Source organism: Oratosquilla oratoria, chromosome 6 (genome assembly GCF_046742065.1).
Source record: "Oratosquilla oratoria isolate Oo_2021 chromosome 6, ASM4674206v1, whole genome shotgun sequence".
In the NCBI taxonomy this organism is placed as follows: domain Eukaryota; kingdom Metazoa; phylum Arthropoda; class Malacostraca; order Stomatopoda; family Squillidae; genus Oratosquilla; species Oratosquilla oratoria.
Window position 1 is genome coordinate 17,663,985 of NC_134782.1, and position 72,089 is coordinate 17,736,073.

The 72,089-nt window shown below is 38.6% G+C and overlaps 4 protein-coding genes across 7 annotated transcripts in view; 3 read left to right on the forward strand and 1 right to left on the reverse strand.

Moving 5' to 3' along the window:
- Positions 1–1,610: 1,610 nt before the first annotated feature.
- On the forward strand, positions 1,611–11,225 carry LOC143026320 (protein arginine methyltransferase NDUFAF7, mitochondrial). Its single transcript, XM_076186508.1, has 10 exons — positions 1,611–1,737; positions 1,946–2,087; positions 3,423–3,578; positions 4,349–4,482; positions 5,227–5,337; positions 6,108–6,246; positions 7,366–7,625; positions 9,179–9,322; positions 9,886–10,059; positions 10,251–11,225. Exons 2-10 carry the CDS (start codon positions 1,994–1,996, stop codon positions 10,428–10,430), a joined length of 1,392 nt encoding a protein of 463 aa, XP_076042623.1. The 5' UTR covers positions 1,611–1,737; positions 1,946–1,993; the 3' UTR covers positions 10,431–11,225.
- A 9,721-nt stretch (positions 11,226–20,946) lies between these two features.
- Positions 20,947–44,630, forward strand: Vps11 (vacuolar protein sorting 11). Of its 4 annotated transcripts, none has more exons than XM_076186509.1 (23): positions 20,947–21,002; positions 22,380–22,448; positions 22,718–22,891; positions 23,238–23,466; positions 23,817–23,983; positions 24,115–24,204; positions 25,378–25,505; positions 25,823–26,032; positions 26,776–26,929; positions 27,262–27,408; positions 28,007–28,170; positions 28,797–28,947; positions 29,239–29,446; positions 29,916–30,060; positions 30,231–30,412; positions 32,314–32,515; positions 33,826–33,921; positions 35,225–35,312; positions 37,946–38,096; positions 39,649–39,795; positions 41,929–41,985; positions 42,452–42,675; positions 42,906–44,630. In XM_076186509.1, the coding sequence occupies exons 1-23, from the start codon at positions 20,985–20,987 to the stop codon at positions 43,416–43,418; spliced, it is 3,714 nt and encodes a 1,237-aa protein (XP_076042624.1). In that variant the 5' UTR covers positions 20,947–20,984; the 3' UTR covers positions 43,419–44,630. The 4 variants fall into 4 exon arrangements, with proteins under 4 accessions (XP_076042624.1, XP_076042626.1, XP_076042625.1 ...); XM_076186511.1 differs by having other exon boundaries at positions 30,231–30,403; XM_076186510.1 differs by having other exon boundaries at positions 29,239–29,437.
- A 4,146-nt stretch (positions 44,631–48,776) lies between these two features.
- LOC143026322 (uncharacterized) lies at positions 48,777–56,909 on the forward strand. Its single transcript, XM_076186514.1, has 5 exons — positions 48,777–48,898; positions 49,156–49,278; positions 50,828–51,034; positions 52,382–52,522; positions 54,434–56,909. Exons 2-5 carry the CDS (start codon positions 49,156–49,158, stop codon positions 54,617–54,619), a joined length of 657 nt encoding a protein of 218 aa, XP_076042629.1. The 5' UTR covers positions 48,777–48,898; the 3' UTR covers positions 54,620–56,909.
- Positions 56,910–68,396: 11,487 nt separating this feature from the next.
- LOC143026323 (E3 ubiquitin-protein ligase MARCHF5-like) overlaps positions 68,397–72,089 on the reverse strand; it is a 10,123-nt gene continuing 6,430 nt past the window's right edge. Inside the window, exons 6-7 of the mRNA XM_076186515.1 lie at positions 71,899–72,058; positions 68,397–71,435 (exon numbers count right to left, since the gene is read on the reverse strand). Coding sequence (XP_076042630.1) covers positions 71,166–71,435; positions 71,899–72,058 — 430 coding nt within the window. The 3' untranslated portion in view covers positions 68,397–71,165. The remainder of the gene's footprint in view (positions 71,436–71,898; positions 72,059–72,089) is intronic.

A 72,089-nucleotide genomic window follows, 5' to 3' on the forward strand; every position in this document is an offset into this window, starting at 1 on the left:
ATGGGTTATCCCTACATCTCAACCACTGCCCTGGGTCAGAAGCAATGCAGTAAGACATATCACATCCACAGCAAGGCCGCTTCATTTAATCGGCTACTCCACTTTCCGCCACCGCCACCCCCCTCATGCAGAAAAAGAGAAGACGGGGAGAAATCCCTTAGGGCTGCGTCAAAATATCATTCACACATATTCGCTTACCCCCCATACACCACAACATCATCTTCTCCCTTCCTTCCTCTACAGACATTCCTCTCTTTCTCAGTGCCCCATTTACTCCATCCATCCATCTCATCCTTGATCGCCCCCTCATGTTCACGCCTTCCACCTCTACCTTCTACACCTCTTTTACTAATCTTTCTTCATTCATTCTTTCCATGTGTCCAAATCATCCCAATACTTTCTCATCAAACCTATCTCCCAACTCCTTTTCCACCCCCGTTCTCCTCCTTACCTCCTCATTTCTCGCTCTATCCAGCCTAGTAACTCCTACCAAATTTCTCAAGCATTTCATCTCAAACTCATTTAAACTCTTCTTTTATGTTCCATGTTTCTGTCTCATACAGTGCTGTCGGCATAATCATACAATCTCATTTTAGCATCAATTTCCAAATGTCTATTTCTCATTACACGGTTATCCTTGATTTCTTAAAGTAGCAAATTTTATTAAGGGCATTATATATATATATATATATATATATATATATATATATATATATATATATATATATATATATATATATATATATATATATATATATTCATTCATTTGTCTATTTATTTGTTTATTTACTTATCAACGCTTCTGCAAAGAGATTGCATCGTGCAGCATTGACCAAGAACGTTATTACTTACGACGCATGCCATTTGGGTGGAAGATTGCGCTTGGAACTTTTCATTCGCTTATTATAATCTATTTCAGGAATATATAACCGAATTCATCCTCCTGGTTTATTTAGTTAATTTCATTTTAATCAGATTGAACATTCGAAAGGTAAATATCCTCTGACCTAAAGTTTAAGTTCCCAGTGTATGAATTTTCTGATCCATATTGTATACAATGATACAGCGAGAGAACTCATGTGGTATGACGAGGGTAATTGTAATAATGGAAATATCCACGCTTTATGTAGGTTCGTTCGTACTTTCTCTTAGGTGTGAGCGGTGACTATAAATATTGCATGGCCAAGCTTTGGGAAACTTCTTGGCCGCCCACCTCTGTGAGCTCCCAATGCGGTTATCACATGAACAACTCTGCTCATTTTGGCCATTCAATGATCATGCCACTTTGATGATGATGAAACAATTGAAACCATTTTATTTCGTGAGTGCAATGACTTGAGGATCTCACCATTAAGGAGTCCCATAGATTGTAGTTAGATATAGTTCATATTTATTTTATCCAGCATAGGCCTAATAGAGCGTCATCAGTAGCTGGGCTTGAAGTTCAATCTGAACCAACTAGTATGTGATCGATCATTGCAACACATAGTATTGCTATACCACGTCCATGTGTATGGCTTTCGTCTCTGGAACCAGTAACCTGTAGTCCCTAATTTTTAGGATTTTGAGAAATTCAGAATAAAAGAACTTTTGTATTCCTTGTTCCAGAACTATGTGCACATCTACTATTATTTTCAAATCGACCGCGCAAGTAATAGATGTCTGCAATGAAACTTGGCACGTACGAACGGGACTCGGTTTCGAAGTGTGTTATTTTGCAAAAAGGAGGAGAATTAGGTATGTTTATTTGTACATTCTATCATCACATATTGTTTGATCATTCTTATCATTTACATTCATTAAGATCATCATTGCCGTAACAAAGATATATGAATTTAATTGTTTATGTTTACCAATCTGAAACTGAGAACCTGTTATCGTCTTGCAAAATATCAAATTGTATTAATTTGGCAGTCCATGATTTTGATATCTCTCCATTGTCCAGACCTACAACACCGTTCTATGAAGATATGAATGGTGAACACCAATAATTATGACGGACAAATCGTTTAAAGCGATAGTGAACTTTTTGCAGCGATGGAAATCGTCGCAGGCTCATGCAAGACTGAAACATGGGGTGACAATGGGTAAATTTTGGTTTTGTTTTTGTTTTCACCCAACTACCATATATCTAGGCAATTGGAAATTTTAATTTACATCTCTTAAGAATTACAGTCTGTAGTAATTTAGTACTAGATATAAAAACTACTGTCAGATTGTCAATACCAGAAAAATAGTACTACTGTCTCTACTCACTTGGAGTTGGAGGCAAATTTAACCTTCCAGTTGATGTATTCTAGTTCACTCTAGTGCAATATAAACTTATAAGATTATATCCCCTTTGTATGTTGCATGTCTGATGCCTTTATTTTCTTCAATAAATGTATTTAATGTAGACGTTACAGTTCTTATCATAGATGGATGTATACATTATTATCATAGACCTCAATAGCAAATGCAGTAATAGGTATTTCAAGCACAAAATTTTCCTGTTTTGCTAACCAATGAAGTAGTGGAAGGGGGCTGGGAGTTAGCAAAAAACAAATAAAAGGTCACCGGCTAACCTAACCTAATTCAGGTGTGCCACAGTCAAGAAGAAATTATTTGCTCATATTTCACCACAGGAAAATAAAGGTAAACTTTATGAACCCTATTTTTTTCCCTGTTATTATTTGTTCCTCCAGCTTCTCACCCTCAAAATTCATCTCCAACCCTACAACATCATTACTCCTTGAACATCTTGTCACATTACTAGTACCAACATTTACTTCCAGTTTTCTCTTCTCTTACACCCTCCCTAACTCTTCCACCAACTGCTTCATTCCATTCTCAGACTCAGCCAGATGTGCAGTGTTATCGGCAAATAACAGTTGGCTCACTCCTTGATACACCTCTAATCAAATTAGATAAGGTATACAACCCAGTCTTTACCTCACTTAATACTACTATCATCCCATCCATCTTATAAGACTGACATACCTTCATATCCATGCTATACCTTTTACTGTCTTACTTTGCCTGACTAGTAAATAGGGATAGCCAACAAGGTGAGTTGATATCCCACTTCCCTTTACACTTGCTCTCCAATTCCAAACTTCTGCCTCTCACTTTTACATTTACCTCCCTCACAAACCCATCCACATAATTTATGTACTGAACAACTAAGGCAACATTGCACAACCCAGGTGCAGCCCCACCTTCTCCTCAAACCATTCTCCATTCCCAACCCTCTTACAACCCTTCATACAATACCAACACAGAATTGGCCTAGCAAGACTCCAGTTGCCCTAAATGTAACCACCACACAAAAGATACAGAACACTTAATACAAAACATCCCCACTATTTATATATATATATATATATATATATATATATATATATATATATAAATAACTTATTAATATAATTTTCTTTGTACAGGTTCTGTATCATGGTGTACCAGACACCAGAGATTTTACAGTAAAGATGCCAAGGATGATGCATCAGAAGAGGTCACAAACCAATCCTCAGTGGTTAAACAGAAATCTGCTGAAACTCCTTTACTGAAGCAATTGAAAACAAGGATCAAGTTTGATGGTAAGATATCCTTTATATGTATGAATAAGGATTGTGCAGGAGAGGGACCAACAATTTGTACCAATAAATGATGGTCCTGCAAGATGTATGTCAGAGAGAATCATCAAGCTGAGGGAGTGGCACTCCGTCTCCAGACTTGGCTCAAGATCTCTCCCTCTTAGCTTAGATTGTATTTTCTCCGTCCTCACAAGTATGAGAACTAACAACTAGCAGCTGGTTTTTGCACACCACTATAGTCTGTTAGCATAAAAACTGTCTCATGTAAATACAACACAGTACTACAATGTTTCTTTCCAGAGAGATATATGGGAAGGTCAAAAGACTATTGCCAGCAGCTTTGGGTCTGCAATATTCTAGTCAGTTAAACTTGAGGAAATAAATATCATTATTGTTATGTAGATTTGAAGTTATTTAGAAAGATTTCCACTTGATTTATAAAAGAATGGGTGTATCAGTATTGTTTCAGATGATTTGTACAAATTAGACAGGTCAACAGTACTTTGAACAAAAGAAAAAATTAAAAGGTGTATAGAAAAACTCAGTTAGTAAAACACCAGGGCCTGACAGTTGGCATCTAAGAATCTTAAAGGAAATAAAAAATGAGATTGCTGTTCCATTAGGTGCCAAGATAGGAGGGAGGGAGGAAGGTGGAGGGGAGTGGAATATATGGGAAATGAAATGGGTGGGAGTGATTTCTATGCCTTTTTCTTTTTAGCTACCCCCCGTGTAAGGAGGAAAAAGCCTTTGGTATATGTATGCATGTTTTACAGGACCTTTGACAGTACATGACTACATGAGGGAAGTTTTAACTAATCCATACTCAGGCTACTACATGAATAAAGATGTTTTCGGAGCTCAAGGTGATTTCATAACCTCTCCAGAAATATGTCAAATGTTTGGTGAGGTATGTACTACGCCACCTACCCCTTCCCTTTTAATCCAAACAGTCATTACCTTTAAAGCAAAGTGACTAGACAAGGAAAAGAAAATCTTCAATCTTTTCACTCCTGTCATACACATCAATTTCATTCCCACATGCTTAAACCATGCAAAAATTACACCCCATCTCTGTCCCAGCAATACCACCAGTTCATCTTAAATGCTCCCCTCTCGTGAAACAGGTTGTTATCTACATATGTACATTCTTCTGAAACTCATGCTGTCACACATTTTTACTTATTTAACATCTTGACTACACCTTTAGGGAGATTCTCATCCCATCCCTCCAGTTTTTCCTTGGTTCTCCTTGTTCTCCTTGGTTCTTCCTTTTCTCCTTGTTCTTAATCCTGTGACCTAACATTAGCCTGTTCTACTCTTAACCCAATCCCATCTGTACCCCAGTTCCTTCACAAATTGTATTACTCCTTTGTTATTTTTCATAACTACATAAATAGCCCTCAGCAGTCACAATATAAAGATATGTGCCATTCAGTATGGAAGGGATTAATTGAAATCAATTTGATCACTTTTCCATTGAAGGAGTCATGTGCAGTTGAATAGTGCATCAGTCAGAGTAAAAGGATTCAACCCACATAGGTATAGAAGGGGCTAAAATCTCTTTATTGAGGGGCAAACTGTATAGAAATTCAAGTATGAAGTCTTTTTCGAAGAGGAATTGATGTTAATTGTGTAATCGTTGTATTTTCAGCTTTTGGGTATTTGGGTGTTCAGTGAGTGGTACAAAGTAGGATCCCCAAAGCCACTGAAGCTTGTCGAGTTCGGTCCAGGCAGAGGAACACTCATGCAGGATATCCTAAGGGTAAGTTAATCTCTTTATCATCATCAGACAATAAGGCCTCTATGCACTATAGTTGTGCAGAATGGATATGATCATCTCGCTTCTCACACTTTATTTAGCTTCTTGACATTATTTCTCTTTACTCTTCTCATTTAATTAGTTTACTCTCAGCATTTCTCTACATCCCTCCTTTTTCCTCCTCCACTTTTCCTTTATAGTCAGTTTCATTTCTACCAAAGAATTATCTGACAATCCCTCTGAAAATATGAACATCCAGAACTCTTCCAATCCTTCCTTTGGGTACCACTGCACAGTCCATTAATGCCCTATCAACCACCTTTCCCTCTACCACCTTTTTCTATATATACATATACTTGGCCCACTTCTTAAACACTATGTTCTGAACACATCTCCAACTTCATATCTCTACCACAGTTCTTACCTGGCACTACAGACCTCCCTGTAACTCCACCTATTACCCATCCCCTACTCCTGTTTATGTAGTGGGTGTGTGATTTAGCTCAACAACTACCCCTATAAGGGGAAAGAGCATTTGGTATGTACCTAATTGTAGTACACAGGAAAGAAACAATGCCCATGGGGTTCCATTTCTTTCTTTACAATTTATCATACTTAGCATCAAATTCATTATATGTCTAATTTTTAATTATCACATTTATATTGTAATTCGTGTATTGTTCCAGCATGGGGTATATTTATATTATGTATTTACATTTGTAAAATAGACTTCTATATGAGCTTACACATCTCTCTTCTTCTTTTTCCACAAGGTTTTGGGCCGTTTTGACAAGGAGGCACAGAAGAACCTTGAAGTACACTTTGTAGAAGTTTCACCACATCTAAGTGATATACAAGAAAAAAAACTCTGCGGAACAGTAACAAAACCCATTGAGAACTATGAAAGTGATGGTATATTTTCACTGAGTCTTTATTCCCCACCAATTTCATAGATATTTTAGTCTTAGCAAATGGTACCTAATAAAAGGGATGGCCAAATCAGAGCACACTATCTGTATACCAAGGGCTTTATCCCCCTTATAGGGGAGGTAGCCAAATCAGAAGGCATGAACCCACTCCCACTCATTCCACTCCCCTCCACCACCCTTTCCTCCCGCTCATCTTAGCACCTCATGGATGAAGAGTCATCCCTGTATCTCTCCCACTGCCCTGGGTCAGAGGCAATGCAGCAAGACACAGTATATCCACAGCAAGGCTACTTCAATTAATCAGCATCCCCTTCCTCTCCATCCCATCATGTGGGATTAAGTGAAGCAGCCTTGATGTGGATGTAACTGTGTCTTGCTGCACTGCGTCTGACCCAGGGCAGTGGATAGGGTACTGGGATAACCCTCCATCCGTGAGAAGTTGAGATGAGAGGGAGGGAAAGGCAGTGGAATGGGTGGGACACAAGCACACTTGCATAATAAAACACATTCAACTTCCCCTTCCATCTCTGCACCCCAGGGATGAAGGTTGCTTGTTTCCTTGCTACACTGCTAGGGTAAAAAACAAGATGCAGGTCTTCCACAGTTGGAGTTAGTTTATTCTCACTGCATGATAAACCCCTCCTTCCTCGTCCATTCAAAATGATTTATGAAGTAGTTGACCCAAGGGTATGGTTCATTAAATCCCACACTACAAAGTCTTCTGTAAGAGACACCATCCAAGCTTCCTGATAGGAGTTATTGACATTAAACTAAAATCAGATGTTTGGGGCTGGGAAGGCAGATGAGATATCACAGGAGAGGTTAGAGGGTCATTGGGGGAAGGTGATCACAAGAGGGGATGAAGGTGACAGAAACACCATGCTTCATAAAAATTCCTTGCAGTATTTTTATCCTTTGTAACTTCTGGTGGATAAAATGCAAAAAGAAAATAGATCAAATTGCAGTGTATATGTTAAAGCTATAAAATTGCAGTTAACCAAATTAGAATGAAGTATAAACAGCTGACCCAATTTTCTTTGGGCCCAGAGTTTAAGAGAAGGTGCATATTGGAACTTATTTTTATATTTACACTTTTTTGTAGGAGTAGAAGTCCACTATAAAACCAATAAAACCGTGGATGGATTTCAAGTATATTGGCACCGACACCTGGCACAAGTACCATATGGATACTCAATATACATAGCACAAGAGTTTTTGGACGCTCTGCCAGTTCATAAACTCTTAAAAACGGATAAAGGCTGGAGAGAAATTTTGATTGATGTTGATGAAGGAGATGGTCCCCATCACCTGCGTTATATTCTCTCCAAAGCTCCTACGCCTGCTTCAAGTCTCTTTCCTAATGTAAGTATAAAAAAGTTTTACTCTGTGGTGGGGGTAAAGAATACTGCCACCAAGTATCCCCTCTTGAATCGTAAGAGGTGAGAAAAATAGAATGGGGATTAGGACTAGGCATCCTTCTTCCTGTAGCCCCACAGAGGACATTCCTAAAAAAGTCAGCTAGTCTATTGCCAAACTCTAAATAAAGTGGAAAATAAAAAGTATTTTCATGTCATTATCATCATGACCTTAAAACATCTAAGCATTTTATTTCTACCACAGAGAAAGAAAGAAGGATACTAGGATTGTTAGCATGATGTTTTTACTTAAAAAAGAAAGAAATCCGGCTAACGTCACCCAGTTACATAGATCACTGGTCTACCCACACATGGAAAGTTATGTTTCTGTATGGGCACCAAACCTCATTAAAGACATGTAATGATGAGCCACAAAACTCATACTGAATATAAGAAACGAGGCATATAAAAAGTGTTTAAGTAATAGAACCTGTTCTCTGTAAAAAAGGGAAAAAAAAGGAGAATTAGTGGGACTATACAAGCCAGAAGCAGTGACAGGTACCTGCATGTGATGGTCCAGCAAGATGGACAGCGAAGCTGACCATTTTCAAAACCCATCAACCCCCTCAACTACATTAGGAGGTGTAGCCCTGAGTAGCTGACACATAGTCTCCAGACTAGACCCAAAATCTCTATCAACTAAAGCTACATTTTTCACACATGGGTAGATAAAAACTGGTAAACACTCTCCTCTCCTTTCCATTTTCAGCCATGACATGGAAAGAGTCTCACACAGGTGCAGCACAGACAACAGTCCAAAGTATTCCAGAGGTCTGTGGGATGTTCCAAGGACCATTTGCATCCTCTATGGGTTTTCCATGCAGTGAAACTGGAGTCAATAATTGATTGATTGAATACGAGCCTTTAAAATTTTGAAGTGAATTGATGATGTCAAAATTTAAGATAAACCCATCCCTCTATTGGAGGAAAGGAGGGACACTGATCACATAAATATGATAAATTCAACGTACATACATACATACATATACCAAGGCTTTTTCCCCCTTCCAAGGGAGGTAGCCACAAAAGGAAAGGCATAAAAACACTCCCACCCATTTCATCCCTAAATACACTCCACACCCCTCCCACCCTTCCTCTCAAAAAAAATTCAACATATTTACTGGTATCGAACTTAACGAGGATATCCTGTGATCATATAGTGGGGTACTCTGAAATTTATTGCAAGTAATTGGCCTTTGTTGCCTCTAAAATCCGTTAAAAGGGGGCCATCAAGCTCCAAAAAATTTCCCTCCCCATGGATGTAAAAAAAAATATATTACTTTTCAGAGCCCTTAGTCAGAGATCTTTACAACTTTCTCATCATTAGTATCAGCAAGATATATGAAACTTTATTTTTCATATCATTATATGCAGTAGATTCTATAAATGTATAGTTGATCTGTTCACATATAGTTCGACATCAAATACCAGTTGCTATGCCTTAATATACATGTTTAAGTATGTGTATTTTTCATGTCACTATTCTTAATTGTTGATCAGGTGGAAGAGAAAAGGGATGAAATTGAGGTCTGTCCAGAGGCAGGAGTTTTTTGTCAAGAGTTGGCCGTAAGAATGGAAGAATTTGGAGGTGCTGCCCTAATTATTGACTATGGTCACAGTGGTGATAAGACCGATACTTTTAGGGTAAGTATATACATGCATGCATATACCAAGGGCTTTTTCCCCCCCATATAAGAAAAGTAGCCAAAGTCAAAATGCATAATTCCACTCCCACCCATTTCATCACCACCCACTCCACTCCCATTCACCACACCTCCCTCCCTCTTTCGGGTAAGAAAGACTGTCTTATAATTCTCTCTTTCTCTCCTCTCTCTCTCTCTCGGTCCTCTCTCACTATCATTTCTCTCTCTCTTTCAACCTTCTTTCTATCCTCTTGCTCTTTCTATCCTCTCTCTTTCTATCCTCTCTCTACACTCTCTCTCTCTCTCTCTCTCTCTCTCTCTCTCTCTCTCTTTTTTAGGAAATGTGCAAGCATTGAGAGAAACAAATACATACATAACATATATAGGTACATACCTGTACATTTAAATGTCAGCTTCAGTTGTGTTTCCTAAACTTTTAAACAAATATATATATATGTGTGTGTGTGTATATATATATATATATATATATATATATATATATATATATATTGGTAAAAAAAAAAATGTAAGTTCTCTCTAAAAGGATTTTGTGGATTGTTTCAGGGCTTCAAAAATCATCAACTCCACGATCCATTATGTGAACCAGGCTCAGCTGATCTGACAGCTGATGTTGATTTCTCCTATCTCAAACAGCAAGTTGAAGATAAACTTACCACCTATGGTCCAGTCCCACAAGGATTTTTCTTGAAAAACATGGGAATTGAACTCAGATTAACTGTAAGTTGCTGAGGCTCTCTCCCTCCTTTTCTCTTTATTGCTCACTCTCCTTCTCTCTCTCTCTCTCTCTCTCTCTCTCTCTCTCTCTCTCTCTCTCTCTCTCTCTCTCTCTCTCTCTCTCTCTAATATACAGAAATACAAAAGATCTTAAGTGACCATTAAGATAATTTACTTTTTAACTCTATTTTCAGCAATTATTGAAGAATTGTCCATATGACCAGCAGAAGAACCTAATATCAAGTTACAATATGTTGGTTGATGCTGATAAAATGGGCCAGAGGTTTAAGGTCATGGCATTCTTCCCAGCTATACTCAAAGACTTTTTGATTAAATATCCCCCAGGTGGAGTATATAGAGACCTGGAAGCATAACAGAAGCCTAAAGAGTTTGTACATTTATATTTAAATTAATATGTAATATACAAATATCTTTACTCTGTATTTGATTACTGGATGTGTTTGTATTGATATGCAGATGTTATGTAATTTTTGTAAAATTTTATTTTCATAAACATGGATAAAATCTCTAATACAGCTTTAAAATATATACATAACAAAGACCTTTTCCCCTTCATAAGGAGGATTGGCTAAATCAAAGCCCGCACATAAAAAGAAAAATGTAAAAAGATTTGAATTGTAAAAACTTATGCTTCTATCATGAATAGTTTCACAGTATAACCTTCATACTGTTATATCATCCCATAACATTTATTAGATCACTGTATTAAACTGTAATCAGCTTAGTTCACTGTTGCATGTAAATATGTTTTATTAAAAAATCTTTTGTCAGTACCTGTGGTTCAGTTACACATACTCATTGGTATTTTGTATATGATTGTTTGCTCCCTTGCATTACTCCAAATCACTATTTTCAAGTGAAGTGTTATCTTTCGTATAATTCATCTCAAATGTGGCCTACCCGCATTGCCTTAGAAGCTGATCATTGGTGAAGGCGATCCTTAGAAACACTGTAAAACTTTAACCTCTTGGTGATCTGGGTCAATGATGAGGAAGAAATAGTTCTTTAAATGTGGGCAAGGTTCTGGTAGACACAGTTGCAGTTGTACCACAATAGATTTTATGACAACCTTCCCATTCTCAGCTGAGGCTCTGAAATGAAGAATTGTTTTTATGATGCTGGAAGATAAAAGAGGTTTAGAATTAGAATGTTTTTCATTTTGTATCCTGCACCTGTATATATATATATATATATATATATATTTTTCCCTTTGCAAAAGAATTGATACATCCTTTGACTCCACCCAATCCCCACAAAAAAGGGGAAAAGGCCATTGAGCAGTCTATCAATCTCTCTCCTGTTCCATTGATGTTGCAAGAGAGATATGAGGCATCTAGGACAGAGAGAAGTACCTCCTTGGAACAGAAATATGATTCTTAGAGCATTCTTGATGTTAAAAGGCAAAATAGTTTATGGATGATAACAGCAATTTCTCCTTTCTAATCATGTATTTATATTAGAAAGGGGGAAGAAATAGTATCATGTGTAAGCCATTTTTGCCTCTTATCAAGAACGCTCGAAAAACCACATTTCCATACCAACGAGGTGTAGCATTTACCCCTGTATTCTAGACGCCTCGTATAGTGTCTGGTGCTCAAGATTCTGGCATAGAATTGTGTTCAAGTCATTGTCATTTGTTTTATGGGAAGGAATTTGGTATCTATCCAGGTGTCCAACTGAGGTTGTTTTGGAGCATTCTGATGTTATTCTGTGTTCCAATCTGTAATGTTTGTAAGTTCTTTGTTTTCATGTTGCTGATTGTTGGGAACCAAGCTGTGTAGGAATAGTTGAGAACAGTTCTCACAAATTACCAATGATATGGAACATGCTATCTTACAATGCCTTACACTTACTCCAAAGAACTCTACAAATATTTCCTCAACGAGTGTCATATGAGGTAATCTGGGGGCTGTGGCTGGTTCCTTGGAGCCATGGGTCTCCAAAAAGAAAGATATGGGGCAACAGATTGATTGGCTACAATGTATTTTATTTTATTATTACCATTATTTTTTATTTTATTATTTTTTTTTTTTTCAACCAGACCAAATATGCACGTCATTTATAACAGCCACAGAAATAATCCTCTTGCAGCACAGGTGGTTTCCCTCAGCTGAATAAAACTGATTATTGGGACCCAGAACTAATGTACAAGTTAGTAATAGCAATGAAAAAATTGACATTTTTCCTGTATTACCTTAAAAGGTCCTTGTATAAGCCCTTTGTCATCACCAAGTAATTTTTTATATTGTCATCATGTTGACAACATTCTCCACCAATCACAAAGAGACTGAATATTAGAAAGAGGAATTCTCTGCGGGTTTCAGCATCAAAAACAAGGAATGAATCGCTATCATCAATTAGGAGTGCCTGAAAAAGATATGTAAAATTGATATTCTGAAGCACATTTCAGAAAAATATATAACTATTGGTAAGCTTGTACTATACAGTAAAATATTGTGTTACCTTTTGTAGCTCATCATCAACAGAAGAGTGACAAAGATACTCTGGGTAGGATAGTTTGATATCACCATTTTCAAACACAATGCCTTTGTCAAACAAAGCTTGAAAAACATCCATGGATGTCAATGTACATGGCACAAGCTCAGCATTTTTTACCTGCAGACTACAACCTTAAAGAAGAGTGAAAATTAGTAGTGATAAGACAGAAATAGATGTTGGAAGATTTGTTAAAACAAGTATTGTTTGATAGCTGTTTAGAATATGTAACATATTTCATAAATCCAATTTGTATTGAACAATTACAAACTACACTCTTTATTGATGCATACAATGGGCCTGCCTTAAATGGATATCACTAATGGCTGTCACTATAAACGAACACTGAAATCAACAACAAAATGCATGGACACAAAACACAGAATTTGCAAACATTTGTCAACAAAGTCATGAAACAAACATCAAAAAACTGTACAAGACACTCAACAGTATTACACTATCCAATAATAACACAACATGCTCTCACACAGTAATAACCACAACAAAAGTCAACTTACCCCCAAACAGACAAGTAAAAACACTCATAAATCATTCTGCACAGACAAGCCACCTCACCCCTCACCCCAACAACTGGTGCATCATTCAATGTAAGAAAAATTTCCCCATAGACCCAGACTACACACCCTTCATAGACAGCCACACAAAGCATATAATCCATAACCTCGAGCATTCATCTGCCTCTGGCCCTGATAACACAAGTAACATCTGTCTAAACACCTTAGACCACATACATGCACTCAACAACATTACAAACTACAGCTGTTCGCACAACATTATACCCAACATCTAGAAACATGGGAAAATCACCACCATCCCCAAACCCAACAAAGACCCAACAGTTCCAGCATCACACCACCCAAACACATTTCTCTGCACCCCCTCCAAAGTCATAAAATGCCTCATACTACTAGTCACACCAGATACCCCCTTGCTGAATCACATGGTTTTAGATCACTATACTACACAAACATTCTTCTGATAAACCTCACACAAAGAGTTTTTGGTGGCATCAATTCAGATAAGCCCCCACACAGAACACTTCTCATAACACTAGACATTGGTCAAACTTGTAATCCTATCCTTCATCACACTCCCAAACAAAATATATAATACAAACATGCACAATAATACCAAAAGATGGCTGGCCAATTATTTGGCAGGTAGAAATGCTTATGTGTCATACATTTCTTAAATGACAAATTATTGTACTACAGAAACTTTAAGAACAGAGTACCACATGGCTCAGTTCTATTCCTCGCACACTTTATTCTATGCATATATGATATGCCCACACCCAACACCTCAGAAATACAAATTTTTTCTTGCACAGAGGACATAACAATTATATGCACACACGGTAATGCAGACAAAGCTACAGCTACAGCCATACCTCGACATACTCAACACCTGGTTCACTACAAATAGACTTAAAATGGCCCCAACCAAATCTACAGCCACACTTCTCACCTACTGGTCAGCAGAACACAAGTACATACCAAGCCTATACATCAAAAACACTCTCATAACACACACATACACCAAAGATTCTTGGCATAACATACAATACATCCATGTCATTCAAACAGTACATCACAAACATAAGGAATAAATGTACATCTAGACATAATGTGCTTGAATTAATTGCAAGAACAACATTTGGACAAAACAAAGAAAATAATACTACAGTATAAAAACAATGCATACACTCAGTTATGAATTAAGCGAGCCCTACATGGGCCAGTAATCTCACTAAGACACACCACAACACACAAAAAAAAAACATACAAAACAAAGCCCTAAAGACAATTACAGGCTGCACAAGTACAACACCTACAGACCATTTACACCATGAAACCTAAGTCCTCAAAGTCCAGGATCACCTTGACATAAGAGGCACACAAACCCTTGCCACAGCCTCCACAAACACAACACACCCACTACCAGGGTGACCAGACGTCCCGTATTATACGGGATCGTCCCGTATTTAAAGCATTTGTCCCGCGTCACGTATCAACACTCCTCGGGGCGCGTTTTGTCCCGTATTTTCAAGATTTTAGACACTTCGCAGGAAAATTAAAAAAAATTACAGATACAGTATATTATTTCGAAAGCAATGATATCTGAGTGAAATTTCATATGTATGAGCACAAGCGGATCTGGCAACACAGCGGGGGGCGCGGCTTGGCCGCTTGAGTCCTTCTCAGTCACGATCGCACTGGAGCCGCGAGCTTGTTTTGTGCGGTTTATACAGCTGATACACATTGTCCATATACCTCTCCAATTTAAGTTTTCAAAATCTGGTCACCCTGCCCATTACACTACATAATAGAACACCCACACATGCCAAGAAACATCAAAACAACACCCAAATACTTATATCACACACAAATATTCTCTTCCTCCACAACTACCAGACACCGGCCTTCAGAAGCATAACCCATAATCACATCACTCATAGCTCCATCAGCAAACTGAAAGACAATACATTGCTGCATGCCAGACCCCCTGATATCAATCCCTCTAGATCCTCTCTCCCCCGAAAGGACAGAGTCCACTTGGCCAGACTGCGGTGCGGCCACCATCCAGTCCTTGTGGAGGCTGGATGACCGCATTTCAGATAACTGTCCAGGATGCAACACTAAGTCACTCAGAGAAACCGTCGCTTGGATCGAAAAGTAGACGGCAGCCCGAGTCATGACAATAGATAGCAACTACAGGAAATGACATGAGTTCCGACCAACAAAAATCCAATAACTATAAGAATAACTGAGTCAGAAGAAATATGTAAAAAAAATATACAACGAATGCAAAATGCTGTGCCATTATGGTGCCCTGGTGCCATAGTTTGCGTGAGGTTCAAGACACGTTTCGATTCTAGAAAAGAACTCTAAGAACTCACATGATGTCTTCAACCGAAATGGTGGAGGTGATGTTCCGGTGCACCATTGCCCTTGCAACAACCTCCTACAAGCCACAACGATCCGTGACCAGCAGTAGCAGACGTAACCAAAGAACCTACGTCATCACAGATTACTACTTGTTTTATGATACTCTGAGATAGTTCGCGAGAGAAGTCTGGCCTTAGCCAACGTTGAACCTAAATGTCGCGGTGGAGGATGATCGGACGTCTGAATGAAACTCTCCAAGCCACACAAGAGGTTCACGAGCAGCAACGCCGGCCCACAGAAAATGGGACTATGTCGAGAACATTTCACTTGTGGCGCCAAACGGATTTCCGCGGCAAACAAACAAACAAGTTTGGTTGCAACGCGGTAGCTAAAGTGTGAGACTTTCGCCTTGATATACGCCACGGACTCGACCAAGCAACTCTGCTTGAGCCAGGCAGCGATGGTACAGTTCGGTGTGGTTGGGCCTGACTTCTCAAACAACGGGGTATCAATGTCGACAACATTTAGCTGTGGTTTGGTAACCAAGTGAAGAATCACCAACCCAACTTTGGTCAAACAAAGAATCCCCCACCCTGAGAGGACTGAGGGAAGATTATTCACATGATCCAATATGATACGTGTCACAAAAAATGGATAGAGTAGATGTGGTGAGACAGAAAACGGTGCTGGAAAGAAAATTGACGGGTATAGTCAGCGCAAGGAGAAATGACCGATAAGGCGGGGCTAGGAGATTTCCCGGTGTTGCCACACATGGGCATCCATGGCGAGAACGTGCGTGTGGATGCAATGTTTTCTGAATGCAGTGTGAGGGGGGCGGGGCCAGAGATTAGATGTAGCGGCACCGTCGCTCTCTCTTTTCCATATGCCATGTCTACACTCGAAGAAACGAAACCTCTGTATAGAAAACATTGCTTTGATTTTTACCTCAGTGGTGGTGTGTGACAAAAATTATAATATGATCATATGTGGCAACATTATAAAATCATAAAATAGAATTATAAAATAAAATAAAATTATGAAATAATTAGATGTGGCACCACAGGGAAACTCCCAGTGCTCCGCCCTAACGGCCAGTTCTCAGTGCAACGGGTATAGTAAACCGGATCACGGAGTGCTCCGTGGTTTGGGTACATGGGAAGAATGAGGGAGGAAAGGTTAGCAAAAAACGTGGAAAGCAGAAACAGAGAGAAAGAACTTAAGAGGAAAACAAATAAGAAGAAGAACGGATGAGATTCACGAGAAATGTCTAAGGAACAGGAAACTGAGAGACTCCAAAAGATGAGTGAAAAGAGGCTGATGGAGTGGAAAGGTGATGCAAACCGATGGGATGTTTTCATCTGGGAAACTGTAATGTTATAACACATTTGTTAAGGTACACTTAAAACCCACTATCAGAGAAAGAATATCAGAAGTACAAGAAAAATATATATATTTCGACTACTATCTGTGGTCCTTTTCAGCAGAATAGTTACAAGAAGATAGAGTACAGGTATAAATATACTGTTCACTATCTCATTTATACCTGTATTCTATCTTCTTGTAACCATTCTGCTGAAGAGGACTACAGATAGTAGTCGAAATATACATTTTTCTTGTACTTCTGATATCATTTCTCCAAGAGTGGGTTTTAAGTGTACATGTTTTCATTTGTTCTGCAAAGCATTTTGGGTAGAAGAGGAAGGGATAATCATTAGATGAAGTGGTGAGGGTAAACCAGTTCTATCTGTCTGACCCTGATTTGGAAGCGCTTCATCTCCCTCGCTGTATTGTCTTTGACCCAAACAATATGGCGGAAAACAGGGGTGAACCTCCATCCACGAGATGCTAAGATGGGAGTGGCGCTAGATGGGTTTTAATGTGCATGAAGTGGTATTTTGACTCAACCATCCCCTTTATGTATATGTGTATATATATATATATATATATATATATATATATGTATATATTGTGTGTGTGTGTAATTTACCATGGCCTTGGATCACGTGTTGGACTCGTGATCCACAGCTACTACCCTTCCAGAAAAGAGTTTAGAGCTCATATATAACCGACCTATGGGTAACGCTGTGACCTCACACGCACACACACACATACAACTCCCCACCCACGAGAGTTGTAGTAACGACTCGTAGCACAGCGATACTGAAATTATTTCAGCCCTGGGCGAGATTCGAACCCGGACCGCCGTGTGTTTGTGATTAACCCTGGTCTTAGATCACGTGTCGGACTCGTGATCGACAGCTATTTCCCTCCCGGAAGAGAGCTCAGAATTCATATATGACCGATCTATGGGCAATGCTGTGACCTTACACGCACGCACACACACCCAACTCCTCGCCCACGAGAGTTGGAGTAACGACCCGCAGTAATGCGATACTGAAATTGCTTCAGCCCTGGGTGGGATTCGAACCCGGACCGCCGCAGTAGCAGACGGGAACTCTAACCACTGCGTCACGAGTCGTGTGTGTGTGTGTGTGTGATTCACCATTGTCTTGGATCACGTGTTGAACTCGTGCTCGACAACTATTTCCCTCCCGGAAGAGAGCTCAGAGCTCATATATGACCGATTTTCACACACACCCAACTCCCCGCCCACGAGAGTTGGAGTAACAACCCGCAACGCAGCAATACTGAAATGATAACAGCCCTGGGTAGGATTCGAACCCGAACCGCCGTCTGTGTGTGTGTGTATGTATTTACCTAGTTGTATTTTGCGGGAAGGGGTGCTACGCTCGTGATATCCCGCCTTTGTGTGTGCGTGTTTGTGACAAGCTGAGGCTGGCGGAAAAAGAAGACACGGATTTATTCCTCACCGGTTTCGCTCTACGCGAAAATTTAACAGATTTACGATATGTTTTTGTCACACATCTAGATTGTGTCCAGTTCGAAAACTTACCCCATTACCAAATTAATTCTTTTGTGCAGAATATATACATCAATACGATTTTGACAAATGATATTTTACCTGAAACGGAAGAGTTTGGCATCCGCAGCGTTGATTTGACCTCTTCGTCTTCAAGAAATTCCTGTCGTTAAACAAGAAACAATAAGTGAATTGAATGAAAGATGAATAGCATTAAATATTATCTAGATCTAAACCTGGTTTGTTTTAACTAAATTAGTACAGTATAGAATAATCTATTGAGTAAATGTAGTGTATACAGACGATTCAGAAAAGTTTTTCCCAAATCGAATCACAACCAAGATATTTTTTATCATTTATAACTTAATAAACTAACCTGTATAAAGTTTTTCCATTGGTAAAACGAAAACTTGTGATGAAAGGAATAAGCCTGATAATGTAGGCGATCCAACAGTGACCTGCAAGTATTGTTAATAATAAGAAATACATCAAAGGATGATTTTTAGGTGCTACTTTAGCGTGACTATAGCATGAGGTCTACGATACTATAGCGTGAGTTCTGCCTCCCGTTAGCACTATAGCGTGAAGTCTACAATTACCATACATTTATTTTAGTGATAAACACACATTTTGTACATATCCTAAGAATGACTTAGATAGATAATTGGATTTCTAATTACATTCATATTAAAGGAAGAAATGTAAAAATAAACATGTTATCATATATTTCCGTACATTTATTCTATCGATATATACACACTTCGTACATCTTCTAAGAATGACACAAATAGGTTAGATTAGGTTAGGTTAGGTCAGGTCACGTGAACAGGTCACGTTTTTTTATGTATTTGGGCAGGACACATGTTTAGTGGACAGGTGCGGGGAGCGACATATGGCGGTAGACCTCACGCCAGGCGCGGATACAAGGGGGGAGCCCAGCCCCCCCACCCTCCAATGCCCCGAGTATGGTACACTCATCTCGAGTTTGATTCCCTTTGGATAAACACTTTTTAGTGCGAATTTATTATTTGAATTATATTTGTGAATTATATATGATTTTACATACAATTACGAGCAAAACAGACTTAGGTTTCTGGACCGATCTCCAAGCCAACAGCATTATTCTTGGGGTTAAAATATCGGCGTGTTTCAAGTATCGGTTATCGCTTATCGGCCCCCCCCCACACACACACACCCAAATAACATTCCTGGATCCGCGCCTGCTTCACGCTAAAGTAGCACCGATTTTTTTCTTCTTCTTCTTCAACTTTTCAGTGTTAATGATTTATCCTGCTTCACTGAAATCTAGACACATTTTCATCATAGAATATCCTTGAGTAATGGGATTTTCCATCATAAAATGTCGTGTACGTTCTAAGTGAATGTCTCTCCAGGAAGAAATATCAAGATGTTATATGCTGATGTTATATTTTCTTGAATTATACCAGTCTTAGTCATAAAACATATAATGCTTGATATACTAAATATTGAAAGACAATATGAAAGTTTTCATCTTTTATACAAGTTAAGACCTGAGCCTTGAAGCTGGGGTCCACTTTGATCAAATCGGTCAAATAGCCTTAAAAAAACAGCCCTGTATAGACTTGAGTCTATGTATATGCCACTGGCTGTTAGAGGAGAGACGTTGTTGCTGGCTGTCTACTCTTCATATGTGACAATATGGTGGAGGATTGAAAATTTGATATAGGAAAGTATGAGACAGAAAAAAACGACGTCATCCAATACAATACCCCTTGCAGTGGATACAGTTTGGTGTAGGTTACATAGACTAATATAGGCGTGGAGTAACAAATAAATATGAAATGCCACAGGACGAGCAACATTCGTTAAAATATAAGCAGCACGACGGTGGAAGGACGCTTACATAAAAGAGGCATGGGGAAGAGGGTGAGAAAAGCAAAGGAGGCAGCACTTAAATACATAGGTCATGTCATGAAGGGCCAGATTCAGTGCAGCAATGTTGCGCCATACTCCGTTCGCTTACTATGCCCTTCCACTAATTCCAAACATGTCTTTCACTCTGTTGAACTTTCACCTCGCCCCTACACCAAACCTCATTTAAAATACTTAGACTACTTTTAATATTTCCTCTTATTCCATATATGTGTGATCCAAACCACAGATCTTCTCTATCAAATTTATCACACGTATTCTCAAAGTCCATGAAACCCAAAAACATAACGTCTTTCATCTATGCCACGGAATAAATATAGTTTTTTCATAGCCTACGAGCTCACTTTCAAAACTATAAAGTCGTATAATAGTGCCGAAATACTGTAACATGTCACCATTTATGCAGAAGGTCTTGATTTCCATTATCTCTGAGAGTGGAAATCCTGCTGTCAGTTAATTTGAACATTGTACAATTATTTACATTCTAGTGGCAAGAGCGTCTACCGTTGTCATGGTAACTAACTCTAAGGGATTAAAAAAGTAAGTATGTCATGTTGTTTTTGTTCTTATTATCGAATTAAATATCTTATTTTATGGAAAAATATATTTGAAACTCGAAAGGAATTAGATTTATAAAAATATTAAAATTTCATCCCTCAATTATTTGACAAGAGATCGTAGTGTAGTGGGTGTAAACATAGGCTGGGATGGCAGCAATATTTCAGGTTAGGCTGTAATAATTGTCTTACAGCGTTCGTAGTGTATACAAAACTTAATAGATATCAGTAAAGAGACTGTGTGTTAATACTTTGAATTTATAAGCAAAGGTTTGACGTCACTTTGCAATAAGATATTTGATATATTTATTGAGTACATTGTAGTCTTGTCATCGCCCCAATTGCTCGCATAGTGGTTGAGAGTTCACATGATTAGTGCTTGTTTCTTTTTTTAAGAGGGTGGGAGTACTGTGGTTTGATAACTAAATAAACTATACTTGTATTATTATCCAATGTGAATAGCTGGTTAACCGTAATTCCAACTTAGAAGTCCATATTTTCCTAATTCGAATATAGTTGAGCCTTCTTAACTAAGACATAAATTTGAACAAGAAATGTAACTAACTAGGCCTCAGAAAAAATAAAAGTAAATCCTACCCTACCACCTCAGTGGTCAGCCCACTGCCATGAATTGACAGATCCACCCCACCACATCCATGATTAACTTGCCATCAAACAGTTAAACATGTATGGAATTGATAATCATAATGCTAATAAGATGAATAGCAGTTACATGTGCAGTATTGCTCCTATCTGTACTTAAATTGTAGTTTTATCTTATTATTTTCCTAGGATTTAGCTATCTGAGTCCTTTTTGTGAAGCTTCAAAATCCAGGGGAAAGTAGAAAGTAGTCATTGTATATCATACAGAAAGTTGAACTGATGATTGAAGTTGCTTTGTTGGTGTTTAAAGCTTGTAAGGAATATATTGTGAAAAATTAAACTTTCAGTTAAAGAGAAGTATCAATCATTTACACATGCTGTGAAGTATGATATAGAAAGATATATCTTTGAAAATAGCAGTCAATCAGTCTGTTGTTCCAGATCTCTCTTGCAAAGGACCCATGGTTCCCAAGATAGCTGGCAACAGTCACCAGATTGGCTCATAAATCTCTAATGGAAGAGATATGTTGTCTAGATAAGACTAGAGCAGGGTAGCATAGGATGAAGTGTTCAGTTTCTTCTGTGTAATAATTACATCTAGGGCAATTTGTATCTAGAGCAAGATGCTAGAACAAATTTCTAACCTAAACATTATAAACTCCAGCAACAACCCCACAAGACAACCTCTCCAACATGATCAACAATCAACATCCCGTGATATGATTATGACAATGTGTTCATCCTTCCTACAAATACAAACAACATGCAAATAGCATGGGGAACCATACAAGATTTTTCACCTGAATACTTCCAAATAAAGATTACAATAGAACTGGAAGAGAAAATACAACCCATGACCAAAGAAAACTTATAAACTATCATAAATCAAACATGATTAACATGTCATAATATCAAGTAAATTTCCTTGTATATCTTTTTCAGTGGAGGAAGTTCAACTTCTTTGACGTGAAAAATAATGTAGATGGTGGAAAGTTGGCTGAGGTAATCAAGGTAAGAAAAAACAAATATTCATCATTATGTATTGACTTTAATGTAAATTTGAAATTAGCCATTTTGTATAAAATTCTAATATTGAAATTCAAGACTGTGAGGGTGACTAGATAAAGATGTTATAAGGAAAATGTAAAGAAAAATATATCAGTTTATATGTAGAAATATCATGAAAATTGTCTTGCAATACTTCCATTCCATTCCATTGTGTCTGAACTAGGTGAAGGAAACATCAGTTGTGATAAATCTCTTTATTCGATTACATCCAGGATGTGAAGGTAACATGCACGTCATCTGGCCGTGGCGTGCTGTGTCTGGGAGACTCATCTGGCAGTGTGCACATAATTACTCGACAGTTTGCTGTCACATCCTTTCAAGCTCATACACAACCCATCAAGGTTCTTGCTGCTTTTGACCACACAAGCACTATCATCACAGTCGCAGTGAGTATCAGGAGAGGCAACAGTATAGGTTCTTTTCTTTTGATCTCTTCTGTACCACATCTGTACACATTCAGTGACCCAGTTATTAGGGCTTTGATTGGAGTACCTCTCCCAGACCATCTTATACCTTGACTTTTTGTATGAGAAGAATGATAAAAAAATTATGTGTTGGAAATAACTTGTCACTGGAATTTTATAAAGATACAAAGCTTATGCAATATTAAGGTGCACACATGCACAAGAATATGTAGATATGTATATGTTTGTCAGTGTGTGTACATGCATACATTAGATGTACAGCTTCTCAAATTTAGATTGCTTCATTGGTCTCATTGATTCTATCCAGGATGGCAGTAGTGGGCCATCAGAAGTTAAGGTTTGGGCACCAGATCGACCTGACCCTCAAGGTGTGCCATTATGCCTCCGCACAATCAGGCCAGATCCAAGCCCAAACCCTCAAGGAGGTGCCAGAAGTGGTGGTGCTAGAATTCCTTCTATAACTGCCTTAGCAGTGCATCCAAATCAGGCTTTGTTAGCCATAGGATTTGCAAATGGAGCAGTAATGCTGTATCGAGGTAAAGTGTCTAATATTCCTTGAGAATGTAACATTTTATTTTGTGATTACAAATTCTCATGATCTGTATACACCCATACTTCAATTTGACAGACAAAAGAAGAGAAACATCAGTCTCATTAATATAATAAATTGAACATATTTACTGTAATATAACATCAGACTTACCAAGAATTGAGTGTTAGTTAAGCAGTAGGGATCTTTGCTCTAAGTGACTTATGGTCCCAACCAGAGACTGATGCTGGATTCTTGGAGGCCTCAGGTCAGGTCTTCTGCAAAATAGACCTGAGGCATCAGATTGATTGACTGATTAGGTAGTAGAGAAAATTCATCATTTTTATTTTGCTGCAGGGGAAGTGGGCCGGGAGCGGGGCAGCAAACACCGTGTTGTCATCACAGCATCCAGTGGAGTAACTTCACTTCATATCCGCCACACATCTCGAGCAGTACACCTATTTGTAACTACACATACCCATGTGTACTGCATCAACTGCAGCACAAGGGATAAGGAAACAACAGTATGCTTACATCATGTTTTTGTTGAAAATAACAATATATTTTAGAAAATTGAAATGAGAACTTTAAAGAGGACAAAGAATTCATTCATATGATGTCATCTCTAATATCAAAATCCTGTTTTGTGTTACAGATAGAGCTAGATAATGTTGGTTGTGCCCCAGGTTGTTCTACTTTGGCTGATGGACGACAGGAGCATCAGTTTCTAGTCGCTCGACCAGACGTAAGTGTTGTTTGATTAGATTGGATTTGCTTAATACAACTATCTTCATTTTAGTTATGTTAAGTCTTAACATGAATGTTTGAAGGGCTGTATATAGTATAGGTGATGATTTTTTATTATTGATTCATTTTTTAACACTGTGATAGGGGAGAAGAATACTACCACCAATTGTTCCCATTTGAGTAGTAAAAGACAACTAAAATGGGATGGGGATATGACTAGGCATCCTGCTCTCTATAGCCCCAAAGGGGACTTTCCTAAAAAATGTAAAGGCATAAGAGGGTTGAGAAGAGTTTTCCAACCAGAACCCTAAGGTTTGAGTCTTTTAATGTGCATGGATGTGGTACAAATTAAAGTAAAAGGGAAGAGATAGGCAGTATGTATGTGTGAAGAAAGATGGATGTGTTGGCATTGAGTGAAATTAAGTTGAATGGGAGGGGCAAGTTTGAGTTTGGGAGTGTAGTTGGGAGGGTGTTAGGAGTGAAGAGAGGACAAAGGAGAGAAGGGGTGGCTATTTATGAGGGGGTGACCTAGGATGAGATGGATGGATGGGGGAAAAGGGGCATTGGGAAAGAGGGGAATGTCTGTTCAGGAAGGATGGGAGAGGACAGAAGATATGGGTGAATGGAAAATGTTTGTGTATAGATAATGCTGTGATGTATGAGGGGGAGTGGGTAGAGGATGGGGAATGAGGGAGTATGTGTGAAAAAGAAATTGATGTAACCCGAAGGGATTTCTCCCCATCTTCTCCTTTTCTGCATGAAGGGATGGAGAGGGTAGGGGTCGCCGATTTAATGAAGTGACCTTGCTGTGGATGTGCTGTGTCTTGTGACACTGCTTCTGACCCAGGGCAGTGGGCAAGATGCAGGGATGACCCATCATCCAGGAGGTGCCAAGATAAGAGGGAGGGAAGGGGTGGATGGGAGTGGAGTATGTTGGGGATGGAATGGGTGGGAGTGGTTTTTATACCTTTGTGTTTTGGCTACCTCCCTTGTAAGGGGGAAAAAGCTTTGGTATATGTATGTATGTATATATATATTTATGTATATATATATATATATATATATATTTATGTATATATATATATATATATATATATATACATATATATATATATATATAATTATCTTTATGGGACTTTTCTAAAAATGTCATCTTATGGTTCAATTATAGGCAATCTACAGCTACACTACAGACAGTAGAGGATCTTGTTATGTGTTTGAAGGAGACAAGAGTCAAGTGGAGTGTTTCAGGGGATATCTAATTGTGGCCACTTGTGAAAAAGGACCTACTGCTAACAGGTAAACATGTTCTCATGTTTCTTTGATTATATGATGAATTAGACAAGAGTATGCTCACCCTGTTCACCTTTGCTTTGATGATGCCTCCCTCATCTGTCTCAGCTGAACAGTGATCAGATATGAGCCAGACCAAAATTAATATACTTGTTTTGTCTATATTTAATTTTTCACGATAATAGTGCAGACTGAGCTCAATTGTTTGTTTGACTTTCTGATTATTTGTGAATTCTATTTTTATATCATGGTGTATTAATTGATAATAGATATGAAAGAACTTTCTTATTAGAATACCTACATGTCCACAATTGTTTTTACAGGTTTACAGATACAAGTATAACAGTATATGACTTGACTAATAAACTTATAGCGCTTAGCACGAGAGTCAAAACCTTGGCAGGTATTGTCAGTGAATGGGGAGGACTCTATGTTGTTACCCAGGATCCAGTTATACTGTACTTCTCTGAAAAGGACTTACAAAGCAAATTTGAACTCCTTTTCAAAAAGAATCAATTTGACATAGCAATCAGGTAAGCTTTTACTATATTATTATTATTATTTTAAATATTTTTTTTTTCTCTTAATGAAAAGTAGATAAATACATGCACAGATACATAGATGTACGGCATGATTGAAAGGTTAGACAGCTTAGGATTGCATAATGTCTCCTTGGTTGTCCATCATGTTTGTGGTGTGGTGAGGGAGGTGTATAAGAGTGTATATAAAGGTTTGTTGTCATTGAGTGAGAGTGGAGGGAAGTGGGAGGTAAGCCAGTCGTTGTTTGCAGATGACACTGCACTTGTAGCTGAGTTGGAGGATAGACTGAACCAGTTAGTGGCAGAGTTTGGGAGGATTTAAGAGGAAAAAGCTGGAAGCAGATTTGGGCAATTTGCATTCAAGGTACTGTCCAGCACTAGACAATACCAACAGAGAATAGGCCTGAACATAAAATCACTGCCTCAGATGCTGCCAAGTCTCAGAGGACACTGAATACCTTAGCTTACACTCCTCCACACTAACTGTTCCAAGACACCACAATATATTTTCTAGCTGAGTTGAGGAAAGAATTATTGGAAGCATTTCATTAAAATCTTGTGTAATTACCATATCAAAACTTATTGTACAGGAAGAATAGGACACACATGAGAAAGTGCTGAATACGCAGGTTCTGGCCCTTCTTACTGTTACGCGTGATATAGCTTGAATATTAGTAAGAGTTAACAACAGCAAAATTGTAGATTGTATAATATAACCATTACTCTTTTCACAACAGCCTTGCAAAAACACAGTGCTGTGACCAGGAAGAAGTTGTTGAAATTTTGCGGCAGTATGGTGACTGGCTTTATAGTAAGGGTGACCATGCAGCAGCAATGGATCAGTATATAAAGACAATTCCCCATCTTGAACCATCTTACATCATCAAAAAGGTAACAGAGGAGATCCATTTATTACACCAATTTGTAGACAGTACGCAACTAGTATTTCTGACAATCATGCATTTCAGGTATTTGATATACCAGATTCATAAGAATTATTTCAAACTCTGATGTAGGCAAACAATCCATGGGTGTGGTTTGTAGGAGCATCCCAAAATTGCCCCTAGAATTGTTGACTGCATATTACCATGCAATCAATACTCTGTCTTTTTTCATATGGACTCAGTCACCTGCAGGCCTATAAGTAGATGTATATTAAGTATTTTCTCATAATGTATAACATACAGATTGTTATTTTTAAGCACCTTTCAATGCAATTTCAGTTCCTGGACACACAGCGGATTCATAACTTGACAACGTACTTGCAAGCACTCCATAAATCTGGTACTGCTACAGAAGACCACACCGGCCTTCTTCTTAACTGTTATACACGGCTTAGGGATACTGAGCAGCTGGATGCTTTTATAATGGTGAGTCGAAAAGAAGAATCGTACATTGAAGCGTTACAAACACGTTTTAATTATACCTTTGAGCAAAATGTTTTCTGTTAGTTCTCAGTGTTAGGAGAGGCACAGTTGTTCTTCTATTGGTACCATGTAACCTAGTACTACCAGTCACATAGGTTGTTGCCAACTGAACCAGACTTCTCACTGGTTTTCCTGAGAAAGTCACAAAGTCATGGAAACAAATTAAAAAAAAAAAATAAAATAATAGATGCATCAATTCTTGGAATAGGTTAGAGGACAATGTAGCCCAAGTTGAAATGATGAGTGAATTCAAGACTAGATATGATAATTGTAGAAAAAGACACAGGACCATGTTTGTAACTTCTTTCTTGTATATTACCAATAGGTAAATACACATTTGTATACTGTTGAACTCTCAAAATCAGAACGTAATTGGGAGGAAGGAGATCTGTCTAGAGTTTGAGAGGATATTAGTTTCCTCCTTTACTCCATTGTCATAATCCTCTGACATAATTAACAACAACAAAAATCAAGAGCCTGTAGAGCATAGCCTTGTCAAAAAATAGTTGTACAAAATTACTGACCTAATGTCAATTTTCAGAGCAAAAATGGAGGAGTAGATTTTGACGTAGAGTTAGGAGTTCGGGTATGTCGTGGTGCCGGTTACTTTGACCACGCCCTTGCTGTTGCTGCTAGGCATGGTTTACACACGCACTACCTTTCCATCCTTCTTGAGGACAAGCAGGACTATCAAGCTGCCCTTAGGTAAGTAAGATTTTTTTCTTCCTGTTTGTATTTCTTCCCATCTTCTTTTGCTTCTTCCCCCCTTTCCTATTTCATTTTCTTGTTCATTTTTGTGTCACTTCTTTGGCTAATACTTGCCAATTACATGTGAATCATGTGTCTCCTGCAAAAGAGATCATGGGCAATAGATTGATAGATTGACATTTTATGTCCAACCTACTCTATTTTAATATACTCACACACTTTTCTTCTCCTTTTCTGCATGAGGGGACGGAGAGGGGGGTAGCCGAATTTATAAAGCAGCCTTGCTGTGGATGTGCTGTGTCTTGCGATACTGCTTCTGACCCAGGGCAATGGACAGAATGCAGGGATGATCCATCATCCAGGAGGTGCCAAGATAGGCAGGAGGGAGGAGGGTGGAGGGGAGTGGAATGTATAGGAAATGGAATGGGTGGGAGTGGTTTCTATGCCTTTTTCTTTTTGGCTACCCCCCATGTAGGGGGAAAAAGCCTTTGGTATATGTTTGTATGTACACCCTTTCCCCAAAAAATCAGGTTATTTTGGGGATTATTGTAGCCAATATATATATATATATATATATATACAGATATATGTGTGTGTGTAATTTTATCTTTGATATCCCACAGATATATATCTACATTGGAGTTTGAACAAGCCAAAGACAATGTTTTACGATATGGGAATGTGCTACTTCTTCATGCCCCAGATGAAACCACAGAATTATTGATTAAGCTTTGCACGGACTACAAGCCTTTGAATACTCCAGTTATCAAAGAGGTAGAGATTGCTAATGTAGAGTTTTGGGGTGTTTTTTTATCAACTCTATGTTATGATGAATTCATGGTGGTAACCCAGTTTTGACTGTTGGGCCCACCTGTGGAAGTGCTATGTTTTGTTGCCTTGTATTTGACTGGAGCAATATTGCAGGTGGACATGCATCACCCTTCATTCATAATGTTCTAAGATAAGAGAGACAGTAATTTAATTATTCATTTACCTGGAAAAAAAGACCTTTTGGTTAATGTTTGTACATATTTTGAAGTTATTTCTGTCTTTCCCAACTACCAGGGTTCACTGGATACTTACTTAACACCAGATGAGCCTGTATATGGTGATCCAGAAGAATTTGAATACTTGTTGGTTGGCCATAGTGATCAAGCCATCACCTTCCTGGAGCATCTGACCACTATCCCAGGTCGTCTCTCTGCACGTCTTCACACCACTCTCCTCGCTGAGTATTTGCATCAGTATACCCTCGGCCCTGAAGGTATATACAGTATGTATTTACATATGGGCGGAAGTGATTTCTATGCCTTTTTCTTTTTGGCTACCCCCCCGTGTAAGGGGGAAAAAGCCTTTGGTATATGTATGTGCAGTACATAATTATATGGGTCTAGTTGTAATTCAGAAGTGCTTTGCATTGCTCCATTCATTAAAAATGAATTATGAAGCAGATGAGAGCTATGTCATTCCTTCTTCTGTTTACAATCTCCTGTCTTATATCTTATGTACTCTCACTTTTCAGCTTAAGAGACATTCCACATGCATACAAAGCCCCTTCACCCCATTCATCTCATTCTTAATCTTCATCTCAAGCTCACTCTGTCCATTTCTGCTTTCCACACTCTCTGCTCATCATTCCTCATTCATTCTGTCCTTTCATTGTGTAATTAATAGTTTCATAGATTTTGTAAATGTATATGTTGTAACTGATTTCACTAATCATATTTATCTTGATTACTCAGGGCATGAACAGGAGTCACTGGGCAAGAAGATATTAGATTTATTGCGCAATACTGCATCAGGCTACAATACTGACCATGCACTTTTGCTGTGTGATAAGCACCAGTTTCATAAGGGCAAGCTGTTGCTCTGGGAGCAAGCGGGCATGTAAGTTCGAGATATTAGTTTCTGTATCATACCTCCTTTTTGTCTGATTTGTCTATACTATTAAGCACCAAGTTTATATTTACATGCTCTATATTTCCTCATGAATTATACCTTCAGTCATCAAATAGTTACTTGTGTTATTGATTATATTTATTTGTGACCTGAAACAGGTATGAAGAGCTCCTAAGCTGGCATGCAGAGAGGGGTGATATCAACAGTGTTGTTGAGATTTGCAATCGTCACAACCACCACCAGCCCAAACTGTGGAGCAAAGCACTCCACCACTTAACTGATCCAGCCTTGCCCAGTCCACCCAACCCAAGTTTGCTTTCTTCAGTCCTTAGTAAGATTGGTGGGTTGTCCAGGTGCTTTTTGCTTTAAGCTGTTAACAGTAAGGTATATAGGTATATAACTTACGAGATAACTAAATCCAAAAATTATTAAAGTGATTGTTTATAAAGAACTTTTTGAAATATTGGGCATTTCATACATATTACAGCTTAAATGCATTTTTTTCCTTTCTTTCTTTCTAAAGGGTATTATTGGTATATATCTTTTTATTTCTCTGTTTAGTTCTTGTTGGTTTCCCAGAACGTAATACTGCTGTTATGCATTGATTATTTATACATATATATGTGCAATACTTGACAAAAGTTTGGGCTGGGTGACCCAGAATGAAATAAACTTATGTCCAAATAAGAATGTTGTTGGGGGTGTTTGAATTTTGCCATAAGTTTGGGTGGGCTATGTGGTGTTGCATTATCCTTTAGCTTCTCATTACAAGCAACTAAGTGACACTCAGTGCTTGCTTAGCTGTGGTAGTGACTGTTTGTGCGAGTGCTTGCTCTTAACACTTTCATTATTTCTCCTGGGTTTTTCATGAACTTTAGCTTTACTATGGGTAAGGTGAAGCTGGCGTTAAACCTTTTGCCAGTGGTCTGTTGCAGAAGATTATTACTCATACTCTTGATTTAACCACTTCAGTACAACTCAAATTTTTATACGCAGCATGAGCTGCCATATGTAATTTCCATCACACTACTTGCATTATAAAATATAAAGTCACTGCTGTACTACTCATTCTCTTTTACTCTGAGTAATAATAAACACAAAACATGATCAAACCAGTTCACAGAATCCGGAGGTAACTCATGTACAACTACAAAAAAAAATATATAATCAAAACGCTGATGCCATTCTCGTGTACCCTCTTGTACCTACATAGGCATCATCGTACCGAAGTGGTTAAAGGTAGCAAGGAAGCAAACTAAAAAAGATTGCTGATTTACTTAAAGTTAATGAATGTGTTGTAAAGTGCTAGACAGCAAGGTATCACAAGGGAAGGTATGTTGCCATATCAATTCAGAAAAACCTGTCTGTCAGACCTCATAAGACTTCTAGGTATGCTGACAAGACTATGAAGAGAGGCCTAGAGAAGTTTCCTCATATTTCAGCCCATGAATTTAAGGAAAGCAACAGTGGTAAGTTTAGTGAAAAGCCTAAGAGGTGGCTAGTTGCTGTCAGCAAGATAGAGAGATGTAGTCCAGCAAAACTTACGGCAACATTCAAACACCCCCAAAAACATAATTCTGTTTACAACAGTTTGTTCCACCCTGTGTCTCCACCCCAAGCTTTTGCTCAATATTCTACATACATGTATGTGTATGTGTGTGTGTGTGTGTGTATATATATATATATATATATATATGTATATATATATATGTTTATTTGTTTGTTTATATATTTCTGGTTGAAATACACAGCATCCTCAGAATTGATGATCTTTTTGATGACTTTAAATGGATAATGGAATAATGAGATGAAGTTAAGTTATTGAGGTCTCATGTATAGAGAGAAGAACCCCACTATTTCTTTCCTGTCTGTGCTCTTTAGATATTTTGCCCCTTTCTTCAACACAAAATAAACTTTCAAAGTTGTATGTTGAGTTTATTGACAACGTAAACAATGGTACTTGATACTCATTTGTTTTCACATGCATCTTGGCTTCAGTTTTACACGTCACAACTTGAATTCTCCTACTTGCACTCATACCAAAAATATGAAAACTCTTTATGGTGGGGACCTCCTATGACAGTTCTTCTCTGTACTTAAACCAGCCTTGAAGGTTCCCACTAATTTTTTTCCCCAAGAGCACTCTTGTTGTCATCAGTGTGTGTGTGTGTGTGTGCATGTCTTGTGAAATCTCTCATAATAGAATATAGAATGTTTGGTTATTTTATTATTGTTCCACAGAACAAGGAAATCTACTTCCTCCTTTAGAAGTTGTAGACCGTCTTGCCTCATCACCCCACATAACTCTTGGGCAGGTGAGGGAGTACTTGGTGGGTGTTCTGTCTGCTCATTCAGTCACACTTAATGAGGAGAATGAGCGCACTGCCCAGTATGCTAAGGAAACAGAGGAAATGAGGGAAACCATTTCCAACATTCGTAGCAGGTCAGTATTCATGTTATTTACATGAGTGTTGGAGCATAAATTGTTCCCTCTAAAGTATTATGGTTCTTATGGTTCTGTAAAGTTCTCTGAAGTAATTGTTTCAGCAAGATGGTCTTTCAGTCCATTGCCCTAGTTCTTTCTTGTAGGACTTGTGGCCTAAAAGAAAATGGCCATATTCACCAATTTAACCCATAATTTACTCAGTGAAAAGATTTTGCAGAACTATCAAGAGTATAAGACAGTGTAGTATAATGTATTCACTTAATTGCAATATACAGTACTGTATACCATAAAACATTGCTTAATGAGCACCTCACATAATGAGCAAAATTAAAAACAAATGTTTTTTACTTGCTTAACGAGCAACATTTTATGATTCATATGCCTGACAAGGAAGCTCACTAGCTGAGCGGGTTAGGACGTCATTACTTGCAGTGAAGTTCAAGGTTTGGGTGGTTCGAATCCTGCCACTGGCAAAGTTGAACCAAGAGCATAGTTCATTAAATTCCACGTTACAAAGCCCTCTGTGAGGGGCACCGTCCTAGCCTCCCAATAGGGGTGTGTGTGACCGACACGAAGGCTCCTTCCTACCTCACTAGCCAAGAGTTACAAGGAGCATCTCCTTGTTATCTGTGGCTAGCTCGTTCTTGTCTGCTTCCGGGCCAGTATTACCACTGCTTGAAATTTTCTACTAGGTTTTGGATTTTTTATTTCGACCTTGGAGTCTTGATTTTTTTTTTTTTTTTTTTTTCTTTCTTTCATTTTAATATATAGTTTTTAAGGTATCAAATGTTTTCCCAATTATGTAAACATAGCCAAGTACGGGTATCAGGAACTATTTGTAAACCAAACAATGGACAACACTCAAATGTTCTCAATGTCTTCTGTGTGATGGTGACATCAAGAACATTTGATGTTTACTGTCAGGATGATTTCGTGTTTGTTCTACTTCAGTGCAGGGTAGTGACATGAACATAGGTGTGCTCATGTAATTCTTGTTTGTCAAGAGGGTGATTTCTCTTCAGCAAGATAAGCCTGTGATACTTTCTAAATATAATTTCATTTGCTTACTCAGAAAGATAGCCAAAATATAGAATGATCTGAATTATTTAACTAGAGATAGAATATTATATTCATGTACCTTTTTTGGTCCAATATCCTCTCTCTGATTATAAAATGTAACTATAGAATATAAGAATGGCTTTAGCAGGATTTATTAGAAAACCTGAAAATAGAGTATTTCTTGTAACCTTATTTTGTCTTTTTTTCTGCATTGTAAATTATTGTACATGTGTATTTTCCATTTTTAGTGCAACACAGTTCACAGGAACAAAATGCAACATATGTAATAATGAGCTGGAACTTCCTTCTGTCCATTTTCTTTGCCGACACTCCTTCCACCATCAGTAAGTGTTGAATAATATTCTTGTTTTATCATGAGACGGATTATATCTGATATACATGTATATATTTGTTGCAAAATATATAATAGAATTATATGGTAATGTTAGTATATACATAAGATTTTCAGAGACTAGTAAATGGTTATCGGAATTGGTTGTAGGAAGTAATGTATTTTAAGAAAGTTTGGACATTAGTACTGCTGCTAATTAATTTTATTGGTCCTCAGCCCAAAAATGGAAAGCTTTGAATTGAATTCTACTTTAAGATGTATTAGTTTATTTTTAAACTGAACAAAAATAAGTTCTTGTCTTGTAGAGCAGTTATTCCTAAACTTTTCAAGTTGCACAGCCCCATCCAGACTAGGGATAAGTCCACACATCCCAAAACTCTCACCAATGATTCTACATTAATTGTTGAAACATTCTCCAGTTCACTCTCTCACTTACTGTATCATATAACTTTAATAAATATTGTCAGTCAATCCATTGCACCAGATATCTCTTACAGTAAACCCAAAGTTCATTGGTAACTGGCAACAACCACCAGATTAGCTCATAAGTCATTCGAGGAAGGAATATTGTATAAAATTGGTAGTTGCTGACAAGTCTATCAAAATAAACAGTATTTGAAGATGGAGCCTTTATTAGAACGATGTTTCACTTGTTATAGCTTTATCGAGTACATGATTGTACTTGATGAAAATGTAACAAATGAAACGCTATACTGTTAAAGGCTCCGTCTTCACACGGTATTTATTTTAAAGGAATATTTTTGTTGTCTGTGTATGGCGAGGGTGGCTAGACCTATTCTGTGTTGGTATTGTTTTAGTGATGGATGATGACTTAAATGAAGTCATACATATACCAAAGGATTTGTTCCCCCCTTATAAGGGAGGTAGCTAGATATGATTACTTAAATATTATGTTAATGTTTTCAGGATGAAAGATGGGAATTATGAGATCATTATCAGGTGGAAGGGATATTGAAAGTGGAGAACAAGAAAAAGGGAGGGAAGTAGAGAAGTGTTTAGGGTAAACTAATTAGATAAGAAGGATAAAGGGGAAGAAAATGCCAGGAGAAGCTAAGAGAAATGTGGAGGGTAGCATGGAAGAGGAATAAACGGGAATAGAAGGAAAACATTATTTGTTCCCTGTAATTCCAGCTTGAATTGTAATGTCAATAACATTTCTTATCGTGTGTGATGTTCCTCATAAAAGGAGAAAGCTGAAAGCAGTGAGAACTAGAACAAGTGAATCTAAATAATATTTTGTCTGAAATCATTGATATGATATAATTTCTCCTCAGCTGCTTTGAAAGCTATAGTGAAAATGATGCAGAATGTCCAATATGCTCACCAGAGAATAAAAAGATGTTGGAAATCATCAAAGCTCAGGTAAGGGGTCTGATAAGTTTGTTGAGTAGCATACTGTTTTTCAATTTAGTGGTTGAGTTCATCAACATTCCAGGGATCCAGGTCTTGCCCTAAAATGTAAAAATGATTGTTGCCTTGACTTTAACTGACTGGAAACCTGCAACCCCATAGTGGCTGACAGTAGTTGTTAGCCTCTCCCATTGATCTCTAAAAATGAAAGTTGGACAGTAATTTGTGGTGGGTAAATGTCTGACTTTTTTTTTATGTCACCAGCTAACAGTATCAGGAGAAGGGGAGCAATTGTTGATTTTCAGCTCTCCTTACATGAAAAGGTGTAGGAAATATAGTGCTGTACCTCCAGATGGAGGTATTTACTTAGTTTTATAATACGGGAAGGGAGCTATGCTCATGGTGACCTGTCTTTGTATCTCAGCATCAAGTTTTTTCTTAAAATCTTGAATAGTGTTTGCACACACTGTTTCTTTATCTTTATTGATGGTTACTGTCAGGCTATTTCTTCAATACAAGTTGAATTCATGCACATAGCATCAGTCTGGTATACAATGATTCAATGATGCATCACAATATGTGCATTATAAGATATAAAGTTACAGCTCTATTACTTTTTCTCTTCCACCCTGAATGTTGATAACCACAGAAAAAACAACCAAGCCTGTTCACAGAATACGGGGTATACTCAGCTACAACTGCAAAATAAATATAATCAGTATACCCACTCATACCTCATGACACTGATGTCAGTGGAATGGGTGGGAGTGGATATATGCTTTTTGACTTGGCTACCTCATGTATACATACATACATATACCAATGCTTTTTCTCCCTTACAAGGGAGGTAGCCAAAAAGGAAAAGGCATAAAATCATTCCCACCCATTCCATCCCTAAATACACTCCACACCCCTCCACCCTCCCTCATATCTTAGCACCTCCTGGATGACAGGTCATCCCTGCACCTTGTCCACTGCCCTGGGTCAGAAGCAGTGTCGCAAGACACAGCACATCCACAGCAAGGCCGCTTCATTGAATCGGCAACCCCCTCTCTCAGTCCCCCCATGCATAAAAGGAGAAGATGGGGAGAAATCCCCTTGGGCTGCATCAAATTTTGCTCACACATACTACCTTACGTGTAGCATCACAACATCATCCATATACAACCATTCTCCACTCAACCCTGTCTTCTGTCCTCTCCCGTCCTTCCTCAACAGACATTCCCCTCTTCCCCAAAGCCCCCTTCACCCCATCCATCCACCTCATCCTAGGACGTCCCCTCATGTTCACTCCCTCCACATCTGCCTTCCAAACCTCTTTTACTAGTCTTTCTTCACTCATTCTTTCCATGTGTCCAAACCATCCTAATACTCTTTAATCAACCCTATCTCCCAACTCCCTTTCCACCCCTGTTCTCCTCACCTCCTCATTTCTCTTTCTATCTAGCCTAGTAACCCCTATCATACTTCTCAGAAACCTCATCTCAAACACGTTCAAGCTCCTTCTCTCTTCCTCTCTTATGTTCCATGTTTCTGCCCCATACAGTGCTGTTGGCACAATCACTCCTTCATATAATCTCCTCTTAGCATTCATTCCCAAATGTCTATTTCTCATTACACTCTTCAATCCACCAAGGCATTTACTTGCTTCTGTCAATCTACATTCTACCTCCACCTTCACTCCACCTTTTCCTGCCACATTTGCACCCAAGTATCTAAAACTATCCACTTCCTCCAGTCGCTTTCCCTTTATGCTCACGTCCAGTCTACTGCCACTTTCACCCCTTGTTCATCTCATCACCTTACTTTTACCCACATTTATCTTTAGCTTTCTTCTATCACATACTCTCCCAAACTCTGTCACCAACTTCCTCAATCCCTCCTCCGATCCTGCCACAAATGCAATGTCGTCTGCAAACAACAGCTGGCTCACCTCCCAATTTTCTCCATTTTCTTTAACCATCTCCAATCCCTGACCCACTACCCTTGCATTTACCTCTCGCACTACCCCATCCATGTATAAGTTGAACAGCCAGGGCGACATAACGCATCCTTGACGAAGTCCCACCTTTACCTCGAACCACTCACTCTCTCCATTTCTAATCCTGACACAAGCTCTACTACTCCCATTAAAACTCTTGACAGCTCCTAGAAGCACTTATAAAAGGGAAAAAGCCCTTGATATATACATACATACATATACCAAGACTTTTTCCCCCTCACATGGGAGGTAGCCAAAAAGAAAAAGGCATAAAATCATTCCCACCTATTCCATCTCTAAATACACTCCACTCCCCTCCACCCTCCCTCTTATCTTATCACCTCCTGGATGACGGGTCATCCCTACACCTTGTCCACTGCCCTGGGTCAGAGGCAGTGTTGCAAGGCACAGCACATCCACAGCAAGGCCGCTTCATTAAATTGGCGACCCCCCCTCTCCGTCCCCCCCTGCATAAAAGGAGAAGACGGGGACTTGGTCTATAGATAGATAGATATATGGAAATTGTAATATTTTAGTAAATTCATAATATAAATCATTGTGATGCTAGTCATTGTAATGATGACATAGAGAAAACTTCAAGTAATGATAATAGTGCCTGATAGAGTTAACAACTACTTCATTTTGGGTGTAATATGCTTTCCAGGAAACTCATCGTGGTCAGCACGACCAGTTCCATGAACAACTTGATCGCAGTTCTGATTCTTTCTCCGTCATTGCTGACTACCTGGGGCGTGGTGTATTTACGCATCTCCACACACTGGAAGCACTGTTCCCATCGCTTAACACTACTCGAGGTGATATGTTGTACTGGCCAGGTTATGTCTTAATTTATGTAGTTGTCTTTCTTATAATGTTGTTCAGTAGGAGCAAACCTCCCCATGGCTTGAAAATGCATCTTTATCATTAGTGTTCTTGACTTAGATATTGTGAATTACTTCCTGTTATTTGTGCTAAATTGATTGCCAAGCATATAGCTGTTATGTTGACATCTTTATTCTTCCTTGTCATTGTAGTTTTACCTCATGCATTTTGTGATATTAGCTTTTTCTCTGTATGAGCCATGCTCTGTTATATCATTAGAAATTTTGTTTTATTAAAGTACAAGAGTTATTCCGACATTGCAGTTTGCTTTTTTACTAAGTTTACTACAAACTTTAGTGAATTCATGTAATAAGGTGGGGATTATTGGCTTGTAAGCTTATTTAATGAGTTGATGTATTTTTTTAAATTGGGATAGAAATTCTCTTCTAAAAAGGTATTATTGGTATTAAAAGAATATTGATACCTGAATGCAAATGCACCCGCAATTGTCACTCCAACAATGTTTATTTATTTATTTATTTATTTTTTTTTTATTTTTTTTTTTTTTCACTGAAGACAGTCTAATAATTCTAATATTAGGTGGAAAGGAAGAACGTCATGTTTGAGATTAAGTATTTGAAAAAATATGGTAGATGTAAGGATGGATAGTGAGGCAGAGAGCAGAGTTGGAGAAAGAGCTGTCAGATAGGGTAAATCAAAGAGAACTGAGTTGGTTTGGGTATATGAAAGAATGAGTGAGGATTAACTAAAAAAAAATGTGGAAAATGAGTGGAACTTAGAAAGACCAAGAATGAGGTGAAGAGGTATTTGACTCAAGAGAAATGTCTGTCAAGCATGGAAGAGAAAGTGTAAAAGATATGAGTGAATGAAGAGTGGTTTTAAATGGATAAAGAAATGACATTACCTAAGTGTATGTTTTTGTTAGCTGCATAACTTTTTCTTATTCGGATGAGGGGAAGGGGGTTGCTGTACAATGAAGCAGTGGGAGTTAACCAGCTCCTGCTGTTGGATCTTTCAGTGGAAGCGCCATGTCTCACTGCTTTTTCATAGAACTGATTAATGCAATTGGAAACAAAGATGACCCATCATCCATGACGTGCTAAGATAGGAGTGGCAACGTTTCTCTATGCTTTGACTCAAACACCCATTTATAAGAGAGAAAAGGCCTTGTGGTATATATTTCTATAATATAGACTTAGTTTTAACATAATTTGAACAGGGTTGGTATTAGTTATAATTATGCTACTCAAAACACTAAATGAAGACATGCATTTGTAATTCAACATCCAAGTCCAGTGACCATTTTATGAAGAGTTTTTCTATCGGTTCATTCCTTTATCTTTGTGATAAGGAAATTTGGTACATACACTTATTCAGAGATAAGCAGAGGGGGGGCTTAGAAAAGGAGTTACAGTTTGATCCCCACCATATAGCTTCTCTGTTTTAGTTGGTTCTCCTTATTGTATATCTAATGTTTTTGCTTTGTTTAGCTTTTGTTTTCAATGTTTATTTCAAATATGCCAGACTCGGAAACTTTGAGCAGAATGAAGGCAACACAGGCAGAACAAGTAAGCTCACTTGATCGCACCGACCCTAACAAAACAGGAGTCGGAGCTGAAGCACGAATGAGGCTGGCTGAACATGTACCATTTGGGAAGGAAGGCGTTGTAGGTGAGACTATGGAAAATGAAAATCAGAGAAAAGCAGGAGTTTTATTTTATTATTTTGCAGGTTGGAGATACATACATATATACATATATATATATATATATATGTATATATATATATATATATATATATATATATATATATATATATTTTTTTTTTTTTTTTTTTTTTTTTTTTTTTTTTTTCTATTCATTTCTCTTTAGCAGGTAAGGCTAAGATAAAATTAAGGAAGCTTTCATGAAGTTACTTTTATTCTTTATTGTGGGAATTCATGCATATTTTCTGAATTTATACATGAAAGTAAAGAAGCTTGCTATTTGGAAGGCATATTGTTGTTTTCTTCTATATTTCTAACCAGAACCAACATTGAGAGAGTTTGCACATGGTAGTTCTCCGAGATGGATGTTGGAGAGAATCGTGTCACTGATGCTCATTTTCCAATCCCATCAAAACCCTCACCTCTATGTATTAGCTTCGAATATCTTTCATTTGCTTTTTCACCTAAGGAGTGCTGATAATGGGTGACTATTGTCCTCACTCCTCCTCCCACATGGCTCGATAGTGCATTGGTACCATTCGCAGCCGCTGATTCAGCAATCTGAGTTCAGCTTTCGCCCAGGGCTAAAATAATTTTAGCATCACTGCACTGTGAGCTGGCACTCCAACTCTGGTGGGCAAGGAGTTGGATGTGCATGTGTATGTAAGGTCAAAGCATTACATATATTGTTGGTCCATATATGAGCTATGAGGTCTCATCTGGGAAGGTAATAGCTGTTGATCATGAGTCTGAGATGTGATCTAAGACCACTCTACCCCTCCTCCTCCTCCTCTTAGGTGGAACCAGCATGTGCTGCATTTGATGGAAGTGTTGTAGTTTATGGTTGTTGAGCATGTGGGGCAAGTATAAGGGCCTGGGTTGGTTTCTTATCACCAGCTAATGGGTAGAAAAATGGGTGGGCAGATGCCAGGATATTGATCTCATTAACCACTTCAGTATGACTCAAATTTTCACGTGCAGCATTGGCTGCCATATGTAATTTGCATCACACCACTCACATTATATAAAATCACTGCTGTACTACTCGTTCTCTTTTACTCTGAGAAATAATAAACAGAAAATATGATCAAACAAGTTCACAGAATCCGGGGTTAACTCATGCACAACTACAAATAAAATATATAATCGAGACAACGACACCGCCATCCTTGTGTGTCCACTCATGCCTCATGACAGCTACGTAGGCGTCATCGTACTGAAGTGGTTAAATTAAAAAGCAGGAATAGGTTAATAAAGTTTTTAAATTGAATATTGATTAGTCAGTAAGAGCTTCAGTACACAATAAATTGATGTTCAGTTAATGTGAGTATATTTTCAACTATTATACATTGATATTCATATATTTGAAATGATTGTTCAGTTGTTTTAATTTTAGGTTTAGATTTTATAATTAGATATTCAATTACTTTCTGTTTGAATTCAGCTATTTTGAATTAACATTTACATTTATTAAAGTATAGTTCCGTTATTTTAATTTCAACTTCAGATTTTTTAATTTGAGAGCAAAAAGGTTTAGCATTTGAAGCTAACCTGAAAATCTCGAGATGTAGAATGATGAATTATTTCCCTCTTCTTAAATGTAGACCAATTTTAACAAAGTATTAGTTTTGATTTTATCCTATTATACCAGAAATATTATTTTGATATAGAGGTTTCATCCCTTTGTTATGTAAACCCTTTGAGTGTTATAGATGCTTAATGTTTCTCTCCTTTTAAAAACATAGGAGCCTATATTTTATGTAAATCATGTGAGACTTATCTTCTGCAGGCTATGTTGTATCTTGTTCATGAAAATCTATGCCCGTTTTGACCAAATCCATTATATTTTTGTAAGATGAGGGTATTTTCCTTTAGTTTTCCATTTGTGAAACATGTTTCCCATAAAACTGGATTGAATATCAAGTATGTTAATTTAAAGGATTTAACTTAAAAAGGGGAAAGGGCCTTTGAATTCTTTGGGTCTTTGACATATGTAGTACTGATTATATATATACATATACCAAAGGCTTTTTTCCCCCTTATAAGGGAGGTAGCCAAAAGTAAAGGCATGAAAAGTACTGATTACGATTTTCTTATAGTTCCAGAGTCCGAAGGTCGACTTCGTGCTTTGGAAAAGCGAAATCCAGGACCAGTAGGTAGGCATGAATGGAGTTTCAAGTCACTGGCTGGTATAGGTTATGGGTATGGTGTAATAAGCACTTTTATGAGACCAAATTACATTAGTGTGGGTTGGCAATAGTTCTGTTCATTCCTTGTGTTGCAGAGTCAATTTAAATGTTTCACAGCATAATGTGGAATAGCATAGCCCCTTGGAAATCATACCCTGGTAATGAAATTATTTAATTTCATTATCTCCATTATTGTAGATACGTTATTGGATGTTCACTGGCCAAGCGGGTTAAGGTGTTGCTACTTGTGGCTGAGGTCAAGATGATGGCCATTTGAACCCTTGCCACCAGCGAGTTGAACCAAGGGCATGGTTCATTAAATTCCATGCTCCTGAGTCCTCTGTAAGGGGCACCATCCTAGCCTCTTGATGGGGGAGTTTTGTGATGTTATACCAAATCACCGTCAATCATCTCCATTATTTCCTGTTTACAGGTGTCGGAGGTGAAGGCAGACTTCGCTTTAATGAGCGCCGAAACCAAGGCCCGCTGCCAGCTACGAGCGAATCTCAGCTACATAGTGACATAAAGAGCTCCGTCCTTCACACTACGTCAGAGGGAAGGATGCGAGGTGATATTTCCTCCAACATACTCAACACGACGTCAGAAAGCCGAATAAGAGCCGACGGGCAAAGCAGGGTGATGTCACCTTCATCCGAGGTAATGCCGACATTATTATACTATATTATTCTTCTGTTGGATAGTGACTGCAAAATGATATGCAGTCAGTACTTTAGAGATTTTAGGAACATATGTGGGCCTGATATTGAGAAAAGTGAAGAGGAGAGAGGAACTTTGAATTAAATTAAATTGGTTATGTGGACAGTTTTAGGAAGAATATGAATGTGGTGGCGGCATATGTAAAGAATTTCTTGTTTTCACTCTTACAGGCACGACTGCGTGCATCCATACCACCCAGTTCTGGTACGCATACACCAGAAAGTCGAATGCGAGGAGCAGAATCCCAAAGAAGCTCCGTAAGTCCGACCCAGTCAACACAAGGCTCAACTGGTTCTAATAAAGGTTCTTTACATGACCACATTATTGAATCCCCATCGGGGCATGTGCCCTCCAAGGCCAATGGTGGGCAGCAGACCATGGAAAGTATCTCTGCATCGCTAAGCAACATGCAAGTTACTCAGCCGAGCAAGACAAACAATATTGATAATCCATTTGAGAAAAGTATTGGGGCTGATGGAACTAACCCATTTGGAGATGATTTTGAAACAGAAGAGAGCATTGATAATCCATTTGAGGAATCTGTAGTGGATTCAAAAAATCCCTTTGCAGAGGAATCTGAAAGTAATCCATTTAATGAAGATGAAAGTAATCCATTCAAAGAGGATATGAGTAAAGGTTCAGATGATTATGACTCCAAATTAAATCCATTTGGGGAGTCCTAGGATGCCTTAATTGGCATAATTCACATTCTCTATGTCTGTGTTTATGAAATGTAATTTTCTTCTTGCTTGTAAATGAGATTCTTTTGTCATATTCACAAATATTCATAAGATTAAAAATTGTCTTTGGAAATATAGGAACTAATATACAGAACTTTTCAGTAATCCAGTTGTCCTGATTACCAAAACTTTTATCAGTTTCTATTTAAACTTTCTCTACACATTTTAACTGCGGCAAGAAGTTGGATATTCATCAAAGGAGCTTTACTTTGGATACTGATGATAAGGAAAATTTGAAGTGTGGAACCTTCATTTAGGACAGTATTCTTCAGGAACTTTTGTGAATATTAATCGTGGTTCACATGGTACTGCAAGTCTCACTTGATAACAGATCCCAGTCTTTACAAAAATAAGAATATTTGATTTGAAAAGAGCAACTTTCCTGAAAGACTGGGACATAATATTAAATTCTCTGAGAAAGCTATTTTGAAATGAATCTTATACACAAATGTGATAGGTATTTTGATGCACCATTGTGGTGGTTTATTGGTTGTCTCATGCTGTACTGTATAAAGTTATCCCATGTGTATCCTGACAGCTGAAAAAGATGTTCATTTTGTGTAAAATACTGTATATTATTGACAAAGATATTAGTGCCCAAAATATTGTATATGTTGGATATGGTGAATAACAATAATTCAAGTTTCACTGACTGGAAACCTGCAGCCACTGTGTCCTTGGGTCCTCTCATAGATCTCTCCAAGAAGAAACTTTAGACCAGTATCAGTCTTGTGTAAGTTTAGGATTGTTTATGTGACTGGCATATAGGAATAGGAAGAGGAGATAACTACCCAGTTGATTGCTCTCTTTACATGAAAAGGTGGAGGAAATTCGAAGTTGGGAGAGATCATAGACTTGGTTCAGAGACAGAGTTAACCCTTTGAGGCTGCATCTGCATATGGTGGGGGGTATAGATGGATATTAAAGATGGGTAACAGGGAGATGATTCCCTCTGATGTTCTTCCTACAGGATCACCATTTGCAGGTGCCTGTCATGGGTCCCTGGTTATGGTGGACCCATTGCTATATATTATTGTTTATAAAAGACATTTTTGTTTATGTATTATATTTTATGCAAGGCCACAATTTATGTATATCTTATATGTTATAGAAAGTGGCTTCTATTGATCTAAAACAATAAATTATCAGAATTAATGATGTTTGAGTTTATCCTACTAATTAAGTGCCTCCATTGATGTAAAGTGGAGGGCTAGGCTCCCTCCCAGGAGGATGGCAAACTGCTACTTTATCACTAAGATCAACTCCTACCAGGGAAGTGAGTGCTAAATGTGAGAGAGAGACTTACTGATGCTATACTGAGTCACCATTAATTTTCATTCATCTAGCAAGGAAAAAAGGAATGGGTGATGGACGGAAATGGAATGGGTGGGAGTGGCCATTTGCATTTTGACTTGGCCAAAGTCTCCTTCCTCTTTATAAGGGAGGTAGCCAGCCAAGGCATGCAACCACCCTCAGCCAATTCACTCCCATCCATCACCCATTTATTTCCTTTTCATCTTAGCTCCTCTTGGTTGAAGGGTCATTCCTGTCTCCCAACCACTGCCTGGATCAGAAGCAATGTAGCAAGGCACAGCACATCTACAGCAGGGCAAGCCACTTCATTTATATGGTGACTCTTTCTCCTCATCCCCTCATGTGAAATACTTTTGAATCACAATGGCAAAAGCCGACAAGACTGTGAGAATAAACACCTTGTGAGATCGAAACCTTTATTAGTACTACGTTTCGCTTGTTACAGCTTTTTCAAGTACTTGAAAAAGCTGTAACAAGCGAAACGTAGTACTAATAAAGGTTTCGATCTCACAAGGTGTTTATTCTGAAATACTTTTGGTTACTTTCAACTGAACAATGACATATACTGGTAAAAACCATCCATGAACATGCACACTTCTAACCAGCAATTAGTGAGGCAGGCCTTGAATTCCAGGTCTCATGCCCATGCCTCCTGAGCCACAACACAAAAACTCTAATAAATATACCTTAAAGTGCTCAGTGGTAATAGCCCCCTTTTATATACAACTTTTTTCATTTTCCTATAGACTTCTACAAACACCAATCCTGTGCAAGCAGGTGGTCTTCTCTAGGTAGTCCATAGCATGAGGAAGGTCTCAAAGACCAAAATGCAGTAACCTACGCAGAGATATAGAAATTCTAAACAAAAGGCTAAACAAACCAAAACAGTAGTATCATTTAACCTCTGTCTTCAAGAAATTATTCCCAGTTATACCAATATATATATATATATATATATAGTGTATACATTTGTTTACTTACTTATTTACAGCTTTACTTTCCTACTCATTCTGATCTACTTATTCATTATTATCTTTTTCTAGAAATTGCAGTATCATTTAACCTGTCTTCAAGAAATTATTCCTAGTTTTACCAATATATATATATATATATATATATATATATATATATATATATATTATATATATATATAGTGTATACATTTGTTTACTTATTCATTTACAGCTTTACTTTCCTACTCATTTTAATCTACTTATTCATTATCATCTTTTTTCTAGAAATTGTAGTCCTTTCAACTGAGTCCCCCTCCCTTTCTGAATGTCTGTACACATCATTGGTTACTATGGACAACAACTTCCCATAGAACCATTCCCTCCCCACCTCAAATAGGGGCACTATGGCATACTACTTCTTACCAGTCATGATGAGTCAAGACCCTGTCAAGGGCTTCCTCATGAATGGAGTTGCTATGAACCAGGACCATCACAGATTGAGCAAACAATGGACTATAAATGTGTGCCACCTTCCTGTGCATCTGCCAATTGTATTACATTTGTGATGGGTAATGTGACTGCTCCATGGGTTCAGCTCAATGAAATAGAACCACATACACTAGCAACTTCATTCATATTTGCATAACATATACCAAAGGAGCATAGATTGGCTGGGTCTCATGCAAACACCCTTGGGTGCAGGTTCCTCACATGCACATCGCAATATCCTGTGCACAACTCTCTCCTTATGGAGTAGGTTTGGGCCAAATTGACTGACCTGACCCTTTTAGTCAAAATCCTTTTTTTTTTTTTTTTTTTTTTTTTTTAAGGTCATTTTGGCCATTTGCACCGATTAGGCCCCCATCTCACCCACAGGTCAAGGGCCACGAGGTCACCTGCGGATTTGACTTGGAGACCATTCAGACCAAAGGTGCGGGTGCCAGAGGCAGAAATCTGGAATGAAGAAGAAAAAAATAAAATAGAATTTGGCTGGGCCCTATGCAAATGCCCTTGCTTCCAAGTCCTTCATATGTACCTCACAGTGTCCTGTGCATGACTCTTTCCCTGTAGGGCAGGTTTAAGCCAAATCAGCCAACCTGACCCTTTTCATAGAAAATCATGGGTTAACCCCTTAGGTTTTTTTTAGGTCATTTTGGCCACTCGCTCCAATTGGCCCACCATCTTACCCACAGGTTGAGGCCCACAATGTCTCCTACAGATTTGACTTGGCCACCACTCAGGCCAAAGGGGTGGGCACTAGAAGCAGAAATCTGAATTCCAGGAAAAAAAAAAAAAAAAAATGTGGCTGGGCCCCATGCACATTCCCTTGGGTCCAGGTTCCTCACATGCACCTTGCAATGCCCTATGAAAGACTATCTTCCTCTGGGGCAGGTTTGGGCCAAATCACCCGACCTAACGATTTTTTGTGGTGTTTTCGGCCACTCGCTCCAATTGCGCCATCACACCCACGGGTTGAGGACCATAAGGCCTCCCGTGGATTTTACTTGGAAACCACTCAGGCCAAATGTACAGGCGCCAGAAGCCAAAATCCAAAATCTGAGATGCAAGAAATGGGGATGGGCATCCAATCAGTTCATTTTGGAAAAAGAACTTAATAAGTTTGGTTTATATACAGTCTAACCGAATAAAGTGTTTATGTTTCATCTGTGTTTACATATTCAAAATATTTTCCTTTGTCAAAAAATATTTCAATACTAGGCCTTACATATAAATATTTGGGGAATACAATCAAGAAGCTGTCCAGTAGCGGATACGGGATCAAAATTTGGGGGGTGGGCCTAACCTGAGTTTTATAATTATGGATGACGGTGATTTTGAATATAAATTGAAGTGTATGTTCTCACTTGATTTAGCTTCTTTCAAATGGCAAAAGTCTTAATCTTACATTTTAAAAGGTTTTCCCTCAATAAATAATGTGTTGAATATCTGTCCAATTATTTTCACTGAAGTATTCGATAATACTGGGGAAGGAATATGCCACTGTATGATTGCGCCGATTTAATGAAGCGGCCTTGCTCTGGATGTGCTGTGTCTTGCGACACTGCTTCTGACCCAGGGCAGTGGACAAGGTATATATGACCCGTCATTCAGGAGGTGCTAAGATAAGAGGGAGGGTGGAGGGGTGTGGAGTGTTACAGTGTATTCAGGGATGGAATGGGTGGGAACGATTTTATGCCTTTTTCTTTTTGGCTACCCCCCTTGTAAGGGGGAAAAGGCCTTGGTATATGTATGTATTACTCCGCTTTGCCACGTACCGCTGTACTGTACACGAAGCAGGCTTCTCGAGTTCTATAATGGGGTAATGAAAAAACAAATTGGGGCGTGTGGGGGTGTTCAGCTACATCCCCTGGATCCACCACCAGAGTTGCCACGCCCTATATCACCAGACATCTGGACGCCACTCTCACTGCAGTGTCTTTGGCACTGCCAATAAACAGGTCAGCGTCATTAACTTTCAAATATCATCGATATTTTTACACCAAACCTTCACTTCATAATAAGCTGCCGATTCCATGATGAAAGACTCCTTACACCCTTTCACCAATCAAATTGAACAGTTAATTGTTTCGCATTTTGACGAAGGTAATCACGTGGTTCCCTGAACTAGCAAACCACACAAAGGCAGCTTCCTATTCCATACAGCGCTTGTACTACATTATTTACTACATACAGGACTATGAAACTAGGCGTCAGTTAACCTTCGGTGGCTGACATTTGCATGTGTGGCTTATGATACCAGTCGGCTTTCGTAGAAATAGCAGATGCGATATGCACAAAACGTGATTGTGCATCTACAAAACCGTGGGTAGTTAGTTTGATAGTTACCATCATTATTATTTTGAAAATAAGGGGTCAACTACGCAATAGATTTGCTTTACTCTGTAAGTGATAAATGATAGCTGTAATAATAAATGCGATAAATTATTATTATATTAACTGAGTAAGAAATAAATCCAGATACGGATGTTACACAACATGAAATAGACAATTTCTTAGTAATGTTAGTTAAGTAGTGAAATAATAATTATAGATATTTCAAATGCTAAGGTGATGAACAAACTCTAATAGTAATTTGCCGTCATCGTCAGTTTCGATGGAAGTGCAAGAGCAAACAGTGTGTGATACAGAATAAAGGTAGGATGCGCATTTTCTTAAGGAATGCTGGTTAGCAAGTTTTATCCACATTTTATGCCATATCAAACATTGGAATATAGATTAACTGTGCATTAGAATATACTAAATTTTGATGTTCAAACTACCAAAAGTCTGTGCCTAACGTTAACTATTATGATTATCCTGAGGCCTGTGTAGTGTGTTGATAAAGCCTACTTTTGCCCGTTTGGATGAGCAGCAAATAAAATTAGACGTACAAGTATTTCTTAAATCTACAGATGGCGGAGAGAGTTGGCATGATACGTGATGAAGTACAGAAAATCAGAGAGCACGTGGAGAACGTAAAAAAGGAAAAGTTGGATATTGCGTTGAGAATCCAGGACACTATTCGTAGTGTCATCGTAAGTACACGTAGAACCGAGTCCTGATTCACCTATAAGATTTACTTATGGGAGTCAATGCTCATAGAAATTGCCTCTTTGTTTTTCAGTCTCAACATATTTGTCAAAATTCACTTTTAAAGAGTTCATACTGCCATCCGTGACTTTTGGGATTCTTATTTGTATATATATATTTTGTGGTTTGCCTTTGATATTACTACGATCCTTGCGCTAAGGAATTTCTCCCTTCATAGTTCTGTGCCAGCATTAGGCAGTGTTCAAATGATTCCCTCTTGCTACAGGTTGCTAGAAGGTTTTGTCCATGACAGTATCAATATCATGCAGACTGCAGTGTCTTATATGTATGACTCATGTCTCCATATAACCTCGGTTTTTTATAAGTCTGAGACATGTCAACTTCTCTTCATTTGACAATTCAGCCAGTTATGAGACCAATTTTGTAAATGTTGAATTTGCTCCACTTTATTGGTATCTCATGTATAAAGTGACAAAGACCACATTCTGTATTCCAACTGGGGACTAGTACTTTGATCCTCACTTTTTTGGCCCAATTACCCCATTTGTATTTTAGTGGCAATAACTAGAATTGTTATTTCCTAGTGTTTTCAGTAAAGCTTCCAAAACTTGTGTGTGCTTGTAAACTAATTGGAAACGTCCTGATCTCACATTTGCTTAGTTGCGGGTTTAAATCCTGCACTTCTCTACAATTCCCAGCAGTGACATACCTGACCCAACAGTCCAAATGCATTGCCTAGGGCAAAGGTTTCTGCTCACGCTGCATCTATGTATTCACAATGGAAATAAGCTTACATGCTTTTTTGAGTTATCCTCGGCATTTGTAATTGTTATTTCGAACTATGTGTTCTTTTCATTATCTACACTTTATGTATATTGATTCAATGCCGAAGAAAATTATTATTATTACTTAGTTGTATTATACGAGAAGGGAGCTATGCTCGTGGTGACCCGTCCTTGTATCTTTCAGCATCAAGTTTGTTCTTAAATTCTTGAATAGTTTTTGCACACATTGTTGCCTTATCTAATTTATTCAAGGTATCCACCACTGTGTGGGGAGCTATTCTTTTTTTTTTTAGATCTCTCTATAATTATCCTTTTTGAGTTTCTTTTCATGTCCTCTTGTTTTTCTTTTATTCCACTTTAATTTTCACCTTATGATAAGATCTGTTGATCTAGACATTTGAATAGACTTGATTACACAGTTTTATCAGGTTAATCCTTAGTGTTTTCCAATGTCATCAACATTAGTAATATGTCAGTTCTGAAAATAAAATGCATAGAACAATAAGCAATTTGAGACTAAAACCTTAACATATGTATTATACTTTCATTCATAAATGAGTGCATACCATACCTCAATAACACCTGGATTTGCATTCCATAATTTCATATAGATACAGATTTAATAAAATATTAACAATGGACCATTTAACCCATGGATAGCCTAAGAGCCTTGTCAGATTTTCCTATTTCTAATCATCACAGAATGTGGGTTTTTTTTCATATTTCTTACTTATATACATAACATCAGACACAGGTAGGATACTGCCCTATGGTAGCACAGTTGCAGCAGGCATGGAAGCAAAGGGAATCATCAGTAAACCGGCAGATTAGTGTCATGAGTCAAAGTGTGGAGACGTGTGTGGCTATGCAGGGTATCATCAACCACTTCAGATCTTCTCTTTTAAGTGCCTTTGACCAACACCTTGTGCCACCACTCAACATACAACTAAGTACAGTAAGCATGGTTTCAGTTTGTAAATTTGTAATAGATGCACCCTCAGTTGATATAGACACTAAAACCTCATGTTAAGTATATTTGCAGGGTTGTAGTGCTGCTAGAACTTGCCAAAGCACCAATCTGGCACCTTTGCAAGTGTGTGTTGGGTGTGGGGTTGGGGGAAGAGAGAGATGATGAGAGGATGATGGCTTGTGGGTGCTAGTTGGTGGCGGTAGGAGAATATTAGTATTACGTTCCTAATAAATTGATAATACAGATTAACCTCTTATTAACGGACTAAAAGGGGAGTAACAGTGTCCGTTGATGTGAATAATTCGTTGATTTGAAGTGGTTTTTGTGTGTGTGTGTGTATTGGGGGAGATCACCTCTTAAGTTCTATAAAATCATAGTATACGTACATGCATATTAATACCGAAATACCTGTAATAATGTAATTAATACCTACTAATACTAATAATACTATACTATTGTAATTTTTATTTACCTTTTGTGTGGAGAGATGAGTCTTCTTTTTGCCGTGATTGTATAGTGGGACTCAAAGTAGCAACTACTCTGAGTCAGAGGAGCTGCTATACTCCACTACAGGTCTAGCACTGCCAGGATGTGTTGGCAGTGAGCTCGAGGTGCCTGGCTGTGGTGACAAAGAGCGCGAGGTGCCTGGCTGTGGTGACTGATTCATAACCTTGAAAGTCTGGTTCAGGAGTGGTTTTCTGCTTGAAAAAGGAGTCCAATTTTAGCTGTTTCCCTTTCTGATACTCTTCACGAATCAATAATTCTTTTTAAAGTGCGCAAATATTCATAATAAGCCTAAATGTCATCGTTAGCAGAGAGATCAACGTAAGTTATGAGTGTGTCAATAGCCAGGCGCACCTCCGACGTCTTGGATTTAACACTGCAAACACAGCTAATAAACGTCCACACCGATCACGATCTTGTTAACTAGTAAACAAAACAAAGTGTGCACCATCACGCCATGAGACACTCAGCTGACAAACGCTGAACTAATGGACGCATTCACCCTACCTGTGAAATTTAGACTGTCAGACCGGACCAGCGGATTTTGTCCGTTGCATCTGATATCCGGTAATGCGGTGTCCGTTAATGAGAGGTCAATCTGTATTACAATATTTATTTGTTTTCACCCTCCAGAGTTCTAGTACCTCTAAAATTGGCACTGTAGTCATATATATATATATATATATATATATATATATGACTGCATCTGTACGTTTATATATATTAAGAAAGTGATTGCATTTAATGAATAACATTTCATTTTCTTTGGACAAATTGCTCTTTTAAACCAGGATTATCTACTTAGGTCTGGGTTGCATCTTTCTGCAGGCATGCACGTTTAAAGGGACAAACGGGGAGGCACAGACAAATGAAATGTTAGAGTTAAAGGAAAAAATACTTCATAGCCTGGAAGCTGCAAGGCATCAGGAAGAAATGTGTATGGAGGCCCTGTGTGCACTTCTGAAGAAGGTATAGTATCTAGTTAGACTGGGGCTTAGATTTTGGTCAGCTCTATGCATAATTAATTACTTGCATAAGTAATAAGAGCCAAGAAAAGAGGGAGGGAGGAGTGGTGAATGGGAGTGAATTGGGTGGGAGTGGAATTATGTCTTTTGACTTTGGCTACCTCTCTTGTAAGGGGGAAAAAGCCCTTAAGATATGTATGTACTTATATAAAGGGTTTATTGTGAAAAATTTTGAGGTTAGCTAGCTCCACTATGTAGTTCTTGATGCAGTTACATAAAGGGTTTATTGTGAAACATTTTGAGGTTAGCTAGCTCCACTACATGGTTCTTGATGCAGTTTCATAAAAGGTTTATTGTGAAAAATTTTGAGGTTAACTAGCTACACTATGTGGTTCTTGATGCAGTTTCATATAGGTGGTTTTCCTGGAGGCTACGGGTCTTCGACAAGAAAGACCAGGGACAAGATTGGTTGATACAGTTTACCTGCATTCCTGCTTCTCCATTCCCTGCTAAAATCAATCAATCCATTTCCCCTGGTCTCTCTTACAGAAGACCCACAGCCATCAGGTAAACAGCACAGCCTCCAGGTAGGCCCAGAAGTCATGCAGAGAAGATAGATTGTGTTGATGTCTAGGGATTGGCAGTGTGAGGTGTTCTGTGTCATCTTTGTCGTGGTTTCATCTAGGGTAATTTGAATCTAGCCAGACCTTTCCTGGGTCATTGCGGGGTGATGTCCAGAGCACAAGCATGCCAATGTGATTCTTACCAGATGAGAGAGGGGGCTCTCTGCTGTCGTTTTTGACCTGAATTTAACCTTAATTGTTCTGGTCTTGTCTATACTGTATTTCTCTAGCCTGTATATTTCTTCAATTTCTTTCCCTATTTCCTGTTCACCTTCTTGAAATATTTTTAGTACCATGTTCACTCTTTCTTTCTCCTCTCTTACTCTTGTAATCCTATTTGGATTACGTTTCTCTTCCATTCCTAACATAATTATACATTTCTTTTTATCTGCTAAGTCTCTTACTATATTCTCCTTCTCTCTCATCACTTTGATAACTGTGTCCATAGTGTGTTCCTCATCTGTTGTTTCACTATATCTCTAAATTCAATTTTGCTATTCTTCTGAACCTTTTTCCAACCACTTACCTCTTTTTCTATGGAGTCTCTATTCTCTTTATTATTCCTCTTTAATTTCTCATTCTCATCCTTTACTTCTTTTAACTGTCTTTTTAATTCTTCTAATTCTTCATTTAGGTTTTTGTTCTCCTTCTTTAGTTCTTCCAATTTATCAACACTGTGTAATCAGTGCAAGTTGACTGAACCTAACCTCCCATGATTTGTTCATTTTTGTTAGTTTTTCCTCAAAACTTGCTAATCGGGGGAGGTTGTCATCTACCTCATTAAATCCATAGAAATGATTATCTCCACTTTCTATTGCGCTGCTCTTATTTATATTTCTAATTTTTATGCCTTTACTAATTTCTTCAAATTCACTGTCGTCTGCGCATCTCATGTTGACATTCCTTCTGACATCCGGGGCCCGTACTCCCTCATCTTCATTTCCTTCCATTTCCTCAGTAATCCCTCCCCTTCTCCTTTTTCTACACCTTCCCACCACACCACGAGCTTTTCCCTACTAATACAACACAGGTACTTTTTTTTTTTTTTTTCACCCTGTTATTACTCTCAGAGCTCTATTCTCTAAAGTTTGTAATATGTGTGTGTCTTGCTATTTGTTGGGAACTATGCTGCAGAGGTCTAAAGGATCACCCACCCTTTTTTATGTTGTTTGGATACTTGAAATCATGTCCCATATACTGAAGTATACAGTATTTGTAATTCCCTGTGTAATATTCATTACTGTCATGGTTTTTCTATCAACTGTGATTTGTTAAGGCTTCATTCTTTCCAGGTTGATGGTGCCTCAACTAATTTTGTGTCCACAGTCTCCACTGTCAATCAAAATCTGGAGAAAAAGATGGAGTCACTAAATGGAAAGATTGAGGAGGACCTAGTACAGTGCAGTCACATGCTGAATATAATGGCCCTCATGAAGCAAAAAGTCAATTCTGTTTTCCAGAACTTCTCAGGCATATAAAAGCTGTGAATTATTTTACATTTGTCACTACTGAAAGAAATGTATTGTTGTATGGTTATGTACTTCAGAAAGAGGAATGATAAGATATATTTTCCAAAGTTTTCTTTGTAAAGTGAAGGATAATTTGTTTTTATGATTATACATTCATTATTTTATTTTCCCTCAACTGTGACACATCTGGGGTATTGGTTGCATATTATTGTGGGGTTAAAAGCTGCTCTGTAGCATAAAGCTGATACTTTAGGGTCTATATGGGATCAGTTTGTATGGTGGAGTGGAAGGAGGTTTCTTTAAGGTTAACGTGGATGAAGGTGAAACTGGGAAGCGAGATTGGGTTTTTATAAGTGCATATGGGCCTGGTAATGAGAAGAGTAGAGGAAAGGGAGACTGGATAGATTTAAATGGGTGCATAGAGGGTTTAGGGAGAAATGTCAATGTAGTGGTAATGGGAGATCTCAATGCTAGGATAGGAAATAAAGAAATAGATGGAGTGGTTGGGAAGTATGGAGTTCAAGAAAAAAATCATGGAGATATGTCTAGAATTGATGATAGCAAATGCAGTGTTTAGGAAGAAAGTCAAATATAAGTACACATAAGAGAGGGTGGTAGATGGAAGGGTATTAGATGGGGCTCTAATGGACCATATAGTGGCAAACAGGAGAAGAAAAAGACTTGAATGGACATGTTCTAAGGGGAGATACATATACCAAAGGCTTTTTCCCCCTACATGGAGTGTAGCCAAAAGAAAAATCATTGAAACCACTCCCACCCATTCCATTTCCTATATATTCCACTCTCCTCCACCCTTCCCCTCCCTCTTATCTTGGCACCTCCTGGATGATGGGTCATCCCTGCATCCTGTCCACTGCCCTGGGTCAGAAGCAGTGTCACAAGACACAGCATATCCATAGCAAGGTCACTTCATAAATTCAGCGACCCCCCTCTCTGTCCCCCCATGCAGAGAAGGAGAAGACAGGGAGAAATCCCTTCGGGCTGTGTCAAAAAATTTTCTCATACATACTTCCTCACCCCCCATCCCTTACCCACTCCCCTGCATACATCACAACAATATCTATACACAACCCCTCTCCATTCACCCCTATCTTCTGTCCTCTCCCATCCTTCCTCCACAGACATTCCTCTCTTTTGTAATGCCCCTTTCACCCCATCCATCCATCTCATCCTAGGACGCCCCCTCATATTCACTCCTTCCACCTCCGTCTTCCACACTTCTTTTACTAATCTTTCTTTCCATGTGTCCAAACCATCCCAATACTCTTTCATCAACCCTATCTCCCAGTTCCCTTTCCACCCCTGTTCTCCTCCTCACCTCCTCATTTCTCACTCTGTCCAGCCTAGTGACCGCCATCATACTTCTCAGACATTTCATCTCAAACACATTCAAACTCCTTCTCTCTTCCTTTCTCATGTTCCATGTTTCTGCCCCCATACAATGCTGTTGACACAATCACTCCTTCATATAACCTCCTCTTAGCATCCATTCCCAGATGTCTATTTCTCATTACACTTTTCAATCCACCAAGACATTTACTCGTTTCTCTCAATCTACATTCTACCTCCACTCCTCCCTTTCCTGCCACATTTGCACCTAAGTATCTAAAACTATCCACTTCCTCCAGTCTTTCACCCTCTATGCTCACTTCCAGCCTGCTGTCACTCTCTCCCCTAGTACATTTCATCACCTTACTTTTGCCCACATTTATCTTTAGCTTCCTTTCACACACCTTCTCAAACTCTGTCACTAACTTCCTCAATCCCTCCTCTCTAGTAAGGGGAGGTAGTGGGGGAATATCAGATAATTTTTTGGTGGAAGGTGAGTTGAGAGTGGAGGATAGATGGAGAAAGGAAAAGAACAGAAAGTAAGGAAGTGCTCAGAGTTAATTGCTTAAATGATGAAAAGTAGTACAAGAAGCTGAGAGAAGAGTGGGAGTGAAGGATAGAGTAGACCGAGGAATGGGGATGTTTCAAGGAGGAGTCACAAGGTGTGCAAAGATGGTGTGTGGAACAAGGAGGATGGGAGGAAAGAGAAGGAAGGGTAGTAAGTAGTGGATGATGAAGCAAAGAAGATTGGATGAGAGAAGGAATAAGCATTCACAGATTGGTTACAAAATAAGATGAGAGAATCGTGAAAGGTACAAAGAAAAGAGAAGTAGAGCATAAGAATAAAGGAGAGCAGGTGAAATGGGTGAAGAGTATGACAATTTTTTTAAACTAATGAAAAAATGTTTTGGAAGGAAAGGTGAATCAAGTGTAGAAGATTAAAGGTGCAGATGGAGAGATGATAATGGAGGGAACAGCAGTGTAAGGAAGATGGGCAGAGTATTTTAGGGAGTTGCTAAATGTGGAGGAGGATAGGGAGGGAAAGGTAGTTGCAGTGGGAAGTCCCAAGAAAATGACTGATGAATGAGGAAAATGGTAGAGAAATAAGGAAAGATGAGGTGAAAGCAGTTATTGAAATAATGAGAGCAGGTAGGGCACCCGAGTTAGATGGGTGTCATGCAGTGTCTAAAACAGGGAGGTACAGTGATGATGGACTGTGGTGGGGTTTAATGTGTATCCAAAAGTGGGTAAAATACTGGAGGAGTACCTGCATCATTCCACTTTACAGGGGAAAACGGGACAAGTGTGAGTGTGGTAGTTTCAGAGGGATCAGTTTGTTGAGTGAAGTTGGGAGGGTTTTGATTGAGAGGATTAGAAAAGGAACAGAGGGAGTAATTGGTGAGGAACAGTGTGGGTTTAGGACAGGTAGGGGTTGTGTGGATAAAATTTTTGTGGTAAGGCAGATATGTGAACTATAGGAAAAGGATCTAAGTACTCCTACTTTAATGGGCAGGATTCCTTGCAGAGGTGGAAAACTAATTGACCTGACCTATTAGACTCAAGAATGCACACAATTCTATAAGGTTTTAATACGGATAACATATAATTAAGTGCACTATTGACTTAACTTTTTTCATTATGAAAACAATTGTTGTCATTTTACTATATTCCCTGAAAACGTACAAGGACCTATAAAAGTGATCAGGCTGGAGAAGGTTACACCATGAAGAGAAACACACCATTCATTGTTTTGGGTTTATTGTGTTTTACTCCTCATCCTTGTTTGTGCATATTATGTATTATGTATTTTTTTTTTCTCCCTTAATGATGCCATGTTTTGTAAAATTGAGAATAAAAGATTGAAGTCCTTTTTGTTACTAGACTTTCCTTAGTGCAACAGTAAAGGTGAGGTACTGTATATGCCAATGTACAAGTCAACTCATAAAATTGTGAGGTGTAATTCAAGTTTAGCTCCCTGGAATGTTGTGTGTAATGACAATATGTCATATATACTTGATGCCCCCTCGTCCTATTTCATCCCACAAGGAGCTGCCATTGATTAATACTAACTATTGTAATGGTTGCCAAACAAGAGTTTCATATGTACATGCCAAGGGCAATTTCTCCTTTATAATGTTGGGGAAGGGGTGGCCAAGTCAGAGCATACACCCACTTCATACACATTAGAAACTAACATTTAAGCACCTCATGGAGGATGGGTTATCCCTGTCTTTGCCACACTGATCAGGTAAGAAGTAAAACAGCAAGACACGAGATTCTGCAGGAAATAATTGTAGTGGACTTCAAGTTATGGAAACATAAGATAATTACTTCTATGGATTTAATGAGGGAGGAGATGACAACCTCCCCCGACTAGTAAGTCTAGAGGAGAAACTAACAAAAATGAACGAAGAATGGGAGGTTAGTTTTAGCCAATTAACACTAGTTACACAAAGAGTTGATAAACTGAAGAACTAAAGAAGGAAAATCAAAACCTAACTAAAGAAATAGAAGAATTAAAAAGACGAGAAGTAAAAGATTAGAATGAGGAATAATACAGAGTCCAAAGCAAAAGAGGTAAGTGGTTGGAAAAAGTCCAAGAGAATAACAAAACTGAATTTAGAGATATAGTGAAACAACAGATGAGAGAACAAACTAAGGACACAGTTATTAAAGTGATGAGAGAGGAGAATATAGTAAGAGACTTAGCAGGTAAAAAGAAATGTATAATTATATTAGGGATGGAAGAAAAACATAATCCAAATAGGACTACAAAAGTAAAGTAGAGGGAAAAGTAAACAAGGTATTAAAAATAGTTCAAGAAGATGAACAAGAAATTGAATATATAGACTGGGGAAATACAATATAGGTAGACAAGACCAGACCAATTAAGGTTAAATTCAGGTCATAAACGACAGCAGAGAATGTCTTATCAAAAACAGGGACACTAGCAAAAAGTGAACTGTATAAACAGATATGGATAAAAAGAGGAAAGAGTGGAAGAGAAAACAAAAAGAATATAGGCTAAGGAAAAAAACGAGAACAGAACAGAGTCAAAGAGAAATTCTATTGGAGAGTAGTGGACATGAAAGTGAGGAAATGGTTTATAGCAGAGAAAAACGGAAAGGAAACAGAAAACAGGATGGAGGTAACAGAAAATTAAAAGTAACTTTCACAAACATAGATGGATTAATAATAGGCTTGAATGAATACCTGAAAGGAAAAGAACCGGACATAATGGGAATTGTAGAGACAAAATTGAGAGGTTCATTACCACCCAACAATGTAGGACATGGTGCATATAATTATTGGATTAAAACAGAGAAGTAAAACAAGGGAGTGGAGTTATGTTCCTGACTAGGATGGATATAAATGTGAGGAATGTTACATATGGAAAAATAGAGTGGAGATGATTATGATGGAAATAGAGGACAGGGACAAGAGCAGGAAGTTTGTGGTAAATTATGTGCCTCCTAAAACGGCTTCGTGGGAAGAGAAAGGACACAAAAATATGTTAGAAGACACAAGGATAACACTAAATAAGATGAAGGAAGAATAGTTATAATGGGTGACTTTAGTTGTAAAGGAATCTACTGGGAAGAGATGACAGTGAAAGAGGGAGACGACCTATGGGGAAATGTACTACTGGATATGATTATAGAACATACAATGGATACAAGAGAATACTAGATACAAAAATGAGGAAGAACCATCGAGACTGGACCTAATAATCACATCAGAACCTGAAATAGTGGACAAGATTGAATATAAGACACCACTAAGTAAAAGTGACCACATATTAGTTGAACTAGAAATAAATGAGGAAAAATGCATGGGAAAACGAGTAATATAGAAAGGGAAGATTGATGTATGAAAAAACAAATTTGGTATTTTCTTTTCTTTTCTTTTTCTTTTTAAGCAGACTGGGAAAGGATACACAAGGAGGAAACGATAGTAGAAGAGAAATGGTAAATGTTGACAATTTTTTATAAAGAAGGAATGGGAAAGCATGTTCCAAGACAAAAATAAGAAAAAGGATATGTAAAATGTTGGTACAACAAAAGATGTAGGGAGTTAAAAGACAAAAAAGATAAAGCTTGGATAAAATGGAAAAAAGACAAAAGACCTGAAAAATGGAAAATATGTACTAGTTATAGAAATCAATATGTACAAGTGTGCTGAGAAGAAAAGAGAAAATTCGAAAAGGATGTCAGAAAAATATAAAGATCAACCAAAACTATGTTATAGATTTGTAAACAACAAACTGAAAAACAAACAAGAATTAAAGAAACTACGACAAGGAGTTGTATACACAGAGGAAACAGATATGGCAGAAATTATGAACAAGCATTTTAAATCAGCGTTTACAAGGGAGAATATACAACTTAGAGATGTCGAGTGGGAGGAGAAAGTCCCCCCTATGAAAGACATAGAAGTAACAAGGAAAGAAATGATGAATCACATGAGTAATCTCGATGTCAGAAAATCACTTGGTCCAGATGAAATGACAAAGTGGATTTTGAGAGAATGCAGGAACGAACAGATAAAATACATAGTCTAATAAGCAGTTCATTGAAAGAAGGAAAAGTTCCAGAAGATTGGAAAAGAGTAAATATAGTACCAATATATAAAAGGGGAAACAAGGAAGACCCCACTAACTATACACCGGTCTCTCTTACAAGTATGGTAGCTAAAATTTGTGAAAGAATTATCCAAATTAGATGGGTAAGGCATTTGAAAAAAATGTACTAAATCCAAGGCAATTTGGATTTAGACAAGGAAGATCATGTCACAAACTTGATATGTAATGCAAGAAAGAGATGGATGGGCTGATTGTGTATTTCTAGACCTGAAAAAAAAATTGATAAGGTGCCACACAATAAATTGCCAAAGAAATTAGAAACTGCAGAAGGAAAACAGGGCAAACTGCTGAAGTGGATGGAAGACTTTTTGCATGGAAGAAAAATGAGTGTTGATAAGATTGTATCGGGGTGGCCCATGAAATAGTCAAATGATGCAATAATGGAAAATTTGCATTAGATATAAGCACTGCAAAAACGAGCTTACGGTCGCTTCGCAAGCTAGTTCAAGACTGACGCTAAGCGACGCGACCAGCTCCCACTTGGCGGGAAAACATACACGCTCAAAATGAACACTTGGTTCTCACAATAATGTATATAATATAATGTACAAAATAATGTCATATCTCACAATGATAATAAATAAACAATATTACAATTACGTGTGTACAACACAAAAAATATTCTACGCCACCATTACATAGCTCGGCCACCACCACTCGGTGACCCCACCGAGCAAACAAAAGAAATGGCCAGGCAAGACAAAAGCAAACATAACACAGTCCACACACATACAAAGGTGAATACAAAAGTGTGGAAAAGAATAACAGCATACCCTAATACATAAACAAGAATACAAGAATATATACATAAGAATCACATAAAACATAATGAAGGTACATAAGAAACACATACAACAAAATGAAATAAGAACTGGCGCCAGTTAACCAAAATACAAAAGATAGCAATTGCCGGACGTCCGGGACATGACACTTAATAGCTAAACAAGAGGTACACACACAAATCAATACACTTAAAAGAAGAAAAAACACAAAGTACAGGTCAAGACAAACATAAATAACAACATAAACACTGTACATTTTCAGTTATGAAGACACAGGACCCCTTGAACGGAGATTATAATTGTGAGGGGTAGATACAGAAGGCATAGTTTGTACAGTGGGCCTTGGAGGAGGCCGGGTAAACGTCGGTATGGGCACCTGAGTGACCTTAAGTCTGTCCACATGCACCACTTCGCTCAGTCCCTGTGAAGGATCAAAGACCTTGGGATACAACTTCTCAGTAACCAAAAAGGGGCCAGTAAATTTAACTTAGATTGGCAGTCAGGCATGCTCTTATAAACATGATCACCAACAACGATGGTAACAGGCTTTGCACGAATATGTTGGTGTTTCAACATTTCGGCCTTGGAAACATCAAGTTTTTCTTTCACAGAGTCATAAATGGCATGCAACGTGTGACTCTGGAGTTGACTATAGTCATCAAAATTGTAGAGGGGACGAGCAGGGCTGTCAATCACATCATAAGGGAGCCGTTTTTCAACTCCATAGATGACATAATGAGGCGTTTTGCCCGTAGAAACATTAATGGTGCTATTAATACAAGCACTGACATGGGGGAGCCAATCTTCCCAAGATTCATGAAGGTACTACCAACGTGTCTGAGTATATCTAGAATCTTCCTATTCGTCCTCTCTACAAGACCATTGGACGCCGGATGGTAAGCAGTCACGAATGTTTGTGTGATGCCGTAACGTTCACAAATACTTGCCAAAACCTCGTTCCTAAATTCAGTACCATTGTCACTTAGGAGCACCGAAGGAGTAGTGTATGGACACAAAACATGAGAAACTAAAGCATGGGCTACAACTGGTGCAGACTTGTTACGTAAGAGAGCTAATATTGCAAAACTACTAAAGTGGTGCACACACACAAGGACATACACAGAACCTTGAGTGCTACGAGGCAGTTCCAAAAGGTCTATAGCCACAGTCTGAAAAGGGCGAGAAGGAGTAGGGTACTCTAAGATGGGAGCAGTGCGTGTAGAACCTTTGTCCCAGGCACAAGAACTACACCGGGCTACATGAGAGGTAATATCTACTCGCATTTTAGGCCAATAATACTTCTTACGCGCCATAGCCAGAGTTTTGTCACGACCTGGGTGACCAGCCTGAGGGGCATCATGAGCAAGGGACAAAACAACGGGAACTAGAGACTCAGGGATCACTAGCTGTGCCACATCCTGCTCAAACACTTCCACATTACGAATGAGAACCTTGTCCTGCAAGGAAAATTGGGACAGAGGTACCGGTAAAGCTGGTAAGGTGGTATCATCACCAGACTCCAAAGCATAAATGACAGCAGACCAAACAGGGTCTTCACGCTGGGCTTTGGCCAAATCCTTCAGGGAGAAGTTGTCAATTACCGTAACAGCAGCAACAGGGTTATTACGTGAAAGTGCATCAGCAACGTTGTTTGCACGCCCTGGGATATGTTTAAGGGTTGGATTGAATTCCTCAATCGTGAGGAACCATCTGGCTAGGCGGCCTGAAAGATTTTTGCCCTTGAAAAGCTGAGTGACAGCAGTGTGGTCCGTGTAGACTGTAATAGGATATCCAAAAATTATATCACGGAAATGCTTTAAAGCCCACACCACTGCTAGGGCTTCTAAATGAGTAACAGAGTAACGGGACTCTGGCTTATTAAGAATGCGACTAGCATATGCAATAACATGAGTGTATCTCCAATGCCTGTACCAGAAGCATCTGTACAAATAGTAAAGGGGAGACTATAATCTGGGAAGGCTAACACAGGCGCTTCAGTAAGGGCAAGCTTCAAGGAATCAAAACTTTCCTGATGAACATCACGCCACTGGAAGGAAGAGTCCTTCTTGAGGAGGCGAGTGAGAGGGGAAGCAATTGAAGCAAAGTCTTTAATGAATGCACGATAGTATCCTGCAAGTCCAAGGAAGGAACGTACATGTTCAACTGACTTCGGTATAGGGAAGTCCCTCACCGCCTTGATTTTATCACCTGTGGTGTGGATACCATGTTTGTCCACAACATGACCTAGGAATTGGATACTAGACTTGAAAAAGGAACACTTGGGTAAATTGAGTTTCAACCCAGCTTCAGCAAAACGTTGCAAGACCATGGACAACTTAGTAAAGTGGCTTTCCACATCTTTGGAAACTAAAATTAAATCATCCAGGTAAACAAAAAGTCCATCCCCCACTAAGCCATGAAAAATGGAGTTAACCAAGCGCTGGCAAGTCAAGGGAGCATTCCGCAAACCCATGGGGCAACGAAGCCATTCATAATGTCCACTGGGAGTCGAGAAGGCCGTGACTTTACGAGACTTCTCCTCCAGGGGTATCTGCCAAAAACCGGCTTTTAAATCTAAGGTGGTGAATACCGTATTACCAGTGCCAATGGACTGAAGAAGGTCGCTTAAGACAGGCAAAGGGTAATGGTCAGGAACAGTGACCTCGTTAACCCGCCTATAGTCAATAACTGGACGAAAAGATCCGTCTTTCTTAGGCACCAGGAGAAGAGGCGAGTTCCACTCCGAGTGGGACTCCTGTACAACGCCTTCACGCAATAAGTCGTCAACCAAGGATTGGGCTATAAGCCGACGAGAGTGAGGTAACCTGTAAGAGGGGACGTAAACAGGACGAGCACCTGGCTGAAGATCAATTCTATGAACCACACGATCTGTAACACCTAATGGATCACCAGGCAAAGCCAAAGCTTGACGGTGGGTGACTAACAGTTCAATGAGACGAGGCGTCTCACCAGGAAAATCAATCTCGCCTACAAATGTGGCAAACTCAGAAGCTAAGTGAGCAGGGTCACGTGTTGGAGGAGACTGTAGTACAGAAGCTGCTATGATAGGCGAGTCCTGGAAAGCAACAATGTCAACCACATCAAAGGAGCCTAAGTGGCTGCCAGGAGAGAGAGCAATAGGAACAGCCGTGACGTTTGTTACCATCGCCGTGGTAACATGACCCTCGCGAATAGTGGAGAGAGTTCCTTCTAATGCAAGGCGACGAATACGAACAGAGTCAGGCAGAGAGAGAACGTCAGACCCTATCGGGGCACCTGAAACGCGCACCGGAACTCGAACTGAACTTGAAGGTCCAATAAGATGCTCCCCTATAACAACAGCAGCACAAGGAAAAGTAGGGTTAAAGCGCTTAGAAGCTGGTGAGGGCAAATGTGCGGACTGATCAAGCACAGGAGAATCACAAACAGAAACTGGCCTATCTGATGCAGGGATAACAAAATTGCAGAAAGTCACTACACGGCGACTAGGAGAAATATCTATGCCATGAGCTGTAAGAGCATCAATACCCAAGAGACAGTCACACATAAGGGCAATACCAGAAACAACAACGAAAGTGACATGGAAAACAGTAGCTGGCGAGTAAAACTGTAAGGGAAGACAAACAGACCCAATAAAATGAAATGGAGAACCTTGCACAGAATGCAAATTATTACAAAAGGGAGATAAAGGAAGATTGTACAATTCCCGGAGAGCAAAATAAGCTTTTCTACTTATGAGACTACATTCTGTACCAGTATCTACAGTGACGGAAATAGGCGTATCCCTTGTAAGAAATTGGAAGGTAAGAAGATTACTAAGGGGATGATTTGAGACCGAACATTACTGGTCAAATCTTTGGGTTGTGAAACAAGCGCTGGTGAAAATGGGATTGACGAGGCTGATGAGAAGTCTCATCTCTAAGTTTCAAAACCTTGAAACATTGATCAGTCGAGTGTTTACAATGACCATGGATATGGCAGTAACTGAGTTTATCCTGTGGCTCTACTCTAGAAAGGTCATGCGTCATATTAGAAGAAACATTAGATACACTCCTGCGAACAGGGGACTGTCTTGACTTGTGTACCTGGCGCCTACGGCGGTAACAAAAATTGCTTGTATGACCAGACCTGTTACAAAAGGTACCCACTATCTAATACTGTATCATGGTGTAGGTGGGTTGAACGCGATATTTCGTGTAGGTGTATACAAATATAAGCATACAAATATAAGAAAATCGTACTCAACTTGGCATGGAATTAAAAGTGATTTGTGGTTGAAAAATATATTAATTGATCACTGGGAACCATTCAGTGTGTATGTATAAACTTTCCCACGCGCACATACTATCCAATACTCTATCATGGCGGAGGTGGGTTGAACGCGATATTTCGTGTAGGTGTATGTAATTCGAGCATACAAATATAAGAAAGTCGTACTCAACTTATATCTCTCTTGATAGCGTATTGGTTTACGTCACTGTAACTTTGTTACGGGTTAGCTGGGTTCGAATCCTCGGCTCGTCCACGTTTCAATTTCCAACGGATGCCTCCTTCGAGCGACTCTCAGTCTCGATTGCGATGGCATGGAATTAAAAGTGATTTGTGGTTGAAAAAGATATTAATTGATCACTGGGAACCATTCAGTGTGTATGCATATACTTTCCCAAACGCACATACTATCTAATACTCTCTCATGGCGGAGGTGGGTTGAACGCGATATTTCGTGTAGGTGTATGTAATTCGAGCATACAAATATAAGAAAGTCGTACTCAACTTATATCTCTCTTGATAGCGTATTGGTTTACGTCACTGTAACTTTGTTATGGGTTAGCTGGGTTCGAATCCTCGGCTCGTCCACGTTTCAATTTCCAACGGATGCCTCCTTCGAGCGACTCTCAGTCTCGATTGCGATGGCATGGAATTAAAAGTGATTTGTGGTTGAAAAAGATATATATATATATATATATATATATATATATATACATATATATATATATATATGTATATATATGAGTGGAAAAGGTGGTAGAGAAACGCGGGTTGGAGCGAGAACACTATATTCCTGACGTTTCGTCTACAAGCCTTCTTCAGAGTGACAGACAACATATGTACACAGTATGTATACTCTCCTTGCAGCTCACCTGGCTGGACATCTCAGAATGTCGCATGCTGATTGGCCCGATACTCCCTCCTCCATGACCAATCTGGCTGCTGCAAATGACAGATTATCAAATCCTTCTCTTTTGGTTGCTGACCTTTCTCTGTGTTATGCATGCAGACTCAACCAGCCTTCTCATTTTCCTTTCTAGCCCAGTACCATTTGCAAAGGAAGCAAGAGCCATGACCAACACACTAGCTAAAGCAGGCATCCAAATAGCATACAAATCCGGGTGTGTGTGTGTGTGTGTATTTATGTATGTATACACATGTACCGTAGTACTGGCTGCATAGTTATATGCAGTCAGTAATTTTAGGGGCATGAATGTAATGGTACCCCTACTGACCCCAATTTATAGTTTTTGTTATCCCCTGTTCTTGCCTCGAATGAGAAAAATGAAAGACAAAAAGAGAGACAGAAACAATGAAATATACAATATCCCTAATTGAATGCTATAAATAGCAAAGCACTGCACTACTAGATTACAATAAAAATAGGATCAGTTTAGAATAGGGGCATAACTTCATAAGTATTCAAAACATTAATACATACATACATACATATACTGAGGCTTTTTCCCCTTTACCTGGGAGGTAGCCAAAAAGAAAAAGGCATAAAATCATTCCCACCCATTCCATCCCTGAATACACTCCACACCCCTCCACCCTCCCTCCCATCTGAGCACCTCCTGAATGACGGGTCATCCCTGCACCTTGTCTAGTGCCCTGGGTCAGAAGCAGTGTTGCAAGACACAGCTTCTCCACATCCATAACTTCATAAGTATTCAAAATGTTAATAAACAGATATTAAAGAATAGTACTAAATAGTACATACATTCATATACATGTGCACAAAAAATTAGAGTGGAAAAAGTATGGGAATATAGGGAAAAAATCATCAAAGCATGTGTAAAACCAGTAGGGCAGAGTAATACTTTGTGACCTCCCGTCCGATAGCTGGTGAGAGACTGAAGCAGAGTGAATGTTTTGAGAAGATGTCAAGACTGGCTGCCCCGCTCTGTTTAGTATATGTTCACTTCCCAGCTCAGACCTACCTATTTTTGCCTCCTAGGCATGCGCGGCTCACCCCTGTGCTAAACTGGAACCAAAAACTGAAATGATCAATTATTGCTAGTTTGGAACCAAAAGTATCAGCAACTCAATGAATTGATAACTGATAACCTGATATTGTTATCGCGATAACGCCCACCTTTTTACTCTCATCTGTACCACATCCATGCACAATAAAAGACCCAAACCTTAGGGTTCTGGTTGGTAAACTCCTCCCAGACTGTCTTATGCCTTTACTCTTTTTAGGAATGTCCCCTTTGGGGCTACAGAGAATAGGATGCCTAATCCTGTTTTTGTTGGCATTTATATTCAGAGAAGTGGTACAGGGCAGTATTAAGGGTGGGGGGACAGCACAACAGAGGGACAGTTGCAATATAATAAAGTGTCATTTCTCAAGAGATGTCCTCTATTACATAATGATGTGTGGCTCTGGTCCATAGGGGTGCCCCATAAAGTATCAGCTGCATGCTCCTGAGCAGATTTTAACCTCACAATATTATGCAACCAATAACCTAGACAATTACCTATTACTTACTAGCTGATGGTAAAGTTCAGTAAAAATACACAAAAATGCACCAAATTTTTTTTCCCTAGAGGTCTAAGGGAAGGGTAGAGGACTGTTACATGCATGATTACATTTATTGGAATTTGAAGCGAGTAATTATTACATTATTGTACAGAACTAAAGTATTTTAAAACTACTATGGAAGTAAATGTAATTTTTTCATTATTCTCTTTATCAAATGATCATAAATTAAAGCTTAGGTTAAGCAAAGCCATGAAAGTATATTCGCAATATTTAATCAAGTGCACAACATTAGGACTCACACTGAGCGCCCTCTTTCCTTAGAGGGATAACAAGTGCAGGCCAAGTATTACACACGATTACAGTAGTCACTTCTGCGGGTATCTTTGCCTCTGACAATGTATAGCACATAAAACAAGAACTCATTAAGTCCTTTGTCTACATTCTTCCAAAACAATGAAAATATGTAGACTGGGGCATAATTTTTTTCCTTCTGGTTTTAAAAACTAACTTCAATACTTGGTTGGTAAGCAGAGTTTAAATCTTGTCAGTCCAAACACCTACATCAGGACACTTTGCAATACAAGGATATATATCATAGCATTAAGGAAAGCCCACATAACATAGTTCATAATTTCATAGTATCAAATGGATGGGATAAAATATAATTACCATACATGCCGGCATATATATCGACACAAGAAAAAAGAGAAAAAAAAAGAAAAAAGAAAAAAAAAAAAGTGTGGGAGGGGGGAGGTTTGACCTGAATGCCAAGTACAAAATATGTAACAAGCTGAACAACCTGCATCACTTGTTACACAACACTCACCATAACTTGGAGTCCACTACAATTACTTCCTGCAGAATCTCATGTCTAGCTGTATCACTTCTGACCTGATCAGTGTGGCAAAGATGGATAACACATGCTCCATTACCACGAGGTGCTTAAGTGTTAAATGGTTTTTAATGCGTATGAAGCGGGTGTATGGTCTGACTCGGCCACCCCTCCCCCAACATTATAAAGGAGAAATTGCCCTTGGCATGTACCTATGAATCTCTTGTTTGGCAACCATTACAATATTTAGTATTAATCAATGGCAGCTCCTTGAGGGACGAAATAGGACGAGAGGGCATCAAGTATGTATGACATATTGTCATTACACACAACATTCCAGGGAGCTACAACTATTGTATCCTTAGAGATCACAACATGGGAAACAATGTGCAAGTTGACCCTGTTGTATACGTCTGAAGTCTCCCCTCCCCCCATCTCATCCTGCCAAGCTGCCAATGATATTGGTTTACACAACACAGCATTTTGGTAGTACAAAATGTTGGTACAACAGCTCAACAAACTTGCCATTTGCTAGATGATTAGCAGTACGCCACTTGCCATAACTTTCACAGTCCACTAGTTATTTGCTACTGAAATTCATTGTTGATGTATGTTTTTGAGGGATTATATGTAGAGGTGAATGAAGGACACAATTCTTGGTCCAAGTTAATTCCTTCACCCACATTTACATACTTGGCACAATGTATCAACAGATAATAACTATGGTTTACACAGCACAGCATTATGGTAATAGAAAAGTTTGGTACAACAGCCCCACAAAACTGCCATTAGCATCAGCCGATTGGTTTGCCAATGGTGTCATCAAGCAGTCAGCTGTTGTCCATTACACAAGATAAGAACTATCCTTCTACCACTAGGAGCTGTGCAGTAACTACTGTACAGACTTGTCTCTTCCACCAGGTGTTATCAAAGATACAATAAATAATGTGACCAATATTACTGGGTCTTGCAAACTTTGGCTGAACTGGCTACCTCCTTTATAAAGGGAAAGAAGCCTTTAATTTATATAGAATAGGCTCTAATAATGTGCTAGAAAACACATACAAATTCTTGGCCTCTTGATGGAATCAATGCTGCTTTAACCTGGGAGTCAACGTATCTGGCAAGTATTGGCCTAAAATTGAATTACACCTCCGAATTTTATGAGTCGACTTGTACATCGGCATATACAGTACCTAACCTTTTCTGTTGCACTAAGGAAAGTCTAGTAACAAAAAGCACTTGAATCTTTTTTCCCAATTTTACAAAACATGGCAGCATTAAGGAAAAGGAAAAGAAAAAAATCTTAATAGTATTTTGATTCAGAAATACATAATATGCACAAACAAGGATGAAGAGTGAGACACCATAACCCAAAACAATGAATGCTGTGTTTCTCTTCATGGTATAACCTTCTCCAGCCTGATCACTTTTATAGGTCCTTGTACGTTTTCAGGGAATAAAGTAAAATGGCAACAATTGTTTTCATAATGAAAAAAAGTTAAGTCAATAGTGCACTTAATTGTATGTTATCCCTGTATTAAAACCTTACAGAATTGTGTGCATTCTTAAGTCTAATAGGTCAGGTCAATTAGTTTTCCACCTCTGCAAGGAATCCTGCCCATTAAACTAGGACTGCTTAGGTTACATTATGACTTTCCACTAGGTTATAAATGTGGTGAATTTATTTCATTTTATTCATTTACTATTATTTTTTTTTTACTGGCAACACAACCATTTTTTTCTTTTTTATAAATCAAGTCTGATATTCAAAAAAGAGGATACCTATTTTTTAAGGACTATATCATCACTTTACTTTCCATATACAATATTTTGCAACCAATTTCCAAAGTTACTTCAGACTGAGGGGGGAGGGGGAATTTCCAATATATATTTCGAAAAGCTTTTCAATAATTTCAAGTTTGGGGTTAAACTTTGGCAGTTCTGCCAATATATCACATACAAGTCTTGCTTCACTTTGTTACATTTCTTCATTCCCACCTTTTAGAACTGATAGGTTAAAACAATCACAAGGCAATGAAAAGGTTCATCACATAGAATTTTTGCTACATGATTGTCACTGTCTTCTATCCGCCAGTCCAAGTATACATTAGGCAGGAAACTTCAAACCAACAATGTCCAATGCACTAGCAATGTTCCCACTCGTAACAACACCATTCTTACTACCTTCACTACTCCTCCGTTCTTTCTGGATTCGACGATGCAGAAGGTTCAGTTGGGGTTGTAGATGTATTTGTTGTTGTTTCTGAAGTTGTGATTGAGGAGGAAGTTGCAGTTGTACTAGTGGTGGTAGAGTCAGTTTGGGTGGTACTATTGTTGGAAGGAGTGGTTGGGGATTCTTGGGGATAATCTACTATTTTCCTTCGGCTCTGCATGACATGTTGTTGTTGTTTGTAGTACACTTTGAAAAGACCTTTCACCAACAGAAATGCACCTCCACCCTAAAACATGGGATAAAATTAAATCAATTATCTTTCAGAAGTGCCTGCATGCATCTATATATATATTTTTTATTTCTTTTACCTAGTATTACTAGCTGAAGTATCAAACTATTCCCTTGCAATTCAAAGACTACGGAGACAAAGATATGACAGCTTGAAAACCAAATGAAAATGACAGAAATTATAAGGCACATTTCTAACAGGACTAACAAATGGTGCTAGAGAATATACGAGAAATACAAATAGAAAACAATACTTGAATAACATTTTCTATGACAAGTGATTTGATTTAATGCCACAAAATCCTGCTTTCAGAGAGAGCTAGAATAGTGTCTCCTAATAGCAGACTTTTCAAAGCAAGAAATCTATAGTAGTATGCCCTTTTTGTAAACTCGCTCTGCTATGCAGCCCTGAACTGCTTCCACTCCTATCATCAAACAATGATTAGACTGATAAAACTCACCAATAACGTTCTGGTGAGGTTGTCCTGAACTGCCGGAAAAAAGAGTCGCCCTGTAATTGAAGACAAGGTAGGGAGAGAAAGAGCACCGCACAGGACACGTGTGGCGCATTGTGGGTCGCTGATGACTGCTGTTGTGCTCACACCGCTCACCTGCTCATACCTGAAAACAAAGCTTCAAATTACTAAAAATA

Bases quoted from the DNA above. Each gene is read 5' to 3' on its own strand.
- LOC143026322 (XM_076186514.1), top strand. From the start codon at position 49,156: ATGGCGGAGAGAGTTGGCATGATACGTGATGAAGTACAGAAAATCAGA. The intron at 49,279-50,827 runs GTAAGTACACGT...ACATAACATCAG, and splicing joins ACACTATTCGTAGTGTCATC to ACACAGGTAGGATACTGCCC. The intron at 52,523-54,433 runs GTATAGTATCTA...CATTCTTTCCAG, and splicing joins TGTGTGCACTTCTGAAGAAG to GTTGATGGTGCCTCAACTAA.
- LOC143026320 (XM_076186508.1), top strand. From the start codon at position 1,994: ATGACGGACAAATCGTTTAAAGCGATAGTGAACTTTTTGCAGCGATGG. The intron at 6,247-7,365 runs GTATATTTTCAC...ACTTTTTTGTAG, and splicing joins TGAGAACTATGAAAGTGATG to GAGTAGAAGTCCACTATAAA. The intron at 10,060-10,250 runs GTAAGTTGCTGA...CTCTATTTTCAG, and splicing joins GAATTGAACTCAGATTAACT to CAATTATTGAAGAATTGTCC.
- Vps11 (XM_076186509.1), top strand. The intron at 24,205-25,377 runs GTAAGTGTTGTT...GTTCAATTATAG, and splicing joins TTCTAGTCGCTCGACCAGAC to GCAATCTACAGCTACACTAC. The intron at 26,930-27,261 runs GTAACAGAGGAG...ATGCAATTTCAG, and splicing joins CATCTTACATCATCAAAAAG to TTCCTGGACACACAGCGGAT.